This window comes from Podarcis liolepis, assembly GCF_965112155.1.
Source record: "Podarcis liolepis genome assembly, chromosome: 13".
Taxonomy (NCBI): Eukaryota; Metazoa; Chordata; class Lepidosauria; order Squamata; family Lacertidae; genus Podarcis; species Podarcis liolepis.
In genome coordinates this window covers 30,550,772-30,606,085 of record NC_139573.1, presented here as the reverse complement: position 1 = coordinate 30,606,085, position 55,314 = coordinate 30,550,772, and the positions used below count along the sequence as shown (strand labels likewise).

The following is a 55,314-nucleotide window of genomic DNA, read 5'->3' as shown; positions in this document are numbered from 1 at the left end:
CATCCTGGCTGCCCAAGTTGTAAATCCATTTCCAAAGAAAGGGGGGAAACAGTCCCTCAGCAAAGAACTTTCTCAAATAACTTCGAGAAGCCGAATTTGCCTGTATGTTAACTGTTTTCAGAATATATTGACTGAAAGATTACAACAAAATCCTGCAGGTAGCCATTGGTCAATTAGGGACGTGGGATCCTAACCCCAGTATAGCTATGGCTTTCTGATTCAAAGGCAGAACCAGTGCTTTTTTTTTCTAGGAAAAATGTGACGGAACTCACCATGAAGGCCTCCCTTGTTCTCTAAGAATAGCAATATCGCCCACCAGAGAGGTGCCAGAAATGAGTTCCAGCTGGGGGGAAACCCCTAGCATTGTGCAGGAATCTGCAACCCAACAGTTTAAGATGGTGCGAGTTTGTCTGTAAGGGATTAATGTGTAGGATGAATGTACAGAGTGCCTCAAGGTATAAGTGATCCCTGAGTCCATCCAAGCTCTGAGTCATACGTGACTTCCAAGAAAAGCCCATAATTAAGGGCAGCAAAACATTGGGCTCCTGTTTAAAAATGTGGTCATTTATTTCCCATCTTTGGTTTTGCCAAGACCCACCTACTCACTGATGGCCCAGTCCAGCAATTAAGGGCAGAAGGCAGCACAGCTCAATTATTGCTCAAGGATAATCTACATTACACACAACACCAAATGTTATGCAAGCTCTGCCACGGTTACAATAAGTCGACGCTACCCATAAGGTCTCTGCCAACAGTGATTATCTTTCTTTCTATCTCATAGCATAACAATCTTGCACCTGAACTGAAAGTAGCACACATTTGCAACAAAACTACAAAAAGAACAAGTAAAACAACCAGATAAAAGCAATCGCATAGCTGTTCACTGAACTGTTTACAACAGGATTAGCAAACCAAACAAAAACGCTCCCATTCAGGGGTAAATACAATTGCCCAAATCCCTTATTAAAATTAATTATTTTGTTTAGCTGTACAAATCCCAAGTCTCGATTTCATATCCCCCCCCCTTTCTCTATTCAGACATGCCAAAACACAGATGACAGGTTGTTTTGATATAAATACATACAATGTCACATCTTCCTTGGAACGATAGGTTTAACGTGCTAATCTGACTTCAAAGTATACAATCCAGAGTGTTTATACTGGTGGCAGAGAGGAAAACACCTTTTGGGAACTACCTGACACCTGGCTGTTTCTCCAGACAACATAAATTTATTTAAAAATATATAATAGCCTAGGAAATTTCCTCTTAGCTTTGCATTTCATCTAAGCTCTTATTTATTAATTTTTAAGCTTAGCTCTTCTCATTCTAAAGACTCGGGGGAGGGGGGAATAGCATTTTCAAAACAAATATATAGTTGCATGCCACTCCAATCCCCGAATGGTGTGAGATTCCAGGGGTTCCAGGCACCCTTACCCAGGGCCCATGTTTCCTTTGGGAAATGAGGCATAGCGGAGACTGTGGTATCTTCATAATATATGGTTTATTTACACATATATACAACCTGAGCCGTGGGTGGCGCTGTGGGTAAAATCTCAGTGCCTAGGGCTTGCCGGTCGCATGGTCGGCGGTTCGAATCCCCGCGGCGGGGTGAGCTCCCGTCTTTCGGTCCCAGCTCCTGCCCACCTAGCAGTTCGAAAGCACCCCTAAAAAAGTGCAAGTAGATAAATAGGTACCGCTTTCTAGCGGGAAGGTAAACGGTGTTTCCGTGTGCTGCACTGGTGCAGGCTCACCAGAGCAGCTTCGTCACGCTGGCCACGTGACCCGGAAGTGTCTCCGGACAGCGCTGGCCCCCGGCCTCTTAAGTGAGATGGGCGCACAACCCTAGAGTCGGACACGACTGGCCCGTACGGGCAGGGGTACCTTTACCTTTTTACAACCTGAGCCTACGATGGAGGGGCTCACTGCATAAACACCGCAAAAGGAACTTGTTTCTTCCGTAGCTGTAGTCTTGGATCACAACAGAAAGCAAACATTGTGCTCTGCCTCTGCCTTTTACAGCCTGCAACCTTTTTCCTTTTGGATCACATCACAGTCAAGTTTCAAAACTCTGGCCTTCTAACTATCTAGAGCTGGAGGAGGGGGCCTCACCCATTTTCCCTCTGGCACAGACTCTCCTCTCTTGCTATCTTAGCGGTCCATCACCTTCCCCTTTGTTTTTTCTTAATGGCTCATCTCCCAGGTGATTACCTCATAAGAAAGCTAGTCTGGCTTATATTTTAACTCTTGATAGATCCAGGGGTTCAGGAGGCTTGATTAATTTCTAACACTTACTAGGTCCAGGAATTTAGGGGAGACTGGCACCCCCAAACTCATACCAATATTTGCAAATCAAACAGGCATATTAGATAATATCATATTCTGAAAACTAGACTGTCAGGAAGAAGTTCCTCATGTGCATCTGGTCTTCTGCTAACAAGGATTTATTTGTTTACTTGCAAGAGCAATCCCACAAACGGCTGCCCACAGTTGAAAGTAGTACAAGCAAGAGTCACCACCTTAGTGAAAACTATGCTGTGGGAAAACAAGCTAAATCAAAATTGGTTATCTTAGAGGGCCATTATCCTCTGGTCACTTTGGGGTATGGGTGGGGAACATGTGGGCCTCCAGATGTTGTTGGCTTACAATTCCCATCATGCTTGATCTTTAGCCATGCTGACTGGAGCCGATGGGAGTTGGAGTCCAACAACTAGAGGGCCACAGATGGATGACACAGATGTGCATGAAATTTGCATATAATGTGTATTTGCATATATCATGCATATTTGGTGGCATCCATCGGTCTTGAGACAATGGAAGAATGAGCCACTAGAGAGTTACAGCCCCTGCTGTTGCTGTAGAGACCAATATGAGAGAGAAAAGTTTTATGGCAGCGGGGACAGATGAAGGCGTCCGGTTTCGCTGTTAGAAATACACCATGGCATATAGATGCAGATTTAGAAATAATTTAAAGTCTTATAATATTTGATAAAAGGATGCCATATTTCAACAAAATCGTCTCCATCATTTGTATTATTCAATGCATGTAATCTGTTTATTAATTTCTCTGGTGCAGCAATAGACCATCCATTCCGTTTCCAACTGGAGATACACAGATGTTTCAATCCTTTCCAATTCTGTGACACTAGTAGACGTGCCACTGCAAAAGAAAAATAATTAGTTCGTTACAACAAAGCCAGATTGCCCTTCTTTTAAAATCCAAAACTTGTGATACATTCCACGTTGACCCGCAATATAGCTTATTTCTGTAAATACCTTCTGCCACAAAGGCTTATAGGTTCTCATAGAAGTGACTCTCCTGTCTAGGATACATCTGTTGGGCCAGGAATGGAAAGCCCTAATTTTACATCCCACAAACTGATTAGGACCACAAACATTTAAGCATTAAAATCTTTTTCCTTACACGGGGGAGACAGGACTGCTTTTGGAGGTCCTGTTAGAATACTTTTTAAATTAGGAAAATGAGCACTGACACACATTAATCTCTTGCCCGGTGGGAGGCACAAATACCATTTAAGCCCTTGCTTTCAGATCACACCATGCGGTAACCTCTCAATATCCCTGTCTGTATGCAAAACTCTATTATATTAAAACACAGGTGACCAATCTAGACAGCACAAAAGCAAAAATAAGAATACAACACAAATATATCCCATCTGCAGGTAGCAAACCTTTCTCTTCAAATTCTTGAAATAAGCTAATTTGTGGAAATGTTGGCTTGCTTTGCTTCTACCCTTTTGAAACAGAAATCTAAACTAGTCGCGAGAATTACATCAATAGGTTTATTGCTACATGAAATTGCTGTTCCCCCAGGAGTAAATTTGCGCCAGGACTCTTTAAGACTTAGAGCTTGTCGCTATTGAAGGTTGCAAAAATAAGTGGACCAAAGCCATATTTTCACCTTCCAATATGCAGCAACAAATAGATATCAATTGAGATAATCAGGATTTTGCTGTGGCTGTGACTGAACAGCAATGTGTCTATCCCCAAAACAAAAGACTGCCTTACTCCTTCCCGGAGAGAGGGGTTTAAACATCGAAGAGAGATTGCCAATATATTTCATTATCCCCGGGGGTGGGGGGTTGTGTCTAGACAAATAGCCTTGGGAAAGCTTTGAAGAGGAGGACATTGTCCATCTTGCAGGTCAGAAGTAGCTCTGAGGGTGGTTGGGGATAGCAGCAAAATAGAAAGAGAAAGCCCTCGCTGCTCTACTCCCGTTTGTTTCTGGCTGCAGAAATCCTGACATTTCTGCTTCGACTTCTACCGACACTCTCCCACCTTCCCCGCATAAAAGAACCGGACGACGAGCCCTGCGCACCGACCTGCTTAAACTCTACGCTCACTCCCTTTGCGTCACGTCGTCACGTTCGCCCTCACGTGACCCGGCGCGCGACTCCTTGCCTACCAACCGCTTCAAACAGGCAGCTTCGGGAAATGTAATTTCTATATTGCATTCGCAGTTTCGCAACAATCCGCTGGCAGCGTCCTTTTAAGTTAAGAGGGAGATGAGTGGGTGCAAATGTCTTCCCAAATTGGGAGGTTTTTGTTTTCAATTGGAAAGTGGGCAATGGGGTGAGTGGGTGAGAGAGCCAGGGCGAGGGGAAAGGTTTGTGTGGAAAGTGCTGAAGAGGAAACGGAAGTTGCGGCCTTCCCCCTCCTCCCTCTCTCTCCATCCCTGCTTCCGCCGCTTCCCTCTCGTTGGAGACAAAGGAGCGAGGCCCGAGGCCTGTGTTGGAGCCGGTGAGTTTGCGGGGCCCAGTCTGGGTGTGGCGCCTGTGTGAGAGAGAGCCTGCGCGCCCGTTAGCTGTCCTCCTCCCCGCACCCGCTGTGAGGGTGGCGCCCCCTCCCCGCAGTCCTCACTAGGTCTACTTCGAAGTAGGTCCTGCTGAGTCCAGCGGGTCGTCGTCGTCTTCTTGCGGAGGGGATGGACAGGCAGAGCTGGCAGTACTTCAGTTCATTTATTTATTTTATTGCGTTTATAGAACGCCCTTCGTCCGAAAATCACAGGGCGGTTCACAGCATAAAAGCACAAAAGGCATAACGTGATTTTTAAAAAGAAAGTTCTCTCTATATATATATGAAAGCTATATATAAAATATAATATAAATCTCAAACTCCCAGGGTCGTTATTGATAACAGATTAATTTAGGAGGATCAGGGTTTGTGGGGGGGGGTACTCAGGGGTACTCATACCCCTAAACATTTTGTGAGTCTAATTTTGGCCTCATTGAGTGTACATATGTGTGTGTACACACACACATATAAACACTGATCCTCCTAAATTAATCTGTTATCATTAACGACTCTGAGATTTTGATCTTGTTACACAAAACAAGCACATTTTGATTCAGAGTTTTTTCTTCTCTAGAGAGGAAAACCATTTGCGATATTTGCTTTCAACTTTTTCTTTTTCTGAAAGAAGTCGCTACAAGTGGGTAGTGTTTAAAGGGGGAGGGAAATAAACTTTTCCTGTGCTGGTTCATATCTTTGCTCTGAAACAACAAGGGGATTATCTGTGTTTAAGAAGGTAGCTCAGTACTGCAAACAATGAAGTTTATAGATGATTGCTGTTCAGTACTGTATATCAATTATGTGCTTTAGTTGTTGATGTTGGAGGAATACGTTGGTCCAACTGTTTATATGGGATGTGTCAAGAGAGAACATGATTTATAGTGATGTTCTGCTTTTCTTTTTCAGATCTAATGTCAGCTGGTTGAACACTTTTCTACCAAAATGTCAAGTAAGTTCAGCAGCAGTCTGTGTGTATGTGTGTTTTTTCTTATTTAATTCATATCCACATATAGAATAGCACCAATATTTCATTCCATGGATCATTGATAATGATATCTACACTCTCTAAACCAGCCTTTCCCAGCCTTGGGTCCCCAGACATCTGGGGACGCCTGGGGATCCAAAGTTGAGAAAGTCTGCTCTAAACCTTCCCAATTTTGAACTACGTACTTAGTGTGTTACTGTCACTGTCCTTATGGCAAAAAGTTCATTTGCACAAGAGCTCCAAATCAACTATAATTGTGCACCCTGAATTTTCCAAAATCCTGAAAATTGTGACAGTCTGGATGTGCAGTCTCATGAAAAGTCTGTTACTGCTTCAGCAACTCAACCAGCCACCCTTTTGTTGTTCAGTTAGAATTGGAGAAGGGAAGAATACAGAGAAATTCTGTTGTACTTTTAATTTACTTGGGCTTGTTCATTCTACTCACTTCTTTGAGTTCTTGGCAACTGAACACAAGATTACAAACCACAGCTTGGATGCTCCTATATGAAGTATTTTCTTAAATGACAGACTTTCCTTCATCTATTCACCTTTTGATTTGATACTTGAAATTTTTCCTGGCAGTCTCTAGGTTTCCAGCTTGTCTACATAGTTATTCTCCCCCCCCCCTTCTTTTTTAAAACAGAAAGGCCATCCTATGCCCCACCACCCACCCCAGCCCCCACAACCGTAAGTATGAAAGTATTTTTCTTCCTTTGTAAACTAAAGCCTGATTTCATTTTAGTTCAGCAGAGAAGATACTGCAGAGCTCTGTAAACCAAATCAGACAAATGGTTCCTCTCAAACAGCGTGATTAAATTCTGACTTCAGTCCATACCTCAGAATCCTTTGCCAGCCCTCGCTGTGGAGTGCTTTTAACTGGCATTTTCAAGAATTAGAACTTGGGGTCTCATGCCTGCTGCTTGCTATGTTTCCAGACTATAACACAAGCTTACTTCCTATAACATTTGGCATTCATTTTTGTAAAAGTACACATTTTAATCTCGTGTTGCGTCTTTAATCCAAGTAATATCTCACATAGCTTCTTTCCAAAGCACCTAGTAAAAGCTGTGACCACACATTTTTGGAAACCTGGATAAATGCAAGCTCTGTTTTTTAAGTCTGCTAAGATATGAGCATCTGTGTGGTAATAACAGGCATTTGTGAATCTCCCTAATTGTATATTGTAATTATTCCCATAGAATGAGGTATAAACACCTTGGCAGGGAATGGGGGGGGGAGATGTTGTTATAGCTATTAGATACAGTAGCAGAAGGTGGAAGTGAGGTACACAAAGAACAGCAACAAGGTTTTCACTTCTAGGGAAAGATAGTAGATTAACCTTTTGAGTAAACACGTTCAGAACATCTGTGTGGTGTGTGCTATGAAAAGGAAGGCACACTATAAGCCACATACTTTAGAGAGCAGAAGGTAAGAATTAAATGCAGGCCTCAGGTTTCCACTTTGTGACCAGGCTGGCATGTCACGCTAAACCATTGTTGAGTTCAGGTGAGAAGAAGCTTTTGCTTTACTACAGTTGTCATGCTGTCTATGGTTTTTAACTATAGTTAGCTTAAAACAAGCCAACTTCAAATTGTGTTTTCAGAAACTGGCTTCTTTAACCAAATTGACCACAGGTTTGGATGACACAGGAAGCTGTGGTTAAATAGAAGTGAAGGTCCCCAACCTCCTCCTTAGCTATGTGGGGTGGGTGTGCAAACTCAAGGCTTGGTGCAGCTTCTTGTCTAAACCAAAGTGCAAGTGATGTGTGAACTCAGCCTCCCTGCTTCGGCTGCTGTCTGCAGAGCCAGAGGGCTTCCTGATGGGAATTTATTGTAGAACTCACACCATGTTTGACACCATGTCAGAATGCCATCCTATAGCTCTTTCCATTTAATCTGGATTTTGTGTGGTAACAGAAAATAATGAAAAATAAACAATTATACATCTGCAGACACTACTCATGCAAAAGCTCACTGATTCCATTTTTTGTGGGCTGTTTGTCACATATGCAGTGACCTTTTTGGTAGGTGTTCTCCCTCTTCTCCTTGCACCTCACCTGAACACAGCCTACTCATTTTGTTTCTGATGGCCCAAACAATGTGAGCATGCCTGTTTCCACAGATTGCTGCATACTGATGGTCCAACTGAAAGGTATCTGGAGAGTCTGTAATTGGTGCATATCACTTTTTTAAAAAAATACTGAGGCCATGCTCAAAACTGCTTTTGCAAAAAAAAAAAAGAGAAAACCTCTTATTATTAAACCACTATATTAAAAATATTTATTGCCCGCCTTTTGGGAGTGCATTCAAGCTGCAAACTATGCACCTAGTGTACTGTCTCAAAGTAATGATTTGGGTATTAGTTGCATTTATGGTTCACCTTCTCCAGAACAGAATAAAACAGAGTATCGGGATGGTTCAAGAGCCAAGAATTGTCCAGGTTTGGGTATACTGGACAGAACTGTTGGTTGGATCCTATTTCCCCCTTTTTCTGTGGCACTGCTAAACATTTTATTTCTATTTGGTCATTAGTTACTGCAGTGGCCTGGTTTGCACATAACATTAAACCATGGTTCATTAAGCTGTAGTTCATTAAACCGTGGCTTAGTGCTATATGTGAACCCTCCCCAGCAGCTCAACTATGGTTTGTTTGCTCCAAAACAAACCATAATCTGACGGCGTCTGGATTTTGGACTTGGTTTTAATTATAGATTGGTGCTGTGTGAGAACCTGGTACCCTTCTTTGACCATCATTTAAGCATTGTTTGTCCACTCTACCTATTCACCAGGCTACCAAATAGAACCCCCATTATTAAAAGTTGTATTATCTAGCCGTTAACAGTTATATCATTTACGTGGAAAGGAGCCTCACTGATTTGTGCAGAACTTACTTCCATCGAATGAGTTTAGCACTGGGGTGCCAATGACATTTCCTTAGATTCATAGATGTGTAGAGTTGGAAGGGACCCCAGGGGTCATCTGCTCCAGCCGCCTGCAGTGCAAGAATCTCAGCTAAAGCATCCATGGCAGGTGGTTAGTCAACCTGTGCTTGGAAACCTCCAAGGAAGTAGGGTCCACAACTTCCCAAGAGAATCCATTCCACTGTCAAACAGCGCTTACTGTCAGAAAGTTTTTTTTCTGATGTTTAGTTGGAATCTCCTTTCTGTTAGCTTGAATCCATTGGATCGAGTCCTGCCCTCCTGAGCAGGAGAAAACAAGTTTGCTCCATCTTCCATGTGACAGCCCCTAAGATAATTGGAAGATGGCTATCATATCTCCTCTCAGTCTTCTCTTTACCAGGCTAAACTTTCTCAACCATTCCTCATAAGGATTGGTTTCCAGGCCCTTGATCGTCTTGGCTTCCCTTCTCTGCACACATTGCAGTTTGTCAATATCATTTTTAAATTGTGGTGCCCAGAACTGGACATAGTACTCTAGGTGTGTTTTGACCAAGGCAGAATAGAGTGGTATTATTACTTCCCTTGATCTGGACTCTATACTTCTGTAGATGCAGCCTAGAATAGCATTAACTTTTTTTTTGCTGCTGCATCACACTGTTTACTCATGTCCAGCTTAAGGTCTACTTTGACCCCTAGATCCTTTTAACATGTCCTACTTGCAAGCCTGGTGTCCCCCCATCTTCTGTTTGTTCAACTTGTTCTTCATGCCTAGGTATAGAATTTCATATTTGTCCCTCTTGAAATTAATTGCATTAGTTTTGGCCCAGTTCTCCAGTCTTGAATTCTGATTCTGCGGCATTGGCTTCTACCAATTTGGTGTCCTCTGCAAATATGATGAGCATCCCCTCATACACCATGTCCACAACATCCCCCTGATCCATGCAAGGAACCTACTACTTGCTTGAACTTCCTCTTGCTTTGAATGTAGCTGAATAAATCTTTATTATTATTTTTAACTTGACTTGCAAGCCCGGTTCATTCTGAGCTTTGGCCTACCTGACCTTTTCCATGCAACTGTTGGCTACTCTTGTACACTAGAACATAAAGTTCCTTGCCCTCTGAGATCTTTCGATGCACTGAATTCTGATTACATTGATTAAATATTGTGGCTGTGCAGTTTCTCTTCAGGGCTGCAATAATTTTAAAATAATTTTGTGTCACCCACTCCATACCAGGGTAACTATGTAAGCTTTCCTCCCACTGCGTTCTAGAAACATCTGGCTGGCTGGAGTCCCCATTGCATTTATTTAATTAAAGTATTTGATATATCACCTGCCAGATTCACAACCTCCAGGGTGGCTTATAGGGATATTTTGAAATGATAATAATAGAACTATAAAGAACCAGGAAAAGCACATTGGCAGCCTGAAAGCAAATCTATTTTGAAAGACCTGGGCAAATAAAACAAAGTCTCCTGATGCCAGCAGGATGTGAAATTTTGTGCCAGTCTCCCTGGGGAGAGTGTTCCAAGGCCCTTTCTTTAGTTGCTACTCACTTATACTGCAGGAGAGGCACCCAGAGAAGGGCCTCAACAGAGGACTTAACCATGGAGACAGGTTTGTGCGAGAGTAAGCAGCCCTACTTATACTTGACAGCTTTCCGGCTGTATAGGACTTTAAAGGTTAACAGAAGCACTTTGAATTGCTCTCAGAAATGAGCCGGCAATAAAGACATTTAAGTACTGATGAGTTAAGTATGTTTCATTTACTGGTCCTAGTCAACCATCTAGCAACATAACTGGTCAACCTGTTATGGGATGTTTCCATGTACTTGCACCATGTCAGTTTCTCTATCCTGTACAGCTCCTAGCACCTTGCTAGAGCTAGGTAAACATTGAAAAGTGTGGTGTGGCAGGTGAATATGAGGGCGAGTGCTTTTTTGGTGGCAGTGCTCTGACTTTGGAATGCCTTCCTGGATGTTTTTGACACCATGGAAACACCTCCCCCCCCCCCGAAAAAAAGAGAATTCATTTTAATTTATTTTGTGGCACAGCTTCAATGATTTCTATCTCGGCTATGGGATTTTCAGCTGCCATTAAATATTCATTCATTTGAGGGTGAGTTAACTTGTATTTTAGATAACTGTTAACATGCAACCTATAGTCTTATTTGGTTTGAATATAAAGATCCAAAATAAATACTGAAGTTTGAACCGTGAACTAATTTTGAAAATACAAATGACAAGAAAATATTGGTGCACCGAGCGCCCATATAAAGGACTAGGTCTACTTGGCTAAACATATTTAGATGCTTTCCTATGATGTGTCATGTCCTTTGAGTATTCCAGTTTGGGGGGGGGGTTGTACCCCATGAGCACCTGGATAAGCAATGAATCAGAGCTGCGAATCTCCATTTTTCTTGGGAGTTTTCCTTCAGCATCCTTCAGAAGCACCTGAAGGGTAGTTGGTTTTTCTAATTTTGGTTGGCTGGAGCCCAGCCCAGCAGGTTGGGTGGTAATAGTTCTAAGGTTATATTGATTATTTTAGAATGTATATTTAAATCAAGCATGCAATTTGCCATTCGCCTACAGAGCATAGCAATTAGCCCCCAGGCGGGCAGATGACTGGCAAACTGGGTGGTTCAGACGCAGTGCCAAATCATGCTTTGACATTATGTCAGCAAGGAGCTTTAGGATTTTATTCTTCCTCTGCTCATTGCATGATGCAGTTCCCTTCTTCTGACCTGGCTATGAAGCAAGCCATGGTCTGCTGTTTTCAGTATTTGAAATTAGCCAGGCGCCAGGTGCATTTTGCACCTTGCTACCAACCACTTGCGACCAAGTAAAGATGCCAGGGTACCACGATCTAGAGGTGCATGCCTGTGGATCCTTGGATCTGGACTGTTTTCACACACCCATACCCCATCCTGTCGAATTCTATCAGTTATATTTTATCTGCACAATCAGAATGAGTGTCACAAACCAAAATGCTTTTTCTGTGCAGCAGGAGCAGGAGCAGTGAACAACATTATAGTTTATCGTTGTAGCATGCCTTCAGTTACCCCACCGCACTGCCCTGATCGCAGTTGTGAAGAATATCCGTACATTATGAATGATCAGTGTCACCATTAAGAAAAAGAGGTCGGAATAGGCCAATATATATGTGGACCGTCTCTGGATAAAGTGACTTTTCTTATTTTAAGTTCTCAACGTTCTTAACCTAGCTCAAGGTTGTTGTCTGAACTAGGCAGTTGTTTTAACTTTGAGGTTACACCCATCCAGAATCTGCAGTGGCAAGTTTTTTTTAAAGAGAGAAACCCCTCTTTCCTCAACAGGTTTCATTCAGGCTTACTGTCCCTCTTGAGAGAGGGAGAGAGAGCCAGCTGCTGTTAACACCTCATTATGCTTGTTTAAATTTCCGGTTGCTTTTGCATGCTGTACTGCAAACCATTTTCATTTCTCTGTGTTCTCCTCGTTGGGATTCATTTCTCATTCGTGTTTTTGTCTCATTTGTTTCCATCAGCAAATGCCCAGCACACCGGGGTTTGTGGGATACAATCCATACAGCCATCTGGCCTACAACAACTACAGGCTGGGAGGGAACCCGGGCACCAACAGCCGGGCCACGGTAGGAGAATCAACTATTACGTCATCCGGCAAACAACAGGAAGTGACCAGAAATGGCTTTAGAGTTAGGTTCTTCTGAATCTTGGCTGATACCACTTTTTTATTTTCATTTTTCAAATATGAAACATGAACAACAATAACTTGTGGTTTCTTTCCCTTTCTCCCTAGTCTTCCTCTTTTTCCTTTCTTTTTTTCACTGTGCACGTTTTACATAATGGCCTTCTATTTGTAAAGCATACCAAAAAATGGGGTGAGTTCACGTGTATGCCCATTGATAAGTAGAGCATCACATATGGGTGAAACTGTTATCGCAGATCAGGCACCACTCCCAGCACCTCTTGACTGTGGTTTCCATGGAGGCAGCTCACACATTGCCTTGCCAGGGCACCAAGGGAGAAGCAAGCAAGTGATAGACATGCACAAGGGAATCAGCCTTTTGAGTTCCAGAAGAACAGTTCACTTAAAAGGTGGGCGTGCTTCAGCATCTTCAAGTCTTAACTTGGCAGGAATGTTTCTGAAGCTACAGCCTACTTCCTCAGATGGGTGGACCTTTTCCAAATTTGCAGAAAATTGTTTTAGAGCTACAGTCGTACCTTGGATCCCGAACACCTTGCGAGTCTAAAGTTTTGACTCCCAAACGCCACAAACCCAGAAGTGAGTGTTCCGGTTTGCTAATGTTCTTTGGAACCCGAACATCTGTCACAGCTTTTGTGGCTTCCGATTGGCTGTAGGAGCTTCCTGCAGCCAATCAGGAGCCGCGTCTTGGTTTTCGAACATTTTGGAACTTGAACAGACTTCCAGAACGGATTCCGTTCGAGGACCAAGGTACCTCGGAAGTCGAACGGAATCCATTCCTGAAGTTTGTTCCACTTCCAAAACATTCGAAAACCAAGGTGTGGCTTCTGATTGGCTGCAGGAGCTTCCTGCACCCAGTTGGAAGTTGCATTGGACATTCAGCTTCCAAAAAACATTTGAAAACCGGAACACTTAATTCCAGGTTTTCAGTGTTCGGCAGCCAATTTGTTTATCAGCTTAAGGTATTCAAGAATGTCCAAAATCTTCTTAGGCTCATTTAAGTTGGCATCTTATGCCTCCATGTGTAAAATAAGCTGTATTCTGGAATGGGGGGGGGACCTGCTCACCTTCAGAATTAAACATCATTTTGGATTTTCCCATTACTACTTTTAGACTAATTATGTGAAGTTTTGATGTCCTCCTAAAAGATGCTTAAAATTGGGGGGGGGGGGAATCAGTAAGAACTACCATCTTGACCTTCCTACTTGCTTCCTATCTACTGCCAAAGGACATTCATTATTTTTACTATTATTATCAATATATATTACTTGCCCTTCAGCCTAATGTCGTAGGGCAGGTTATCAAAATGAAAAACAATGTTTAGACACAATATAGACATAAGCTGGCCCTAAAAATACACAGCTTTGGTGCCAAAAGCCAGTGTAAAGAGGTGCATCTTCATTTGCCAACAGCTGTACAGTATAATGAAGATGCCAGATGCACTTTTTAGCAGCTGCCATAGAAAATGCCCCTTCCTGGGCTGCCACCCCCTGGGGGATAACCAATAGGGCTCCCCTGCCAATCTTAACACCCAAGGGGGTCTGTAGAGAAGGAGGCAGTTTCAGGTGTTTGGGGCCTGAGTCATTTAGGGCTTTAAACAGCACCACGAGCACCTTGAATTGGTCTCGGAAAGAAACGGCCTGTAAGCATTGCTGGTGGAGAATGCTCCATAATAACCTGTTAGCCCCTAGGCTGTCTTAACTCATGTCATCTGGCTGCTGTAGACGGCATCACAGTGACTTGCCAGTGGTGACCGCATCATTGTGAGATCTTCTTTCTCATGTTTTCCCCTCTGATAATGTGGCAGTAACGGGTCAATACAGGCCAGACTTCATTACATGCTTCCTTTCCTCTTGATTCCCCCAGCTGAGCAACATAGATCTGGGAAAGAATCCCACTCCTGGCCCATTTCATGCATTCCCTGCCTGCTTCTACACAAGAACGGGGGTGGGCGGGAATAACGCTATAAGGAAGTGGCTCTCATGCCCCTCCAGGAGCATGTGTAATATACCTTGAAAAAGCATTTTATAAGTTAGCTAACAAATTAATAAAATGCGGTTGCTCTTCTGGAATCTGCTAGTAACCGATAACTGTAGTAAGTGTTAGAACAGTGTTCACCCACGCTGGACAATCAAACAAGGAAGCACATCAGCTAACCCCAGTGTGGTTCTCGCCAGATGTTTTGGACTACAACTCCCATCGGCTATGGGCAGCATGGCTGAGCAAGAGAGAATTGCATAGTAGCTGCTGTCACGGCCTGCCCCTAGCAGCCCCAAAACTGAAGTGTGCAACTCTCAAGGGACTCTTGTGTCCCTTGTGGAGTTCGTCCGCAGCTCAACACAACACTCGTTTGATAAGTTCAAGAGAGCCCTCTTTTGGCCCTCGGTACTCAGATCAGAAGTAGAGCAATGTGGCAAAGCGATACAGAAGGCACACAGTACGATGGCGGGGAATTGGTGGCCCTTCATGCTTTTAAGTCACATTTCACAGGAAGGATTTCTTACATTACTAAGATCATCATAAGGTGTCTGTGTGTGTTTTTCCCAAATACAGTTTTTGTCCATTCATCATTTAAAAATCTTATCCCCAAAGACTTTTAAAATCTGAATTTAAGTTCAGATTAAAACAGGTTTTTATGTTTCACAGATTTCCATTGTATATATGTCATAAGCATTTACACCTTTCTCTGCTGTGTATATTTCAATATATGTGGTCTTTTAAAAAAAACTATTGATTTATAAGCATTAAATTAATTCACTGAATGTTTTCAGGCCCATTGTTATGTGTGTGCATGTATCTGTATACAGTTGCTAATGCATACACCTCAAAAACTTATAGATAGATATAGATATATAAATATTTCAATGGAAGCGATGTACGAATTGATTGGTTCAAAGCATTTCATAAATATGAGCAGGAGCAAAGCCTGGGGTTTTTTCCTGCATCAAAACAAAACAAAACAAAAAATCGAAGTGCTTCTGGAATACTATAGATCTGATCTTGCAAGCTTGCCACACATGCTTTACCTCAGGCTTAGTGATCCTGCCACATTCTGCGAGATTGACCTTACTGCTCTAAAACTGAAATCCGTGCAGAGACTTGTCTGTATGTTTATGCCTTCATCTTAAACACTGTGCTGCGAGGTGCAGGTGGAATCTTGTTCATGCAGGCTGCCCCATTAATTGCTATGGAAAGAGGAGATCCACGTGAGCTGAGAAACGGTGTGCACTGATCTGTTTCTTCCATTGAAATGAACAAGAAGCCCATGGAGATGGTGGTACAAGTCAGAGCTTCTGGCACTGTAAGCAATTGCCAGATGTGGGAACATAATAGTTTATTATGGTAGAATTCCATTGTCCAGAGTTATCACACTATCAGAAATAGTGTGGGGAATTTGACTCTTGCAACTTCCCTTGGGGTCCATTTAATATAGTTGGCATTCAGTCCCCACATGAACACAGAACACTGGACCATAGCCATGGTTTGTAAACCACTTAGAGATTTTGCTATAGCCAAGCAGTATATAAATTTTGGGATTTTAAATATATATATATATATATAACAAATATACTGCACTCATTTCAGCAGAAGTATGGAAGCCAAGGCTTTTAATGGAAATCGTGTTAAGACTGAGGAGTTATATCCTTCTGGCAAACTATAGATAATGCAAATGAAGTGTCAGCTTGCCTTGGATGGATGAGAGGTTGTATTTGTGCAAATAATGTACTTTGGGAACGAGAAAAAAAATCATAGAAAGGAAGGCACTGTGTAGCTGCCAGCCAATAACACCAATTTGTTTTAGTGTCTTTCTTTTTCTTTCTTATTGAGTGCAGGCAAGGTGCTTGGCGGTTTGTACCTTTAAGGAAGACAAAGGTCCCTCCAGGAACTCACAGTCTAATTTGGACTCCGACAGTGAAATTCGGATTCATGTGGTGTACAGGTTGAGGGAGCCAACCTTGCAGAGTTCTTGTTATGATACGTTTTCTGGGTTCTCCCCACCCTTAGCCTGCCTTAATGGAATAAGTATAACCTGAGAAGGCCTTGAGTGAAAGAATATCCATACTATTTCCGTTCTGTTCTCTCGCCTCTTCCTAAAGTTACCTGTCTCTTTTCTTTAGCATTGAGGTTGCATTCACCCCTGAACTTGACCACTGGTCTGCCACTGTGCCTATGGCAGCAAGTGTCCCTAATGCTCTCCTGGGCTGTGGTTTGGGGCGGGGGTGCATCTAAGGAAGCTACCGCTGTAAAATCCAACTATCCCCAAGAAGCCAGCCTAAAAGAAGTCAAAATTGGGTATGCCCAGGATTCGGAGCAGTGACTACCATTCCCCTAAACCAGGCATGGCCAAAAATGGCCCTCCAGCTGTTTTGGGACTACACCTCCCATCATCCCTAGCTAACAGGACCAGTGGTTAGGGATGATGGGAATTGAGGTCCCAAAACAGCTGGAGGGCCAAGTTTGGCCATGCCTGCCCTAAACGATCATAGCTGTCTAGAAAGGCCCTGTCAAACACAGCATCACCCATACTCTGCTATGCGTTGCAGGCGGATTATGGGAGAGCCGCATATTTCGCAACATGAAATGATCCCAACAAACAGTTGGAAGTTAAGAGTAGTCAAATCCGCATAGAGCTGTGGGTGTGGAGGCTACAAAGGGGATGTGCTTAATTCCAGCACTGGGGTGAGGCAGGTGTGGATGCAGCCTCAGGTATTTAGTGCTGGTAGAGTTAACAGCTGCTCTCATTAGAAAGTGAAAACAGACTTTTGAAGCCACTGTTACAAGTAGAGAAAATCTGCTTCTCTTTCATTTAGAAATCTCTGTACTGACAAATTCATCAGAGGTGCTGTCGGAAAGTATGCCCGACCCAGGGTGCTGGAGAATGTAAACCTTCTGATGAGAGCTAATAATGTTGCCTGCACCTGTGTCTCACTTACCTGTGTACGTCTCTTGGCAAATGCCTGTCTTGGCGGTTCGCAAATGTTTGAGATAAGATAACCAGTGGATTTTATTTGGTTCTTCTCTAGGCATCATCGGGTATCACAATCCCCAAACCCCCTAAGCCTCCAGATAAGCCACTCATGCCCTACATGAGGTACAGCAGGAAGGTGGGTACAGAACACTTGGTCCTAATTTCAGTAAGCAGTTCTCAAAACCACGTTATCCTCGTGCTTAACGTATTTCGTGGTGGTTCTTAAAAGTGTGCTTGAATGTGTGGTGTTGTTTTTTCTTTCCTTAAGGGAAAACTTAAGAATGCAGTTTGTCTTCTCTTTTCACAGTGAAGGCAATAGCGAACCATGCAAATGGAGCGGGTGGGGAGTTAGTTTCGCTGCAGGACGAAACTTGGCCACCGTACTTTCGGGGGACAAATGAAGAGCTTCATTTAATTGAATATTTAGACAATGCTTAAAACTGCTGCCACCCTCTCTGCTAACAAGGATGCATCTGGTGACTTGTTGACATACTTTTCTGTTTTAAAAGTATCCAGGATTGGTGCAGCCTGATAGCTGGACTTTGCAGTAGTGACAATAGGACCTCCTTTGCTTTTTTGAAAGTTGTGTGTGGTTTTTTCTTTTTTAAAAAAATCTTTTCTTTTAAAAAAGAGGGTGCAGTGCCATTTTCTCTCCCCCCTTTTTAAAATGTGAGCTTTTTCCTGATTAAAATGAGTACCTAGGACAGCGCCTGATCCAATCCGTTGTCGAGGAGTCACTGAGCCAGGAGGACGACTGTGTTACCTGCCTTCCCATCTCTGGTTTTTTTAAAAAAACCACAGCAACACCTGTTTCATCCAGCGGCCTCTCTTAAGACAAAAAGAGAAGAAACGTAATGCAGCATTTAAGGGCAAGACTGGCGGAAAAGATGCTGTGCGGCTGAGAATTAAACCAGGCAGTGGATAAACGTCGTAACTCTTGACTTCCTGCCCCAGAGAAATAATCAAACAGTGGACATAGCATAGCAAAAAACCCAAAAAAAACCACCTGTCTTAATGTAGCCTTGCATTGTGATAATAGCTCTCAGAAAAGACACTAGTCATGGTAGTGATATTAACAACAACAAAATAGATGTGTTTAATTTTATAAGTATTCAGTTAGCTGGAGCTTTACTACAGATGTTTTTATTAAGGTCTGGGACCAAGTGAAGGCGTCCAATCCTGACTTGAAGTTATGGGAAATTGGGAAGATCATTGGAGGGATGTGGCGAGACCTCACTGATGAAGAGAAGCAAGAGTACTTAAATGAATATGAAGCAGAAAAGGTACACGGAAGAAATCCCTCTCTCTCTCCCCCAAATGACACTGGACGTCTCTCTCTCACACGTGCACACACGAGGCTAAAATCTTTTTTAAAAAGAAAGAGAGACTAGCTCTGGAGGAGGAGGTGATAAAGCAGACTCACATACGAGAGAGTTATTGAGGAAGGAAACTGAATCAACTCTTTGCTGTGCGAGCCCAGCTCTCCCGGGAGCTTTAAGGAAAGTATGATAGAAACACGATACTTGGATTGCTTGAAAAGAGCCCACAACACCAGATCCTTCAATTAAACCTGAGTCGAGGTTGTGTGCCGTCCCTCTCTGCCCCCCAACTCTAAAGGCACCTGGAAATAAAGCACAGTTTAATGAGATTTCCCTCTTCCAGTTCCTCCCAGCATCACACTCCTCCTGTATTCCCTTTGCTGTTCATTATATATGGACGCGCACCGAAATGTTTAGATGACACCCTGCCCTGCCTCTGGCTGTGAGACCTTTGCAGAGGAGAGCAGTTGAACCTCAATAAAGCTGCCCTGAGATGTTGTCCACCCCTTGATTTGCGTGAAATTGGTCCTTGTTTTCCTGCAAGGAGCCTTTAGTCAGAAGGATTCCCCCAAGGGCAAGGGAGACTGTTTTGGGTGCGATTTTTAAAATGTATCTGTCAAAACTATAGATAGAGTACAACGAGTCAATGAAGGCCTACCATAACTCACCCGCTTACCTTGCCTACATCAACGCGAAAAGCCGCGCCGAAGCCGCCCTGGAGGAGGAAAGCCGGCAAAGGCAGTCCCGGATGGAGAAGGGCGAACCTTACATGAGCATCCAGCCCGCCGAAGACCCAGATGGTAAGCAGGAGTGGCAGGTGTGCTGCTTTCTGCCCATAAGAAATGGCAAGGGGGTTGGTGGGGAAGCTGAAACTCCTTACTCAAAAAGGCTGCTTAGCAATAGAATTGTTTAGCAGGAACCCTTGGGCCAATTACTTGTCACTCAGCCCCACCAGCTTGGTGGTGGGTGATCCATATGACTACTAATAATTAATTATTATTTATACCCCGCCCATCTGGCTGGGTTTCCCCAGCCACTCTGGGCAGCTCGCAACAGAATATTAAAAACACGGTCAAACATTAAACATTAAAAACTTCCCTAAACAGGGCTGCCTTCAGATGTCTTCTAAAAGTCAGATCGTTGTTTATCTCCTTGACATCTGATGGGAGGGCGTTCCACAGGGAGGGCACCACTACCAAGAAGGCCCTCTGCCTGGTTCCCTGTAAACTCACTTCTCGCAGTGAAAGAACCAGCAGAAGACCCTCAGAGGAGGACCTCATTGTCACTGCATTAAGTGATACTGAATATACACTCTTTAATCTTGGCAGAATCAAAACGCATTCTTTTGCGGGGATGCTGAGCAAAGAGCCTAGATCAGGGAATCGGAGGGAGCATCCCTCTTCTTTGCCCACAGGAACAATCTCCAGCACAATCTCTGTGTGTCTGGTCTTTTAACTTCAGAAGGCATGAAAAGGGCCAGGTCCCCATTTCTTGGTGCCTTTTCCAAATCATGAGCTTTATTGTGGCAATTGCACAGCTCTGTTGAAGTGGCTGAATAGGATCAAGTCATCCTAGCTCTCTAATTCTTCAGTTGCAGGGAAACATGGATTTTTCCAGCTCTCACATTGCAACACCTTGTCTTGCTGTGTGTGTGTGTGTGTGTGTGTGTGAGAGAGAGAGAGAGAGAGAGAGAGAGAATAAGCATCTCACTGTTATCCTATCCCTGGAACCTGCGTTTGCCAGGATTCAGCCTTCCAACTTGGGGTGAGGGTAACAGAGAACACACAAACCTGTGCAGAATGCCTTTCATGAGACCACAATAAGCCCTCACACACTTAGGATTTGCAGGGAGGGGGGTTTAAGGAGACATAATAAGACTTACAAATAAGCTTCTCTCTCCTACTTCTGACGGCAGAAATTAAGCATGGGGTGAGGCATCATATTGAGTGCGCAATCATTTTATTTCTCGGGCCAGACTAAGTGCTAGCCTTGCTGCTGTCAGACGTCCAACGTTTTTATCAATCTGAACTCATTGGCTGGAAGGGATGGGCTAGAAATTCAGGGTGGCTCCTCAGTGAAACCTATCCAAAAATAAAGTTTTGTTTAGATACGAGGCCAAACCCATAGCCGGTATTTATCCTCCCCCTCTTCAAAGCAAAAAATTTAAAAGCCCTTTGGTGCTTGACTGTCTCTGGCATTCTTTTGTTTGTTTGTAGGTGGTTCTGGCTAGGGGAGGATGGGTGGGTGGCAGCAAGTTTGCCATCCAGTTTAAGTAATGACTTGTGCTGGGAAAGATGACAGGGCGAGGGCTTGCTGTGCTTCTGCAGAAAAGCAAACAAAACAAAAGTGTTTCCTTCACTGATGGCACATATACATTCCTCTACAAAAAGAAGGCCAGTGCTCCACCCATCTGTGAAGCACAGCTTGGTTCCTTTCTCACTCTATATAGCAGCCAAGGATGATGATGATGATCATGATCACTTTCATAAACAAACATAAACTAGGGAAGAGACTCTTTAATGTAGAGGTAGGGTCCTCTTATCATCCTGACCATTGGCCAAGCTGGCTAGAGGGCCACAGGCTGTCCAACCCTAGGCTAGATCTTCCTACAGGTTGCCCTCTTCACTCTTCCAAGGTTGCAATACTTTTCATACTAACATGGCAGAAAACCTTGCGGAGCACAGCGTGGTTTTCTTCTGACTAAATGTGCTTCAGAGTGCAATGTAGTTGGCTTCCTCTAATTGCGAATCTCTCTGTGGCTTCTGTATGAGAGAAAAGTACCTGCATCTAGTGACACTTAGAACAGGAAACATTGAATTTGAGAGCTTGTAGGTCGTGGTGGCTAAAGGCACGAGCTGGGTTGTCAATAACATTTCAGTCCTGAACTCGTTGGACAGCATAAGAGTCACATACAGTTTAAAAGGCCATGGATTGTTGAATTGGCCAAAGGCCTAGGAGAAGAGGAATGTTTTTGTCTGGTGCCTAAAGATATGTTAACAAAGGCACCAGGCGGGCCTTCTTGGGGAGAGCATTCCACAAAGCCAAGCTTCAGGATTTCAATAAATTTGGAGATTCTTGGGAGGGATAGCGAAGTGACAGAAAGGAATAGAGTGAACAGAAAGCTGTACACTTCAAGAGGTTGTATCCAATCTTAGTCCTACTCTAGGTACAGCCATCGAAATAAGCAACCTAAGATAGTCATTCCCATTAATACAGTGAGTGCTTGTGAGTAGGACTTGACATTAGATACAACCCAAAGTTACTTAGCTAGTGTTACCTGTGAAGCTAAGCAGTGGCAAAACTGCAAACTGCACTGGTATCTTCTATGACGTAACTACTGCATACATTTTTGTTTCAGATTATGACGACGGGTTTTCTATGAAGCACACTGCCACAGCCCGTTTCCAGAGAAATCACCGCTTAATTAGTGAGATTCTGAGTGAAAGCGTCGTCCCCGATGTCAGATCCGTGGTCACCACGGCAAGGATGCAGGTTCTCAAACGCCAAGTCCAGTCCTTAATGGTTCACCAGGTAAAGTTTGGCTATATGAGAATGCTTAATAAATGTAATAGCTTTTCATGTGAGATGTGCTCAGGTGATACCTGTGCCTATAACAGCAGCAGTCACCCACCCACCCAGTGTTTTGAAATCTACCTGTTATTCAGGTAAAATCTCCCCGTTGTTGAGACCTTTCACTAGCACTGCTAGGGAGGGGGCCTTTTCTCTGCTGGTGGGGAAGAAAAATCTGAAATACCTGCAGTATTTTCTTTATTATAAATACTGAACTTTGTTCTGTCCTTGGGCTCTGAAATCATCCATAATATTGGACTTCCTGTGGCCTGAAATTGTTTGAGCACAGCAGCTGCTCCTGTTTAGAGACACGTTTGGCAAACTTTTTGTGATTTGTTACAGTCCTGTTCAACTCTAGTCCTTGTTTTAAAAGTCCTCCAATCCACAACTCATGGGCTCACCCCCCCCTTTCAAGATGGTGCAAAAATATAAGATGTTGTTGTTTCTCTTGAATGATTTGTTTACCTTTTATTTTCTTCCACCTCATCCCGAACAACTCGTGTATCATTATTTGTATCTCTTGCTGCTGCTTCTTGCAAGTGTGTCTCGCGGGGGGAGCGGATCTTGCTATAAACATGCATGTGTTTCAAAAAGCAGCTTGGGGAGAATCTACAAGTCTCTTGAAGTAGCTGAACACATATCCTGGGCATATGATTCACGGAGAGAGAGAGAGAACTTACCTCTTTCTGACTTTGGGGGATTGTGGGGGGAGGCCCAACATTCAGTGCTTTAGACGATTTCTGTAGAGAGATCAAATGTAATAAAAGGTCTGGGGTACCTCTTTAAATATCCCCGTACATGCTGTACTTTGTCACAGAGATGCAACTGTTGAACCAGGTGAAACTAGGAGCCGCTCTTTCTAAAGACGCTGTTGCAACTTTTCATTAGCATGCAAACTGCCAGAGGCTATTTCTCTGCATGCTAGGGTTTGTTTCCTGAGTTGCTAAATATGTGAACTAAATGTTCCTTCTCCAAGATTTAGCATAGAAAAACAATGGTATGTACAGGGTGTGGGGAGCCTAAAATGAAAACAATGGGAAATGTAAGGAGCCAAGTTACGGATTGGTTACAATACCATCAGTTACATGAAATCTTTAAATTAGATAGGGAAAAAATGGTTTTTCAGACCAAAGCTCACAATCAAAAAAGAACTTCTACAAAACAAAGAGAAACTTTTGTCTAAAATGTATAATATGTTATTAGACTGGGAAACAAAAGACAAGCTTGTTAGAGCCTCAATGACACACTGGGCAATAGATATAGGACACAAAATAGATTTTAATCTCTGGGGAAAACTCTGGGAAAGTGACTTGAAGTTTACAGCATGCTATTCTTTGAAGGCGAACTACCTGAAAATGATTTACAGATGGCATTTAACTCTGAGTAGGCTTGCTAAGATGTATAAGACTGAATCAGATAAGTGCTGGAGATGCAAAGAGGTGGACGGAACGTTCTTTCATATATGGTGGACTTGTAAAAGGGTAAAAGAGTATTGGGAAATGATCCATAATGAATTGGAAAAAAATACTTTCCCTCAAAAAACAGCATCCTTTCTGTTGAGGATAATTCAGACTGAAAATCCCAGGTGTCAAAAAAGGTTATTTATCTATGCTACTACTGCGACCCATGTTTTGTTAGCCCAAAAATGGAAAACAAGCGAGGTCCCAACCAAAGAAGAATGACAACTTTAGTTGACAGAATATGCACAACTTGCAGACTTAACATATAGAATAAGAAGAACAAGAAGAGCATACGTTTAGAGATGATTGGAAAACATTTATTGAATAGATGGGAAATAATTGTGTACAGCTGAAAATGTTGGCAGCATTAATTCATGTAAATAGGTTTTGATGGATGCAATAATGGAATACTGAATGGTACAGTTTTTGTAAAATATGCGGGGATTTATTATATGTAAAATGAACTATGGAAAGAGAAGAAGGGAAGTCACTGATATCTTAAGGATGTAAAAAGAGCCACCTCTTTTTAGTGCAACTGTATAATACCTGATCCTGAACAGTTGGTTCCACAGTGTTGGACCTACCACCAATAATTCCTTGGGAAGAGCTTACACTTAGCTATGAGGACACCTTGAGAATTCCTTTGTATACTTCAGGAGGCAGCATATGTGCATATTAAAACTAAATTCAAAATAGCACTGCACCTTCTGAACTGTGTGGCTAAAAAGCCAGCCCAACTAACACCTTCCAAATGCATTCAGGCTGACAAATCTCTTGGGAAAGAGTTCACAGTTGTGGACCATCTCGGCACACAAATGGAAATGTCACCAGGACACACTCAATTGATAATAGAAGGACTTGTAAAATATGGATCTTAGCGTTCAAGCAGTCAGGCATGTGTGTATGTATATGGAGAGGTATGGAGTGAGAGAGAGAGTCTTATTTTAAAGCACAGATAAATTAGCATTTTTACAGCCATTTGCAATGTCTTTAAGCTTGGGTCTGGAGAGTAATAACCTGTTTGTAAAGTGTTTGAGGCATTCTGGTGTGCTGCCAAAAATAGACTTTACTTCCTTATTAGCAGAAATTAAGGACGTGATTATACTACAGTCTTAAACCTTCCCACATACACACATCCCAAATATGGGTCTTTAGAATTATGATCCCGTGAAGAGGCCTCAGCTCTAACCATTCTTACAAGTCTCAGGCAGAGGGATGTTTGAAATGGTCCACAGGCAAGAGAGTGGCAAGGATTTCTTGGGAGGTGTTTGTCAGTGGAATAAAATGGTTCACATTACTTGGCCTCATTTTGTTTCTGAAATCATCTGCTTTTATTTCAAAGTAGAGGATCTGCATATTTTTCTTCAAATTCCCCACTCTCAAATATAGCAGTCTTTTGCATGAACATTTGAATTAACTTGTGTGTTTGTGTTACAGCTATGTGCTCACTTCTTAATCTCATTTTCCATCACAGCGGAAACTAGAAGCTGAGCTCCTGCAGATAGAAGAACGTCACCAGGACAAGAAAAGGAAGTTCCTGGAGAGTACAGAATCCTTTAACAATGAGCTGAAGAGGGTAGGGTTCTGCAGAGCTTTTCTACTTGTTCCATGGACTAGTAGGCTTTCTCAGTCAAGGGCTGATGTGTGACTCCCCAAAACAGAGAGGAGGAAGAGCTGAAATCCTCTGCCATTGCAATTTTCTAACGCTTTGTTCTACTAAGTCCGTCCGGTCCCATGAGCTCTTTTGTCTGGAAAGACTAGGGAATGAGCCTGAGACTTTGTCTTCTGCTGCGTATCAGCCCTAGGGTAGGTTTAGTTTCCTTTGAAGGAAGGCTTCACCTTTTCGAAATATTGTGCCTCCCAGTACACAGGTTGGGAAGGAGCAATGGGGAAATAGCATCTTGCACCAGTAGTCTAGTTCCAAGACAAAATAAATACAGGCCAAAGAGTTCACAGACTTTCCTTGTAAGAGCCAGCTCTCACTGAGATGGTTAACTTGCACCATGTCCAAAGGCAGTTTGTGGAGAAAACTCAAATTGCTGGATATACCTTCAAATAGAAGATTAGCCTTCTCACTAACATGCTGGGTTTCAGGTGGCCTTTCTCACTCACCTCCTAGCTTACTATGTGTAGGAATATTGTCAGTGGGGGAGCATTCTCTCATGTGAGCCAAACACACCTTAGTCCAGCCTTTCTCAACCTGTGGGTCCCCAGATGTTGTTGGACTACAACTCCCATTATCCCTAGCTAGCAAGGCCAGAGCTCAGGGATGATGGGAGTTGTAGTCCAACAACATCTGGAGACCCACAGGTTGAGAACCGCTGCCTTAGTCTGACACCCAGTCATATTAATCACCTCTCTGGAAACGAGGCCCATCTCAGCTTTTAAGATTCAACGAGGCTCACAATATTTGACGTGGAATGAACGTGATGGCTCCCCTCCAACATACCCAGCTCCTGTGCTTCCCAGTGACTCCTAGATCATGATGTCTGAGACCAAAACAGCAGAACTGCTTTCTATCTTAGTAACTATTTACTTTTTCTCGGTGCTTTTTTTCTGGGCGGGACACAGGGGTACGCATACCCCTAAACGTTTTATAAATCTAAATTTGGCCTCATTGAGGGGCAGTATTTCAAGATGAGTAGGAAAATGAGAATACCCCTAAACTTTTTTTAAGCACTACTTTTGCTCCAGGCCCAAATAACACCCCAAACTAAACTGCACGCTCATTGTTGCTGGCCAAGTTCCATTAATTAATTAATTAATTAATTAAATGGTTGTTTGACAAAGGGAAGTGATTCCGTTTCGGTACCGCAACCCGTCCTGACTAGCTGAAACTCTAGAGGAAACGTCTAGGGAGTTGCAGTCTGGCTGTTGAAGCCTGCTGTAGAAAACTGAAGGTGTGAAATTCAGATTATCATTGGAACGACAACATCAAAAAAAACCAATGCATGTCACCTTTCCACACAAAGCAATTTACCACATAAGTACAGCAATGACGGAAATATAAAAACTCCCCTCGTAATCCCAGCTTGATGTGTCAGAGGGGCGTGTGTAAAATCTGTTCCACAAACAGAACCATTTATGGGTAAGAAAATCTTCAAAACCTGACGCAGTAGGTGTTTTTATAGTAAACCGTGGCTACAACCAGTGCTTTTGTTTTTCTTTCTTTCTAAAAAAATGTTTAGAGGTACTCTCATTTTCCTACTCATCTTGAAATACTACCCCTCAGTGAGGCCAAACTCAGATTCACAAAATGTTTAGGGGTATGCATCCCCCCAGAAAAAAGGCACTGGCTACAACAGTCAGCTATTTGTCTCTGGTATGTGAGCAAAGCAATCCACACACAGTCTTCTGTACAAGAGGGGCTCTGAATGGAGCTGGGGTGTCTCTCTGCCCTGCGTGGCTCTGCCGGAGCTCCACCATAGGCGGGGAAGCCCTGCTGGTCAGGAGTGTCCCAGTGCTCCTGCCCAAACAGTGGCATCCTGGCCAGCAGTAGCCAATAGAAACCCCTGAAATGCAGTGTTGCGGGAGGGAACTGCTGGCTCCTGTGTAGACCCTCCTGCCATCACATGGCAGCCACAGGGCCAACCTAGGGTGCTTTGCTGTTCCAGGCTGGGAGCTGACTCTGTGAAGGAGGAGGTTTCCCTGCCTCTCTCCCCATACCTTCTTCCCTGGCTGGCGCGAATGCTGTGGCTGTGAATGCAGCGCTGGCTGTGCTGCCCCACCAAGCCCCACAGGATTTGGGGGGGGGGTGAATTAATCTATAATGTGGTCCCAGCACTTCCCAACAGGAATCTTACCAACTCTGTTTAAATAAAGAAGCGAGCCTGGAATATTCCCACCACTGGAACCAAGCAGTGATAGATCGGACTAGTTCAAATTAATTTTAAAGGTTTTTTTTTGTAAGCTACAACTGAAACACACAAAGCTTGTTGGTTCTTAGGAATAATAGTTTCCGAGCTTTGCCAGCACAGATGGCTTGCAGTTGCCTCAAATGTTGGGTTTTGGCTTTGATTCTCTGCTAAGATATCTAAGATAGTGTATATGAATCACACCTACAATGTGATTTATTCATACATATTGTGCGCCTTATTTCTGCTGTATGTATTATCCCCTTATTGTATATCAGAGGGAGGGGAGACTGAAGTTGGGAGAAAATGCCGAGCCTAAGGCTGCCTAGTGACTTCATAGTGGAGACAGGACTTGGTGATGAGAGAACCTGGATTTTAAAAGTGACATGTGATTTTTCCCTCTTCCCCACATCCAGCTGTGCAGCCTGAAGGTGGAGGTGGACATGGAGAAGATAGCGGCCGAAATCGCTCAGGCCGAGGAGCAGGCCCGCAAGCGGCAGGAGGAGAGGGAGAAGGAGGCCGCGGAGCAAGCCGAGCGCAATCAGAACAGCACAAGCGCCGAGGAGGAGCAAGCAGCCAGCAAGGCAGAGGAGAAGAAAGAAGAGGGGAGCACTCCGATGGAAGCAGGTAACCGTGTGGCAAGCCCAGGTGTTTGGGGGCGGGGGGCTTCCCTTGAAGCAGCAGTGGTGCATGAGGGGGGCATGTAGCGGAGGTAGGGAGAAGGGCTGATGTTTTAAGCTGAGCCTTTTCTTAAAGGATCTGAAGTCTGTACAGTGGTACCTCGGGTTACAGACACTTCAGGTTACAAACGCTTCAGGTTACAGACTCTGCTAACCCAGAAGTAGTACCTCGGGTTAAGAACTTTCCTTCAGGATGAGAACAGAAATCGTGTGGTGGCAGCGGGAGGCCCCATGAGCTAAAGGGGTACTCGGGTTAAGAACGGTTTCAGGTTAAGAACGGCCCTCCGGAACGAATTAAGTTCTTAACCTGAGGTACCACTGTATCAAGTAACACCCTCCCTGTCCATTAGGTCGAGTCATGACCGACTCTGGGGTTGTGGCGCTCATCTCGCTTTATTGACCGAGGGAGCCAGCGTACAGCTTTGAGTAGCGCAGTTGAGTTTTAATAGGCTCCCCCATCAACCAGTGGCTTCCCCTTTTTCATGTCTTGCGCATCACCGAGGGACCAGGTTACAGCCACGTCTGGTGACGCAGATGCGAGGAAGACTGAACTCTGCAGTGACTTAATAACCAGGGCTTGTCTTTCGTTGCCATTTATGATACAGCCAGCCTTTCATTCAGAACAAAGTCTCCTCTTCTGTAAGAAAAAAGAGGAAGAACTTTCCCGAACTTGGTGCAGTCAGGCTGGGCAAGAGCCTTGAAGAAGAGGTGCCCAGAGCAGGGCTTCTTCCTCGATTTATGCCTCTGGGTCTGTGGAGCTGCTCCAAAGCAATATTCAGCAGCTGATTGTTCAATGGAAAACAAGTTTGCCTCTGAGGGTCCTTTTCTCTTAGTAGGCGTTGAGGCTTTGTAACACCTAGTTCCCACGCCACCCCGCAGCCAGGGGGAAACAAAGCTCTCAGTGAAGGATAGAATAGAGAAACCGCATTTCCTTACATGCTTTCCTTGTTGGGAGAGAGTGCAGAGCCCCCCAAATCCTAGCGTCATAGAAGTGTAGAGTTGGAAGGGGCCACAAGAGTCATCTAGTCCAACCCCCTGTAATGCTGGAACCTTTTGCCCAACATGGGGCTTGAACCCACAGCCCTGAGATTAAGGGTCTTGTGCTCCACCAACTGAGCTCCCAAGACTGAAAGAATGAACTCTGGGAAATAGTAGGCCTGCTCCTTTCATCATGGCTCATAACTCAGTTATATTGTTTCATTTGTAACATAAGAGGGAAAATGACTATTGCTCATTCTTAATCTAAGCACCATCACCAGGACTCCTGATTAGGCGTTTGGGTATGTGATGTTGAATGTTAATTCTATTCTGTCCTGTTTCCCCCTTTTTATTGTTTTTGCTTAAACCACTACACAAACCAGGAACTTACACGTTGACCACTAATAATGAACCATATGGTGTAGATAGCACTACAAAGTTATTATGCTCCTTTTCTGATACACAAATGCCATGAGACTTGGTCGGTTTATTTCTATTATTTATTATTCCTGTGATGCTTAATAATAATAATAATAATTTATTATTTATACCCCGCCCATCTGGCTGGGCCTCCCCAGCCACTCTGGGCGGCTTCCATAGAAACCAAAAATACAGTAAAATATCATACGTTAAAAACTTCCCTGAACAGGGCTGCCTTAAGATGTCTTCTGAATGTCAGGTAGTTGTTTATCGCTTTGACATCTGCTGGAAGGGCGTTCCACAGGGCGGGCGCCACTACCAAGAAGGCCCTCTGCCTGGTTCCCTGTAGCTTTGCTTCTCGCAATGAGGGAACCACCAGAAGGCCCTCGGCGCTGGACCTCAGCGTCCGGGCAGAATGATGGGGGTGGAGACACTCCTTCAGGTATACTGGACCGAGGCCGTTTAGGGCTTTAAAGGTCAGCACCAACACTTTGAATTGTGCTCGGAAACGTACTGGGAGCCAATGTAGGTCTTTCAAGACCGGTGTTATATGGTCTCGGCGGCCGCCCCCAGTCACCAGTCTAGCTGCCGCATTCTGGATTAGTTGTAGTTTCCGAGTCACCTTCAAAGGTAGCCCCACGTAGAGTGCATTGCAGTAGTCCAAGCGGGAGATAACCAGAGCATGCACCACTCTGGCGAGACAGTCCGCAGGCAGATAGGGTCTCAGCCTACGTACCAGATGGAGCTGGTAAACAGCTGCCCTGGACACAGATTTGACCTGTGCCTCCATGGACAGCTGTGAGTCCAAAATGACTCCCAGGCTGCGCACCTGGTCCTTCAGGGGCACAGTTACCCCATTCAGGACCAGGGAATCCTCCACACCTGCCCGCCTCCTGTCCCCCAAAAACAGTACTTCTGTCTTGTCAGGATTCAACCTCAATCTGTTAGCCGCCATCCATCCTCCAACCGCCTCCAGACACTCACGCAGGACCTTCACCGCCTTCACTGGTTCTGATTTAAAAGAGAGGTAGAGCTGGGTATCATCCGCATACTGATGAACACCCAGCCCAAACCTCCTGATGATCTCTCCCAGCGGCTGCATGTAAATGTTGAAAAGCATGGGGGAGAGGACAGAACCCTGAGGCACCCCACAAGTGAGAGCCCAGGGGTCTGAACACTCATCCCCCACCACCACTTGCTGAACACGGCCCAGGAGGAAGGAGCGGAACCACTGTATGACAGTGCCCCCAGCTCCCAGCCCCTCAAGACGGTCCAGAAGGATGCTATGGTCGATGGTATCAAACGCCGCCGAGAGATCCCGCAGAACTAGGAAACAGCTCTCACCTTTGTTCCTAGCCCGCTTTTAATTATAAAGCCTAATTAAAAAGTTATTTAAATAAGAATGTGAATAATAACTCAGATACATTTGGAAGGGTTATGCAGCCAGGCAGCAGGGCCTGCAGCCAGAATTGTTGAGGAAACCCAGCCAGATGGGTGGGGTATAAATTATTATTATTATTATTATTATTATTAGCACTCCTTGGAGCTAGATGGGATGGTGTTGGTAGGGATTGCCCCTTTTTGTGCAGACCACAAAAGCACTTCTGCCTCTCAGCCATCCTGATTGTCCTCACAGCTTAATTTGGGGCAGAAGGAAGGCAAGAACTAGGCTGTGCCAACACCTCCCAAAGAAAGATTAAGATTTCAGTAAGGGAAAGCTTTTGTGTGGAATTGGACTTCCTTGAATCTGTTCCCCATTGTACTGCACACTCTCCATTCATTCATTCATTCATTCATTCATTCATTCATTCGCTCAGCCCAGCAGTTGATTACCATGGCTATGGTGATGCCTCCTCACCTTTCCCCCACATCTTCGCAACAATTCACAGCCCTTTCTGCCCCTAAGCCCCTGTACTGGCAGATCCTAGCCTTCAGAATGCTCATTCCATGACATCATAGCAGTCCGGCCAATGGTTGGAGAGGTGGCTGCACATTTTCAGTAAAGGGAATTTAGAGTTCATGCAGCAGGCCAGCTAGGGAGGTTTCAAACAATTCTGGTGGAATTTAAGGTGGAGGATTTGGGGAAACTGCAATTAAAACAGTTTCTGAATTTCCATACCTTGTTTAATATGATTACTGAGCCATATCCCTGTGCTAAGTAACCAGTCTGCCAAATTACCGAATATTAATTCCCCTTTTTCCCTCCTAAAAAGTAAGGGGAAATGTGTGTGCGTCTTATGGAGTGAATGCAGGCTGCGCAGCTATCCCAGAAGCCAGAACAGCAAGAGGGATCGCTGCTTTTGCTGCGCAGCGATCCCTCTTGTTGTTCTGGTTTCTGAGATTCAGCAATTTTTTTTTTCTTGTTTTCCTCCTCCAAAAACTAGGGGCGTCTTATGGTCTGGGGCGTCTTATGGAGCGAAAAATACAGCACTTGGTTGTTACACAACCTAGGCTCTACAAGCCAACAATTGCCCCAAGAATCTACAAACAATGCCCATCTTATGCATAGCAACTCTTAAGACAGGGTTGCTTTGTTTTGTTTTGTTTTCTTTCTGGGCACGCCATGCGTTGTTTGAACACCTATTGTTGTGCCTGAAAAGCTTTCTAAATTCAAAGGAGGGGAAATCTCACTGACAAACTTGTTTCTATGGCAGAGGAGCCTCCTGCGGAAGAAACCATTGAGAGCCAGCAAAACGGTGAAGGGACATCCACTCCGGAAGACAAGGAGAGTGGCCAGGAAGGAGTCGAAAGCATGGCAGAGGAAGGAACGAGCGACAGCAACACTGGTTCCGAAAGCAACAGCGCCATGGTCGAAGAACCGCCAGCTGACCCGGTGGTTCCGGAAGACAGTGAAAAGAAAGAATAAATTTTTAGCTACTTTTCATGCATCTCCCTTTTTTAAAAACAAAAACAAAAGATTAACAGCATGGGAAAGAAAAGAGGTGGTATGTAGGCTCCTCTTGGTATCGTTTCATGTTTTGTATGTTGGTCACCACCAAATGGTTACTGGGCATTTTAACTTTTTGTGACATCCGATATCCAGGGGTCATAATGGATTTAGAGCGATCAGTTGGCACAGAAGCAGATCACAGCTCGCAGGTGCATCATAATCCACAACAGCAGCATCACTCTTCTCTCTCAAGGAAGCAATTTTACTCTATGATTTGCTTTTTTAAATTTTCCTTATGCCCTCTTTCCAGGGAAAAGTTATAGAGCGTTTTAGAGAAGCATCCACATATCTGAATAATCCCTTGGCAACTTCGAATCAGCTAATTAAGGTATAAGTTCTGCCAAATTCACTCTCCCTCTTTCACATTATTTAAAATTGTGCGTGGAACTGATACTCCAGACGTCCATTCCTTTCAGATATAATTAAAAATTGGTTATCAGTGAAAAGCACAAATTTCCTTCCTGCAAAATTAAATTGCCATTCGTTTTTGTGAAGAAAGGAAGTTTCCTGTTCCACAAAACTGCATTTCTGAGCTTATTTTTAAACCCCTTCTTGTTTTATTTCCTCTCTACCCAAAATACTTTTTTAAAAACACCACACACCTCATAGTTTTAAACTAGTTTTTTTTAAAAGAACTTGTTAGGGAAATCCTTATACAACTTTGCATGGAAAGATTTGGATAAGAGCTACAATCGCAGGACACCTTCTTTGCTCTTAACGTTCCACTTTTTCATTGTCTGTAAAAGAAAATCTGACTTTCCAACGCTGGGGGGGGGGGGGGAGATAAATGTAATATTTCAGAAGTCTGAAATGTGAGAAAGGCCTTTAACCAGAATGCAGTTTCTCCCCAGGCACATGGTGATTAAGACCATTCCCACTGAAAATGCAACTGCATTATACAGCTTCATTAAGTCTTGGAGCTCTGTGGAGCAATGTGGGATCCTTGAGGGATTCACATCACCGCCATTTTGATGCTCCTTGATCCCTTTCCTGAGAACGATTTGATGCAAAGGCGGTAGTGGAACACAATCCAAGGCAGTTGTTTGAAGCTTGTCAGAGCGTTTCCCCTCCCACGCTGCGCTGTATTACCACGGCACCATGCAAGCAATTCACGTCAAACAGCTCTTTGGGGTTGCAGCGAGCTCTTAGGATCCCTTACAGCGCCACCAAGTTATTTGTTTTCCTTGTTAAACGCAGGCTGTCTGAGAATTCTGCTTCAGGGTTGCCCTCCACAGACGTCTTCTCAGAGGATTAAAAAATAAATTAGTAACTTTAAGGGAAGGCAACGCCAGTCTTTTTGTGAGTGTCTCCTAATCCGTTGTTGGTTTAAGAATTTATGGTGGGTTTTGTTTTGTTTTGTTTTTCAAACAACTCTCTTTGTTCTGTTTTAAATGGTTTTTCACGTAATAAACTAAAACATGTTTTAAGAAAATGGAAAAGTGGTAGCGGTCTGTACTTGTCTCAAACACATTTGTTTAAAGCACTGGTTCCCCACCCCCCAAGGAGGGGAAATAGACCTCTGAAGAGAACCATCTTTTTTTAAAAAAAGCTTGAACTCCTTCCAACATGCCTGTACAGTCGTACCTTGGTTCTCAAACGGAATCCATTCCAGAAGTCTGTTCAACGTTCGAAAACCAAGACGCAGCTTCCAATTGGCTGCAGGAGCTTCCTGCACCAATCGGAATTCGCGACGGACCTTCGGCTTCCAAACCACGTTCGCAAACCGGAACACTCACTTTCGGGTTTGAGGCATTCGGGAGCCAAAACGTTCAAGAACCAAGATCTGACTGTACAACACATTGAAAGCACATCATCCCCAAAGAAGCATGGGAATTATAGTTAACCCCTTCACAGAGCTATAGTTCCCAGGGGTCTTCGCGGGGAGGGGTGCTTGAAAGGTATGGTATGTACGCAGCCTGGGAGACCTGGCTTCAAATCCACATTCTGCCCCATGACCATCTCTCAGCCTACCTCACAAGGGAGTTGTGAAGCTATAATAAAGGTAAAAGGACCCCTGACAATTAGGTCCAGTCATGGCCGACTGGGGTTGCGGCGCTCATCTCGCTTTATTGGCCGAGGGAGCTGGCGTATAGCTTCCAGGTCACGTGGCCAGCATGACTAAGCCGCTTCTGGCGAACCAGAGCAGCGCACGGAAACGCCGTTTACCTTCCCGCCAGAGCAGTACCTATTTATCTACTTGCACTTTGATGTGCTTTCGAACTGCTAGGTTGGCAGGAGCAGGGACTGAGCAATGGGAGCTCACGCTGTCGCGGGGATTCGAGCCGCCAACCTTCTGATCGGCAGGTCCTAGGCCCTGTGGTTTAACCCACAGCGCCACCCGCGTCCCAAAGCTGTAATAGGGAGAGGGAAAAACATATATGCCACCTTGAAAGGGAAGATATGAATGTAAAAATAAGTAAGAAACCTAGTAGCTTGCTCAGCAGGAAGCTACTTTGGGGATTTGGGGAGGGCAGTTTCTTCCTCCTTTTTGGCAAATGCTTGACTGTACATTTACCAGAACAGTTTATATGCCTCCCTCCTCAGTTTGCCTTCACTGGTCTCATCAGTTAACCAAATCTGCAATGCACTCACCTCGCCCTCTTGTAACACAGTCATACTTGACGGGCAAGACTGCTTATACGGGAATAATCCAGGAAGCAGTAACTTTGAAGGGAAATGGTCCCAAACCAACAACAGATTGGGAAAACCACGGCAGCGAGCAAGATCAAAAAATAAATTTAATCTCTCAGTTGAAGTTCCCATGAAAAGGCGGTTTTCATTCCCCCCACCCACCCCAAAAAAATCCAAATGGAAGAATATTCAGGGCTGCCCTAGTGATGCACCCCTGCACCTGTAGAGACGACTGCTGGCCAGTCTTTGCTGTGCTGGGAAGATTTAGTTCTTTCTTGGTTGGTTGCAAATACATCAGAGCTTTGGCAGGGAATCTTGAGAATGAGATGTGGGTCAGACTGTCAGGTGGCATCGGGGGGGGGGGCATGGAACATGAGCCCCAGGGAACCAGCAAGTTTGTGGCCTCTGTACCAACATGGACAACCATCTAGAGAACCTGCAAAACTCGTTAAGGACATACCACTTCTCCCCCAGAGAGATGAGCATATTGAACACTTATTTTATGCCCTGCTTTTCCTTGCAAGCTCAAGGCAACAAACCTGGTCCCCCTCACTTAATCCTCACAACCACCCTGTGAGGTAGGTCAGGCAGAGAAAAAGGAGGAACTGGACTAAGATCACCCTGTAAGCTCCATGGCTAAGCAAGGATTTGAAGCTGGCCCTCTTCAGTCGTCGCCTGGTGCTCTAACCCAGCCTTTGCCAATCTGGTGTCCTTGACACTTTGCTCTACAACTCATACCAGCACATGCTAGTCAGAGCCGATGAGATTTGTAGTCCAAGACATCTGGAGGCACCGGGCTGGTGAAGCCTGCTCTAACCATTGCACCACACTGCTTCTCTGCTGTTGGCAGCTGGCCCTGGTGTCTCAAGTCGCTTATGATGCTTTAAAATGCTCCTTCATGGTTTTCATATTTTTTTTCTTTCATTTAAGAGCCTCTAAGCCCAGGCTCCACAGTTTTGCACACCTGCTCGCTTAGCGATTGGGTGTGGAGTAAATGATTTTCTGTAACATTGCCCGCGGTAACTTACAGAGCTTGTGTGTTCCGATGTGAAATCCCCAGGAGGACTTGGCTCCCGGAGAGGGTTAAAATCCACACCATCCAAGTCCCTTGAGCATGCTCTCCACCCAATGCACAGGTTGCCGTGTTGCAACATGCTTTCGTCGTTATCTTGTGTCTTCAGTGCATAAATCGGAACATCATTTGCCATGCATGGACTGAACTTTGTTTAGGACCTTCATTCAAATGAATCTGGAGGAACCTCAAAGCGTCCACTTGGGTGGAAAGGCATTAAGAACAAATGATAAAATTACAAAGAACCGAAGGACTCTTACGACGATTGCAATGTGCATCTCTCTCTCTCTCTCCATTGGCATTCAGTTAGTTAGCTTTGCCATTGGGGCTGAAACCAGTTATGTGAACTTGGCCGAGATCAAAGTGCAGATTCACGTGGGAAACACTGCAGAGGGTTGCGTGGCTTAATTTGGGGGAAGGTTTGTAGCTTAGCACTAAATCATTTTTGTTTTGCATGCAGAAGGTTCCTGGTTCAATTCCTGGCATCTCCAGGTGGGGTTGGGAAAGTCCCTTGCCTGAAACTCTGGAAAGCTGCTGCCAGTCAGTGTGGACAGTATTAAGCTGGGTGGACTGCTGGTCTCTGTATGTCACCCTCTACAGAGGGTGGAGAAGCAGTTGTGTCTCTGTTAGATCTTTGCCTATGTGTTCCTCTCAAACAAGAAGCTGCCAACGTTCTCCCTCTCATCAGGGCCGTCTTTAGCATATGCGGCACTGGGGTGCAAAAAACTGCCCAGCGCCCCCAATTTTTTGAGGGGGAGGCTAAAGTTGTTGAGCTTTTTTGGAGGGGTACGCAACTCTCTCCCATGCCACTGCGGGTGGAGGGAGGAGAGCAATCCCTGCAGAGGCTTGGGAGGAAAGCTGTGTGAGCAGTGTGTGCGCGCTGGGCAGGCCTCTCAATGGCCCACTAATTCCAGGGACGCAGGAGGGCAGAGCTGGCCAGCTGCCTCAGCACCCACAGCAGAAAAGCCTGCGGTGCTCTGACAGGCTCTGCTCCGCTCGACAGCGGCTGTTTGGCTGGCCTGGCTCTTCACTCCCCGGACTCCAAATCTCAGCTCCAGACTCTAGGCCTGGATCCCCTGAGAGCCCAGAGCCCGGGTGCCCCGCAACCCTAGCGCCTATGGGTAAGCCGGCCTTGATCCCAGTATATTGATAAATCAGTGCCTGGATGGATACAGCTCTGAGTCTCCAAGGGGAAAACAGCTTAATTTCTAAACTGAGTACAATGGTACCTCTGGTTGCGAACGGGATCCGTTCCGGAGGCCCATTGGCAACATGAAAGGAATGCAACCCACAGCTGCGCGTCTGCTCACACGCGGGATGCTATTCGCCGCTTCTACGCATGCGCATGACATTATTTTGCGTGTCTGTGCATGCACGAGTGGCGAAACCCGGAAGTAACCCATTCTGGCATTTCCGGGTCACTGTGGGACACAACCTGAAAAAACGTAACATGAAGCAAATGTAACATGAGGTATGACTGTATTGCAGATTCCTAAACCTGCCTGGAGGTTATAGTGCGTAGGGGTTTTTTAATCCTAGATTCAGTTGTATATCATATAGGATGGTAGTTGCCCTTTCTATGCAAGGCATTTTGCACATGCTCATATAAACTTTAAGGGAGGCGGAAGCAACCTCCAGCTATCCACGAGCCAAGCCACGGTCTCAATGCCACGGTCTCAGGCCCTTTGCCTTAAATTCAGCCTGCCGGATACAATTCTCTCGCAAAGGTATTTTTGTGCTTTGTTTCTCTGGCCAGAGAAATTGATTTTTGAAGCCTCCAACGAGCAAGACTCATGCTTCCAGCAAAAGACAGCCAAACCTTATTGCACAGAGACAGATTATTAGGGAAAAGGGTGCAATTTGATTGGTGATCTTATTACCGAAAAATTGTAACATGCTTCTCTCCCACCCCCACCCCCACCCCCCGCCTCACTGCCCAATTTTCTTCTGTGCTTTCAGTTTGACGCTCTTATAATGAAACGAATAACTTGCGTCCATCTTACAATCCTAGACTGAAAACAACAGCTTGTCTTCTACAAAGATAGGACGCTGCTTTGTACTGAGTCAGGCCATTGGTCCATCAAGCTTAATATTATCTGCACTGATTGGCAGAAGCTCTCCAGGGTTCAGCCCTGCAGAGGTCCCAGGCCTACCTGGAGCTTCTGGGGACTGAACTGGCAACACTAAGTCAGTGCACCTGGCTATTAACCAGAAGGTTGGTGGTTCAAGCCCCCTGCCACACCGGGATGGCTGTGGGCAGGATGCAGGGGGTTGGACTAGATGGACCCAGAGACCCCTTCAAACTCTACGATTCCATGGTTCTATGATTCTGATTCTAATTGGAAAGCGGATGTGCTGCCATTGAGCAGAAATCAAGGATTTGCATGCCTCTGCAGTGTAACCACCTTGATTGTGGCAAGGTTTTAATTCCCCCTCCCATTCAAAGCCATTTTGGGTTTTCAACAGGTGCCCAAATTCTCATGGCAGGTTTTAATTAACAGTAATTAGCGGCAAAGACAGAATGTCTTGCTGCAAAAGGGCGTGTTGTGCAAAAGGGGAGAAGTAACACGTCTTGTTAATTTTTTCCCACAATAGAAGTGGTGAAACGGAGTAGCCTGAACCTCGGAGGATCTGCTTGGACGAAACCACCAAGTGAACAGCTAAGCCGCTAAGTCGCCGCGCTCCAGTAACACGAGATCAACTTGTCAGATGAGTCATGGCTGTGTTCGTGCCGATGACGGGCTGGCACTGTTGTAACGGTGGTTAAAGATCATCGTACGCAGACGCAAGCTGGCTCTCTGGGGCTGGCCTGCCACTTAAGTGCCTGTTCCACATAAGTAGCCTGGTATTTTGCAGGGCACGCCTTAGATCAGGTAGGCTTAAAGGCGTGTGGACAATGCCTGCTAAGATCTCCGGAGCTCAGGAACACAATACTAAGGCAATCCAAAACCATTTTGTTGCCACAGGAAAAAGAGGATCCTGATGCCTGCAGCAGCAGCACCACCACCCAGGGATGTGGAAGAAATAGATTCATTGCACATGCAAAGGTATGATACATAGCTGTCAACTTTTCCCTTTTCTTGCGAGGAATCCTATTCGGAATAAGGGGATTTCCCTTTAAAAAAGGGAAAAGTTGACAGCTATGGTGTAATACAGTTCTCCCACATTTGCACTTTCTGAAACAATTTGCAAACCTAAAGCACAACTGTCCTCCAAAACTCACACTTCTCCGAAGGCCGCAACTCAATTCTCCGGCCAAGTAAGGGGTCCAAAAATGCATACAAGAAAGCGTGCACAAAAATGCAAATCTTAGTGAAAATAAGCAGAATGAAATGCATTCTCTCTGGGGCCATCGCTTTGCAAGAAATGAGTAGATTAGGCAAAATGGCGCGCACACCAAATGTGTATATTACAAGGAATTTGCTCTAAAGTGCTGGTGAATTTTCGTGAGGGCTTAAAGAAGAATTGTATACTGATGCGGAATTGTGGAGAACTGATTTTAAGGTGGGAGGAAAGGTGTTTATTTATGTTCATTTAATAAAATCAATACACCACAGAGTAGCTGGGAAAACCCAGCCAAATAGGCGGGGTGTAAATAATAAATTATTATTATAAATCATTATTATTATTACTTGATGGGGGGGACACACCCTCAAAGCGGTTCACAAAAAGGTAAAGCGATAAAATCAGGAAAATATGCAGCCCTACTTTAAAACATATAACAGTTAAAATACTGAAACAGATTAAAATTACATCAGCTTTCTAAGCATCTGAGTAGGCTTGTCAAAACAATATATATATCTTTTTGCAGGCACCAAAAATTGTCCTGGGGAATGCGAAACTGAGAGAAATGGAAACTGACAGAATTGCCCATTCCTACCCACACTCCAACTCCATGTACCAAATCTCATGGGACTAGTAGCTGACTCTTCCATATTAGCAGAAGGAGAGCAACTTCTACCAAATCTGAAGGCGGCAGAGTAGCTTAGGGGGCTCAGATGAGAAGGCAGGGAGCTGTTCCATCCCTAGCATCTGCCAACTAAAACAACAGCCTCACGGCAGGGCCGGCCCTCACAGAAGAACCCTGCAAGGCCAGGCCAGAGTTTCCCAAACTTGGGTCTCCAGCTGGTTTTGGACTACAACTCCCATCATCCCCAGCTGGCAGGACCAGCAGTCAGGGATGATGGGAACTGTAGTCCAAAACTGCTGGAGACCCAAGTTTGGGAAACAGTGGTCTAGTCCCACCCTCTGTTTCTCACAGGGACCAAGCAGGGGCTTCTTTCATATTGTTCTGAGTGATGCATTTTGTGTACAGCAAGCCCACAATTCACATGCATTTAATTTGTGTGCTTTCAGCTTTATGCACGTGGCAAAAAAATAAATAAAAAGGGGGCAGAAAGAGGGTAGGGTTCTGGGGAAAATGACTTTGTTATAATCAACAGTTAATTCATAAACAATTACAGTGGTACCTTAGGTTACAAACACTTCAGGTTACAAACACTTTGGGTTACAAACTCTGCTAACCCGGAAGTAGTTGCTCTGGGTTGCAAACTTTGTCCCAGGATGAGAATGGAAATTGCCGCCAGCAGCACGGCAGTAGCAGAAGGCCCCATGAGCAAAAGCGCACCTCAAGTTAAGAATGGTTTCGGGTTAGGAACGGACCTCTGGAATGAATTAAATTTGTAACCCAAGGTAAAAGGTAAAGGACCCCTGACAGTTAAGTTCAGTCGCAAACGACTCTGGGGTTGTGGCACTCATCTCGTTTTACTGGCCGAGGGAGCCGACGTTTGTCCACAGACAGTTTTTCCAGGTCACGTGGCCAGCATGACTAAGCCACTTCTGGCGAACCAGAGCAGTACACGGAAACGGCGTTTACCTTCCCGCCAGAGTGGTACCTATTTATCTACTTGCACTTGATGTGCTTTTGAACTGCTAGGTTGGCAGGAGCAGGGACTGAGCAACGGGAGCTCACCCCGTCACGGGGATTCAAACCGCCGACCTTCTGATCTGCAAGTCCTAGGCTCAGTGGTTTACACCACAGCGCCACCCGAGGTACCACTGCAATTCATTACCAAAGCAATACAAACACAGCTTTTGGGGTAGACGATGGTGAGGGGGTTTAGTTAGGGGGCATGGGAGTGCAAGGGCAGGAGAAATCAAAACATACGAATACACAGACTCTGTCAAAATGGTTCTCCACTTAAGCCCGCAGTGGCGTCAGGGCACAAACGTCTGCTACTTCATATAACTTCAAATAATTAGATCCAAGGGAAGCTGAGAAGAGCTTGCTGTTTCACAGCAAGCCCACAGGAGGGCACTGGAAACAAACAGATAGAGCTGCCTTGTCAGTCTCATAACTATATACACACTATCTCCTTCTGGCGGTGATCAGTGAGCCATTCTTCCAACAGTATGTCAAAATGCAAAAGCTTTTCAAGCAGACCCTGTCTTTGTTACCTGTTCCGGCAAGCCCTACTCTACAACACCACTGGGAATGTTGATAAAAGTTTCTCAACACATTTAGAAAACCCTTTTCACAAAACCACAGGAAGGAATTATCCCTAATGCACCCCTGGCATACCAAGATGCTCTTGACATTATTTAAGTGCCAGCCATGTATGACGCAGAATTTGTATTTGTTGACAAACTTAGGGAATATCACCAGAGGTCGGTAACAAGAGGCGGTTCCCAGCCACCCCTCGTTGTTTTCCAAAACTACAACAATTTTGCCTACTTAAAAAATGTGTGCATCATCTACATTTTGCTACAGAGGCAGAAGGGAATAGAGATAAAAAAAGACATCACTTTTGCCTTGCTGTTTCAGACGCAGGTCCATTTAGGCTGCAATCCCAGGCCTGTTTACCTTTCAGTGAGACCCGCTGAGCTCAGTGTAGTTTATGTCTGAGTAGGGAAACATAGGATTGCAATGCAAACACACTGTTCCATTTCCAGGGTGGTGGTCAGCCAGCCAAAAGTAGGGTTTCATCCACATTTGTCCCACCGCTTTCCCCCAGGAAGACCCACAGTTTACCACTGAATTTGAACCAAATAGCTACCGGGTTTTCTGTAGTTTGCTGTCTGTTCCAATTCAGCAGTAAAGTGTGGGACTGTTTGTTTAGCCCAATCACTCATCAGTGTGCAGAATTAGTGAACTGGCCCAAAATGAAGGTACAATAGTGGCCAAGTGGGCAGAGATGGCAAGGATCCTGCACCTTTAATAAGCATGTGAAAAAAGATTTTAATAAAACTTTATGAGAAATTTATGAAATCAATAAACCTTATCACATTCTTAGTATTTCCTCCTCTGCCATTTTCACAAGACCAACTATGTCTATGGGTGGATCTACACATGGGGGGGGAATGCTATAAATAAGTCAGAAATTAAATCATTATAACAAAAGGAAAAAACACTACGTAAGAATCACATAGGAAATTCTTTTGTTCTTGGGCACCATCTGGTGGTGTTTTTTGACTAACATAGCTGAGTCCTATGTATTCAAGTTTATATTAAATTCTCTTTAAAAAGTACTTACTGGCTACTCAGTGCCCTTTCTTTCTTTCTTTCTTTCTTTCTTTCTTTCTTTCTTTCTACAATTTTGGATTAGATAAAGGTAAAGGGACCCCTGATCATAGGTCCAGTCATGGCCAACTCTGGGGTTGCGGCACTCATCTCACTTTATTGGCCGAGGGAGCCGGCGTACAGCTTCCGGGTCATGTGGCCAGCATGGCTAAGCCACTTCTGGCAAACCAGAGCAGCGCACGGAAACGCCGTTTACCTTCCCACCAGAGCGGTACCTATTTATCTACTTGCACTTTGACGTGCTTTCGAACTGCTAGGTTGGCAGGAGCTGGGACAGAGCAATGGGAGCTCACCCCATCGCGGGGATTCGAACCGCCGACCTTCTGATCGGCAGGTCCTAGGCTCTGTGGTTTAACCCACAGCACCACCCGCATCCCTAATTTCGGAATACAGTAATCTAAAATATAAGAATGTGAGTTTTCAACTACAGCAAGCGAAATGAATAAAACGCGTTACGTTATAATGGTTTGACTTAATTTGAGGCATTGAGTTTAGATGGCATGGATTTTTAAAAATGGAAATTTATATCAATGTCAGAAAATTATACATTTTCTTTTCCATCTTACATCACTAAAATGTATTGCTACATTACGAGGGAAGAGACGGCGTGTTTGCCTAGGTGCAAAAGACCCTTACGATGGCCCTGCCTTCTTTTGCCTCTGCCCACCCCACAGCCTACCCACCTCAATAAGAAGTCTGTTTTTAACAAGCATACCTGTCTTCCGCATTGGTACGCTCAGTGCAGGAAGAAGGTGGCCTCCCGGTTAACAAACATGCGAGTGTTGTGGTTGATTCAGAGATGCAGTGTGAACAAGCAGCCCCAAAGCCTGCAACACCACCTTGAAAACAAACCATCCAGGATCTCGCAACCATCACCAAGCCAGGCTTGGGATCGGACACAGCTTGATTTAATTTTCTTGTGAACTTCACCCTTGTCTTCGTCCCATTTATATCGCACCTTTTCCTCCAAGGAGCTTGAGATGGCGTACGTTGTTCTCCTCCTGCTCCCCATTTTGTCCTTGCCACAACAGCCCTGTGAGGTAGGCGGAGAGCCCTTGACCAGCCCAAGGTCACTCAGCGAGCTTTGTGGCAGAGTGGGGATTTGAACCCTAGTCTTCCGGGGCCACAGTCCAACACTCTAACCATTACGCCACATGTGTCCATTAATATGCTTTCACCACCCTTCTCTTCTATAGAGAGCCAAGTCTCACGACGCAGTCTGGACATAGGGAATTCACACGGAGCTGAATTTGGGAAGGGGGAGGCAGCAGTGGGGTTTTCTCCCAGGCAACATGTTGTTTGTTGCTTTGGTGCAGAAGTTTAACTTGGGTGCTTACTTCTTCTTTTAAGCGTAGGGCTGACACTGCTCTAATTAATGGGGAAATTGAAGAGGGCAATATTATTAGTGCCCACAGAGCCTATACTCTCCTTCCTCACTTTAGATCTTTCTTGCTGTGTGTCTCTGTCTTTTTGCTTCCATCTTCCCCTCTGCTTTCGTTCTCACAGCCCCTCCTTTGACCTTTCTCGCAGCCCTTTTGAAGTGGCTTCTTGTTTTGCAAGGCTGTGAGGTTTGGGCTACTAAGAGGAACACACACACACACGTTTGGCTCCATGCGGTTGCCAAGGGGTCCTCACTTTGCAGTAAGAACGGAGGGCAGAGAGAATTGTCATCTCATGTACCTGGATGCAGAGCTGCCCCAAGGCAGGTGGGGCAGGGGGAAGTAGCCAGTACCAATCACACTTGTGGAGTGGGGGGGGGGCGTCTCATAGGGATGCTGTAGAAACTCGGTTCAGTTGACATTTAAAAGTAAACCTACCCAATACACACTTTTCAAAACAACCTGAGGACCAGAACACAGCCATCCAGCCACTTTCACAATTGTAAGTTGCTTCGAGCAAGTGACAACGTGGCAAGAAATGCAATTCAGCAACAATAAGAGTCCTTTGAAATTTGCACTTCTCTGAATTTTTCAGCACAGGTTTTCCAGTGAGGTGGTGCGCACTAAAAGACATGGATGAGGGTAAAGTGAGCATTAAGATGCATTCATTGGTGAAAATAACACACTCAAATGTCTCCCGTTTGGGGAAATCGGCCTGTGGAGGTGTGCATATTAGGCAGAATTGCAAACGTACATGTGAATTATAAGAAATTCACTCTGAAATGCTGATGAATTCTCATGACGGCCATAAATGTGGAGAACTGAACTTAAGGGTGGAGAAATGAAAAACAAGGAGCAATCGTAGAATTGTAGTGTTGGAAGGGACCACAAGGTTCATCTAGTTAACCCCCTGCAATGCAATCTATTACCCATTGTGGAGCTCAAACCCACAACCCTGAGATTGTGATTCCTTCTAGCTCAGAGATAACCAGTGTTGTGGACTAGGGCTCCCAGCATCGATCCAGGTTTAAGTCTCACCATAAAAATACTACAGAAAACTGCAAGTGTGTCTCATTAGAGATTGGTTCAATGACATTTACAACAGCACAGTAAGTTGGCCTGGGAGAGCAATGGCTTCCCAGTAATTCACCATGGAGCCAGAATTTGAACCAAGACCTCTTGGTTTGCATGCCACACCCTGAACAGGCTCTTTGGCACATGCTGCTGAAATGTTCCAGCCTTGCCTTGGTGGCAACCATTCTAGAAGGAGTTTGTGATAACATGCACCTCCGTGGGGAAGTGAAAGACATCCTTAGATGAAATTTCACATTTATCCCCTGCTTCCTCCAAGGAAATCACATCAACCGGGAATTTTCTAACAAAGAAAATACAGGGGGAATTCCGCCCTGCAGTCCTTACAAATCCCTCCCACTCAAAGTGCCCTTTTAATATGGTTTACATTTTGGGGATCTGACATTGTCTAATTTACTCCAAAGCGGTGCCAAACGCCAGCAGAAGGCCCCCTGCAACGTTTGGCGGTTAAAACCCCATGTTTCATGTGGACAAAGAACAAATCATGAATGTAGGCCTTGACTGAGGTCATTGTGGGCATGCAAACCGGTATCTGTTTACCGGTTTACACACCTTTAGTTTACACACCTTTAGTTTATCTTTTTGATATTAAAAAAAATACAAGTTTCTCAATCTACCAGCTTTGCACAAAACAGCAGCCACGTGTGTGTGTGTGTTGCTCAAAGCCAGGAAATCTGGTATTTATGGGTATTTGTTCAGATGTGCACATATACCTTTTGTGATCTACCATGCTTGCACAAAAGAACAGTCCAAAAATAAAAAATAAGCAATGCCTCACTCCAAACTAGGTAAGGATTTGGAGTTGTTCACATGAAAAGCTACCTGTCACTTTATTTCCTCCCCCTTTCCTCCCCATCTCTTCTACCCATGGGCGTAGCCAAGGGGACAGCGGGGTCCACGAATCTTGTTGGAAAAGGCAGGCTGTGACCTTTCCTTTGGTCAGATGGGAAAAAAATGGAAGTAGGGGGCATGGAGGGAGACAGCACCCAGCAAAACATCACCACAGAGAGGGGTGGGTTTTTTTCACCGTAACTCACAAAATCACAAGTTGGGCACCTCTCAGGTGGGCACCATTGCCATTGTAAGAGAACAAGCGAGCTGTTTGTGGTGATTTCCGGTACATCTTATTCTGGAAAAATAGCACTGACCACCGATTACTCATAAGCAGGAAATATCCCAATCAAACAGGTTTCCACCACAAAAACACCCCAAATTTCACAACATAGGAGTAGTGTGACTGGAGACTGTGACTGGAGACCCCAGGTGGAGTAACGGGCAATCTCATCCTTTTCTTCCACACTGTGGCTCCAGACCAAATCATCTGTCAGGATAGCTATGGCGGTCACAATTTCACCCAAAACCCAACGAACCTGTGTTCATCTGTGTCACGAAAGGCACTGTCGGGAGAGCTGTGAGCTATGACCTGATCAGGACAGATGCCTAGCCAGGACACAGGATTCAAATTAGGCCTCAGTGTTTTTCTTACAGCAGCACCCTCATAGGGGCCTCCTTTCATGCCCCCACCTCTGCCAGAGAAGCGGTGCCAGCATAGGTGCTGATTTCCTGCGAGATCTCATCAAAGGCTTGCAAGATATCAAGGAGGGCAAAAGATCTCATGAGATCTGGGTGAGATCTTGCAAGCTCTTTCAGGGAATCGGCGCCCAAGCCAGCACTGCAGTGTTGGTACAGCTGCCCCTACAAGTGTCCCTATTTTCCAGGGGTGTCCGTGATTTAGAGAAGCTGTCCCAGTTTCTGATTTCATCCCAGAATGTCCTGCTGTTCCTTAGGATGTCCCTATTTTCATTGGATAAATGCAGTGCTGGTACAGCAGTCCCTCTAAGTGTCCCTATTTTCCAGGGATGTCCATGATCTGGTAGGGTGTCCCTATTTTCATTAGAGGACACAGGCCTGGCCAGGACAGCCTTCCTGTTATATATTCTGGGCATGACGAGGCATATGACACTCACCTGAGTCTACTCCAGCTGAGGAATCACATACCTACTTCCCAAGCTAGTGAGCCCCACCTGGGCTGTGGGCCTGTGTCCTGGACAGGCTGTAGCTCATAGCTCTGCTGCCAGATTATTTGCTCTGGGGCCACAGTGTGGAAATAAAGGATGAGATTGCTCACCATATACCAAGCACTCTACTATCCAATTAGCCCCCCAGTAGTTTTCTCATAATGCCCTTCCCAATGTGCCTAATTTGCCCACCTTGCTTTGGCAGGTCTTCTATAATCCTGAAGCCTCTTATGTTCAAGCCCTTTGTGCCACAGGTGAACACAAAAGGCTTGGACATAGAGACTTCATGATGATAGCAGACCTGTCAAAGAAAGGTTTGGTCAGAGGAATGGAAATTAAACCTTGTAAAGTTGGCCTGAATAGTGAAATATGTGAAAGTTGTTTTGCTTCTTGGGGAAGGGAACAAGACCTTCTACCCCCCAAGCAAAGCCAGGAAAGTCCAAAAGAGCCTTGGCAACTTATTCATACTGATATATGTGGTCCAATTCAACCGATGTCTCAAGGGAAAAACAACAAAATGGGAAATTAACTTTTCAGCTTATATATGTTGATAATATAATTTTGGTTACTGAGAACAAACAAATGCAGATTTAGATGTTGTTCGTGTTTTCCTCTAGGCTCTGTGATTCAGGATTTGACACCCTGTTTTAAGCAAAACCTTGGTTACCCATGTGGGCTGAATTACACCTGTTACTTTCGGAAGACTCAAGACTTTCAACCTCTGGCATGCAGACTGGTGTGGGCAGGGCTTCAGAAGTCATTTTGACTATGAGTGGCAGGAGTAGAATTGAGAGTGAGTTATTCATATCTGAGGGGCTTTCAAATCTATATGGAGGCAGGAGCACACTTACAATTGTGTGTGTTTTTCATTATCAATGTTCTTTTCTAGAACGTAAGAGAAATGTGTCAGGTGCTCCATTTCCCAGCAAGCTGCCCAGGAGGGACTCTTCCCCCACTTTCTCAGCAATTCTGCATTTGGGGTAGGAGGACTGGAGGTTCAAAGGCCTGGATGAAATAAAGCTTTGGTTTGAGGGAGTCTGTTACTTGTTTGGACTCCCCAGTTACAGCTTTAAAACCTTTCCAAAGAAAGTTTCAAACTTGATCCCATCTTGGACCACAAGCTTAACATGAGTCAACAGTGTGATGCAGCAGCAAAAATAAGCTAATGCTCTTCTAGGCTGCATCGACAGAAGTGTAGTGACCAGATCAAGGGAAGTAATAGTACTACTCTATTCTGCTTTGGTCAGACCACACCTGGAATACTGTGTCCAGTTCTAGGTACCACAATTTAAGAAGGATGTTGGCAAGCTGGGATGTGTGCAGAGGAGGGCAACCAAGATGATAAAGGCTCTGGAAACTTACAAGGAGCGGTTGAAGGAGCTGGGTATGTTTAGCCTGGAAAAGAGGACTGAGAGGAGATATGATAGCCATCTTCAGATATCTTTAGGGCTGTCACATGGAAGAGGGAGCAAGCTTGTTTTCTCCTGCTCTGGAGGGCAGGACTCAAGGCAATGGCTTCAAGTTACAAGAAAGGAGATTCTGACTAAATGTCAGAAAGAACTTTCTGACAGTAAAAGCTGTTCAGACTCTCCTTCCTTGGAGGTTGCTAAGCAGAATTTGAAGGGCCACCTGTCATGGATGCCTTAGCTGAGATTCCTTGCATTGCAGGGAGCTGGACTAGATGACACTTCTAATGCTACAATTCTATGATTCTATTGTGATAAGGTGGTATCTGTATTCTGCTCCCAAACTGTGCAGCACTTAGCCTGGTAGCTGACTGGCACCCTGTGTAATTCTTTCAGCAACAGCATAATGTGATGACGATATTCTGCCCTAGCGAGCCACTGAATTTTGCGCTGGCTGCAGCTACTACAGAGCACTCTCGCCAGTAAAGCAGGGCAAACAGCCAGCCTACCTTCACTACTTAGGACAGACGCTGCTGTTTCCTTTGCTGAAGTCTTTGGAAAGAGGTCAGTGGGCATTAGACGATGCACCATATAATCGCCACCTTCCTGCAAAAAAGCTGATCTTAAATGCTCATCATGTTATGCATGCACACCATGGTGGAAGATGCAAGGCACTGGTGCATAGCATACCATAGCTGACAGGCAGAAGGGGTGGCTGAACCTTTCCTTTAGATACGTGCATATATATATATATAGCTTGCAATGCAATGTAACAACAAAAGGCAGGTTGTGGTTTGGCTTTGTTTTCCATCTTTAGCAGCAGCCAGGAACAGAAGAACCATTTGCATAGAGTTCACCGAGAATATTTTTTTCTATGATTTGGGCAGTGTAGTTGTTTTGACAGCTGCAACAGCACCTTTGTAGGGGCTCCAGGGCTTAGGGGACACCAAACTCTGTGTGGACCAGTTTGACTCCCATGGCTTCTTCCAAAGGGCCCAAAGAATTACAATTTCACTAGCCAAACCTTATCACCAGGAGCTAGTTCACACTGAGGGGATAAAACTGTGCCAGGAGGGTGGGGGGTGCCACTGCAAGTGAGGCAATTCACATTATGGAATTCTTGTTGGGGGGGGAGCTCTCCACATAAAAAACTCAATGTCAGATAGAAGCATTCAGGCCTAGCCTTCTCCCTGGCTTGTAAGCCTTCTAAGAATAAACATACGGCCCTGTTGCTACCAATGGAGGAGCAGAACATCTTGCACACACCCCTCCCCTACCGTTGGAAGTTTCACAGCCCAGACAGAACCAGCCCTACCAGGCAGAGGGCCTTCTGAGTAGTGGCACCCGCCCTCTGGAACGCCCTCCCATTAGTTGTCAAGGAAATTTTCGGGAGTGTGTGCAGGAGCCAGGCCCTATGACCAGTAGGACTAGGGCCTTCCTAAGTTTGTTCTGAAGAGGCAAGGTGCGGCCGCACAGGTGAGGCCGATTGGTAACTCACAGCACCTGGTGGCAAGAGCCGGGAAGGGATATAAGGTCAGCATTTCCCTTCGGCTCTTTGCCACAGCAACACGTTTCCTGCCTTTGGCTCCTTGCTTCCTGATCCTCGAACCCTTGACTTCGTGACTCCTTGCTTCCTGACCCTCGGACTCTTGGCTTCCTGGCTCCTCGACTCTCGTTCCTGCTCCCACCCCGCCATCTTGCCCCTGGTCCTGACGTCCTCAGCCAGGACTTTGACTCGGACCGTGACTGAAATAAAGAACTATCTGACTTCTAGAGGACATATGAAGGCATTTCTTATGTAAGCTGCCCAGAGTGGCTGGGGAAACCCAGCCAGATGGGTGGGGTATAAATAATAAAATTATTATTGTTAGGCAGAATGAGGTGGCTTCCTCGGTTGGGTGTTGGGGGTAGTGGAGAAGTGTTGTTGGACAGAGCTGTTTGTGTCCCACATGGCCTGCAACTCCTAAGCCAACCTGCTCCCCTCAGGAATGGCGGATAGCACCGTTCCATTACCACTGTTGAACTAATATTCCGTGAAGGCGGCCCTATTGGGGCAAAAGGGGCCTTGCTCCCTCAACCAGCCTCCACCTCCCTCCCTTCTGACTTTACAACCAGTCCAGGGGGTTTACAACCAGTCCTATCCACATCTTCCTTCTCCTTAGTCTCAGCATTGCCTTTGAAGAAACTCAACAGGCAGCAGGATGGAGGCAGAGTGAGAATTAGTTGGCTCTGCCTTTCTTTGGCTGGAGTCGCCTAGCATTTGGCTTCTCTGATTTCCATCCCACCAGCCTCAAGGGGCACCCAGCCGCCATGGGTAATTTTCACCTCCCAGTTGCACTCTGCTTTCCACCTGGGGCTAGCAGCCGCTGACATGTGGGGTGGCAGGACATTGAGAACACATTGAGGGAGAGAAAGGGTTGAGACAAGGCCCTGTTTTGAAAATCAACCTCCCCATGGCTGCTACAAGCAATTAAAAAATGACAAGATGTTGAAGCAAGCTCAACATCTCATCTACCTTGGTCCCACAGACTACGGCCTTATTGGCCATGGCACCCTCCCTGTGGAACGCCCTCCCATCAGATGTCAAAGAAATAAACAACTCTGACTTTTAGAGGACATCTAAAGGCAACCCCATTTAGGGAAGTTTTTGATGTTTGACGCTTTATTATGTTTTTAGATGTGCTGGAAGCTGCCCAGAGTGGCTGAGGAAACAGGAAACCCAGCCAGATGGGCAGGGTATTATTATTATTATTATTATTATTATTATTATTATTATTATTATTATTTATTATTATAGTGTCCGTGTGTCTCTGCCTTATGAAAGAGCAGCAGTACTCGCCTTTGCTGGCTGAAGACAGCAGAGAGATGCCTGCACTTCATCCTAACCCTTCCCCACTCAAGCAACCAGCATTGGGGTGTTAAGGGTGCAGCCTTGATCCTATTGAAAGAAATGGATCTTAACTTAAGCTGTGTTTGACTAGTCCCATTGGTTTCAATGGGGCCCAAATTCAGCTAGCTTTGCCTGACTCCAACCCACTGCGGCTATAAATGAATCGAGACCGGCCAAGATCTCTTATGCACAAGGTTGTACAGTATTGTTCTTGTGGGTTAGACATTTTTACAACTTCCTGTTCGTGCATACTCGGTGCAGAACCTTTAAGATCCATTTCCTGGAAGTGGTTTTTAATTTTTCTTTTTTTAAAAAAAATCTCGAAGATAGATAATACACCTGCTTCTTCTGCAAGATATGGCTCTGCGGTTACGGAGTAAAGCAGTTGCTAAACCATTGAATGAATCTTTCAGCGTTTAACAGATAAAGAAAAGGGCAAATCAGGCCGCAGCCGTGCAGAGCGATAGCAATCACCAGAAGCAAATTTTCAAGGCGAGCTGGTAAAATCACTCACGGGACACTCTCTGTAACCATGCTTCCCATAGGGAGCAAGGTGAAAAGGGTCTTCCTTCATGGCATTTCCCCTGAGGAGGTTGTGGTTTTCTCCTCCTGCTGCTATAACGGCTAAATTTCAGTAACTGCCCAAGTCCTCAAAGGTCCTTGAAAGTAATTAACACATATTTTAATTGTTTTATTCTAAGCAAACAAACTTGTTGCAAAAGATGGGGGTTAAAGGGGAGGGGTCTAATATAAATAAGCAAACAAACAAACCGCTTGCTTAGTGTGGGCCACACTAAGATACACTATAATTGCCCCATGGTTACCCATTTTTCTGGAGGAATGTGTGATTTTGCCTCATCTTTTAGTGCCTCATCTTTAAGCTAGGGCAACAGCAGCAAAAGTGAGGGTGTTGTCGTTACCTCTGTAGACGCGTTTTTACGTGTGGTGAAGGAGGGCTAGCTGCCTCTGGCATATTTTGGATTTGCTCATGGTTTTTATGGTCCCCCTGTGTGTGTTGTTTCAGTTTATATCGATGCTTTTAGAAGATTTCTCATCCTGATATCTGTGCCCCTCTAGAGTGTGAATTTTGCTGTATTTTATTTTGTGGGGTTTTTTTTAAGAGCGTGCAAACTGCTTAGAGGTTTTCTTTCGAAACATGAAGTGGTATAGCAATTGCCCAAATAAACCTGCCATAAAGGGAGGCAGCGAGAGCTAAGGAAGAGGCATGCGGACCTACAGGGCTAGTCATGAAGGGAGGTCATTTCTCCCAAAGTTACGGCATACCTCTGTGCCCCACTCCCAAGACTGATTCTCACATGGCAGCCACAAAACACTCTCTCTCTCTCTCTCTCTCTCTCTCTCTCTCTCTCTCTCTCTCTACCTGAAAACTGCCGCCCCCAGTTCTCCCACACATATACATACAGTGAGCAAAGTTGTCTGGGGATTTGGAGTGAATACAAGTCATCAGCATGTTGATGACACTTAAGCCCTCTTTCTCCTTTTCATCTAAACCAGGGGAGACTCTGAAAGTGTTGATGGTGAACACGCCATAGCTTTTAAACAAATTCAGACTTCTGGTGGCTGTGGTTTGTGAAGGGTTGCTGGGAATTTATAGGGGCTTGCACACCATTGTTCAGGTTCTCTCTTACCTCCTTGCAAGGAGGGGAGGGAACTCTGTTGCAACAGAAAAATAAAGATCTGCCTTGTCCCCATCTGTTCATCTCTGACCGATCATGGACTTAGGGGACTCAATCCCTTCAGGAGTTGGGCAGCAAAAGCCAAACCCCCAATTTTTTCTATAACATTCCCTCAAGGGATTCTGGGCCCTGTAGTTTACCCCTCACATAGTTACTATACTTTTGAAACTGCCCACCCTGTACCCCAAGACCACCCCCCAAAACCAGAGGCATAGGGAGGTCAGGTGGTACCTGGTGCAGAAAATTTCTTGTCAGCCCCCACACATTGATTGATTGATTGATTGATTGATTTTTTGCCTGCAAACATGGTTTTACGTTATTTCATATTTTCTTACAAAGGAATGTGGATTCTGGGCCTCTGGTAACAAGTAGGCAACTATGGGCAGATACTTAAATCTACAGGGTGGATTGTGTTTTGGCTTGTGTTATTTTATTTATATTTATTGTTTATTTAATAAAATTTATTTTTAAAAAACCTGCAAAGTGGTTTACCAAAACAAACACCACAGCAGTAAAATCAAGAAAAATTAACAACCCCACTTTAAAACTTACAAAAGCTAAAATATTAAGATTAAAATTACTTCAACTTCCTAAGCATCTAGGTATGCTTGCCTAAAGAAGAATGCTTTTAGCAGGTGCCCGAAAAGAGTCTAGCAAAAGCATGTGTTTTGTTGCAATAGGTGGGGAGTTCCAAAGTGCAGGTGCTGTCACAGTAAACAATGCAGTCCAGATACAGTAATGTGGAACCTGTAGTAGTGCTTGAAACTACTGAAGGGGAGGTTTTATTTATTATGATTTCACCATGCTCTGTATTATCTGAAAAGGAAAACATTTATTTAAAAAACAGGACTGCACAGCAGCAATCTAGTCTTATCATGATCAGTGGGACTTATTCCCGAGCCGACGGTGCAATAGATGGGCTGCAATCCTATGCACCCCTTGCATCCAACTTGTACCTAAAAATCTGCACCAGAGAATTGTGGAGTTGGAAGGGACCCCTGAGGGTCTTCTAGCCAAACCGCTGGGGCAATGCAGGAATCTCAACTAGACCATCCCTGACCGATGGCCATCCATCTTCTGTTTTCCCCTCAGCCAGGACACAGAACTAGGGAGACTGGAGGTGGGGAGGGAAGATAAATTTTGACAATGGGACAGATTTGTCAGGCATGCGCAGGGACAGCTTGAAGACTTTACACAGAGAGGGACTCCACATGGGTTTCCCTGCATGTAACGTAACAGGCAGGGAGCCAGCTCAGATAGAGAGAAAGACATTGGGGGAGGGGAGGACAAAAGAATACCAAAGTCTGCCCATTTTATCCTCTTTGAGATGGTGGCACTAGGGTTCTGGGACCACCCTCCCCAAAATATTTACTTGTCTTCAATGTATTGTTACCACTGTTATTCTATAGTATAGATCCTTTTTTAATTAAACACTTTCTCTAAAATTAAAACGGCAGCAGTAATCATTAGCATAGATATCAAAGGAAAGGCGAGAGAATAGTCCCTAATAGATACAAGGGAGACACAGATACACAAGCACACATAAGTAAATAATCCAGCCTTGGGGAAATTTCAGCCTTCACGACATAGGAAAACGGCCAAGTAAACAGCTATTTCCGTGGAGGAGGGCCAAGATATTAACTGATATGCATGAAATTTCATATACAGTGGTACCTCAGGTTACATACGCTTCAGGTTACAGACTCCGCTAACCCAGAAATAGTGCTTCAGGTTAAGAACTTTGCTTCAGGATGAGAACAGAAATCAGGCTCTGGCGGCATGGCAGCAGCAGGAGGCCCCATTAGCTAAAGTGGTGCTTCAGGTTAAGAACAGTTTCAGGTTAAGAAGGGAGCTCCGGAACGAATTAAGTACTTAACCTGAGGTACCACTGTGTAGCTATATAATCCCTAGTGTAGTAAAATAAGACCTTTGCAGCAGGCATTTTCAAAAAAAAGT

The 55,314-nt window shown here is 44.8% G+C and overlaps 1 protein-coding gene and 1 long non-coding RNA gene across 5 annotated transcripts; one reads left to right on the top strand and one right to left on the bottom strand.

Annotated features, from left to right (window-relative positions):
• Positions 1-1,483: 1,483 nt before the first annotated feature.
• Positions 1,484-4,444, bottom strand: LOC310690847. The gene is made up of 3 exons (XR_014518201.1): positions 4,342-4,444; positions 1,900-3,158; positions 1,484-1,523 (listed from the first exon to the last, which is right to left on the bottom strand). It is a non-coding gene; the product is annotated as an uncharacterized lncRNA (long non-coding RNA).
• A 174-nt stretch (positions 4,445-4,618) lies between these two features.
• Positions 4,619-34,032, top strand: SMARCE1 (SWI/SNF related BAF chromatin remodeling complex subunit E1). Of its 4 annotated transcripts, none has more exons than XM_083470052.1 (11): positions 4,619-4,759; positions 5,717-5,759; positions 6,439-6,482; positions 12,215-12,382; positions 17,418-17,498; positions 18,514-18,645; positions 19,310-19,481; positions 22,040-22,212; positions 25,186-25,287; positions 27,982-28,192; positions 32,298-34,032. In XM_083470052.1, exons 2-11 carry the CDS (start codon positions 5,753-5,755, stop codon positions 32,507-32,509), a joined length of 1,302 nt encoding a protein of 433 aa, XP_083326178.1. In that variant the 5' UTR covers positions 4,619-4,759; positions 5,717-5,752; the 3' UTR covers positions 32,510-34,032. The 4 variants fall into 4 exon arrangements, with proteins under 4 accessions (XP_083326178.1, XP_083326180.1, XP_083326181.1 ...); XM_083470054.1 differs by having other exon boundaries at positions 4,667-4,759; positions 12,215-12,319; XM_083470053.1 differs by lacking the exon at positions 4,619-4,759 and adding an exon at positions 4,872-4,894.
• Positions 34,033-55,314: the final 21,282 nt, after the last annotated feature.

Coding starts and splice junctions, on each gene's coding strand:
- SMARCE1 (XM_083470052.1), top strand. Junction 19,482..22,039: donor GCCCGCCGAAGACCCAGATG/GTAAGCAGGAGT, acceptor TTTTTGTTTCAG/ATTATGACGACGGGTTTTCT. Junction 25,288..27,981: donor TTAACAATGAGCTGAAGAGG/GTAGGGTTCTGC, acceptor CCCCACATCCAG/CTGTGCAGCCTGAAGGTGGA.